The following is a 64898-nucleotide window of genomic DNA, read 5'->3' on the forward strand; positions in this document are numbered from 1 at the left end:
ATTATATGTCCCACATAAGATTGCCTTCTCTCACTTCCAATTTAGACAAAACATAGAAGACTTTTGCATTTGGTAGATAGTTGGAAATATCTTCCTTAAAGTCTTATTCCTTTGAGTCATCTCTCATTTGATCGTACTCTTTATTGATGTCATCTTCAAATTCCTTTGACCACATCGTCTGGTACGGCCATGTCCTTCTTTGGTCAATGTGTCTTGGATCATTCCTCTGTTTTCTACCTGATCTTGTTTGGTACATTGAATGTGTATCTGGATTTCATATTATTTTCCTGAGGTCTTTAGGAGATGTTGCCTATGTAATAGCCTTGAAACCCATATTTAGGGAATTCTCCTTAGGATAGGATTAGGATGCTTTGATTTAGCCTCCTTAGGAAGAGGTTACTACATACACAGTTGAGATACAGATTCATTAGGATGGTTTGTTTTATCCTTCTTTTAGAAAGAGGTTGTTGATCCTTAGTATGCTTAGTGACCCACTAGCCTTTGGTTTGGCCTTGTTTTGAGGGAATTCCTTGACTATGTGGCTAGAGAGGCCATATAAGAAACAAAAGTTATGTAGATTTTTTTATACTTGGGATTATTTTCTATAAACCTATCCATTCCTAAAGCATATAACCAAGGTGCCTAGAATCTTTTGGAAAATATAGTTGAATACATACTTAGGGGTTGCCTCAGGTTTATGAGTTGTTCCTTCTTATTAACCCTAGGGACCCAAGACTACATAGGTAACCATGAGTGACCAAGGAGCAAACTACAGTTGAGCTATCAAGATGACACTTGTAGCCAACCATCAAAGAACTTGGCAAGTGGGGACCAAGTGGTTAGGTTACTTAGTTGGCATGAAACATGGCTCAAGTTGGTGGGAAGTTTACATAGCAGAGCCGGTTAGCACTGACTTGATGTTGTGGGAAGTAGGCATAGCTAATCCAACATCTCGAACACCCTTTTCTCATAAGGCACAAACCCGATGTAGGATGGGTTGTGGTTGTTACTGTGGCTACTTAGAATGTTGCTTAAATTTGGTGTTGCCTCGATGTTGTCTAGAGTTGATGCAAGAGGTTTGAGAGATTTGTTACATAGAGCACATTATCATTTGTTATTACAGTGATGGTGTTGTAACGTGCTACAAGACCTCTTTTGGTGAATAAAAGATAATCGATGTGTTTGTCTAGTTGTATGCTCATTCCCTTATCTCCATATAGTTTTGTCCATGCTTACAGCAACCAGGTCAAGTAGATGCTCATTTTCCTATAGCCAAGCACCAATAGGACATTAGGCCATTTGAGAAGTTCAAAAGAGTAGCTTGGTAGTCAAATGAGACATGCATTGGGTCAATTCAACGAGTGCTAGTCAACCAAGAGGTGAGCCTGCTGTCAGTGTTTAGTGATCCCGGTGGGAACATTGTAAAATGAGTGGAGGAATTGAGTGGAATGAGATATAGTAGTCATCACTAGTCACAAGTGAGCACAATCACAAAGAGCATAAGATCATGTTGACGAGCAAGGATTTGCAACATCAAGCATGTGATCCATGTGCTAGGAGGAAAAGACCTATGCTTATGCTATAGTATATGTCTAAAACATGCTCAAATGTTAATAAAGATACACAGCTAGACAAAGAACACCTGCACACTGAGGCAAGAGGACATGACAAAACTAGGTTGATTTGAGACCAAAGATGAAATCAGTTTCTAGGGATGGATAACCAATGGCCAAGAACAAGAATAGTGGGCAACCCATAGTAGCAAAGAGAATAATGAGCTAGAAGGCATAGCCTCACTAGAAGAGAGGCATAGTCCAATAAATATTTTGAGACAAAGTGGTCCATCCTTATTTTTCCAACCAAGGCTAGTCAAGGAGCCTAAACCAAAACACACAGGCCGTTGATACATGGGAGATGCATTTTTTATGCCTTCGTTCTTGTGGATGACTCAAGCTATGACATTTCTGGCTTTTCAATGCAACAGTAGGACTTTGCAATAGCAAGGTTTGATGGTTGTGCTACACAGCTTTTTTTTGTATGCCAAAAATACCCCGTAGGGTTGAGGCACAATCCAATGTCAGAACTGTTGTTTTTTAGTCTATTCTAGCCCTATAAGAGAGTAGACACTGCCCAAATCGTGGGTAAGACCCTCTCATGGCAACTGTGGTTCATGTTCGTCAGCTTACTTCTTGTTCTCCCTTCATCGCTTATATTACACCAAGTTAGTGACGTTCATTTGTTGGGTTTTTTGGTCAAAAGAAAGCACTTACACTCATTCACCTTTAGGTGGTTTTATCTCTTTTTATCCATTAGCTTATATCTTTAATGTTTTATGTCCCATACACATGAGTATTGAGATAGTGTTATATCCCTTTTATGTCTTGAATACATGTAAAGATGATATATACACGTGCTCCTTCTTAATTTTCTTGATTGATTAAAACATTGGAATTAGTTTATGCAATGTAAGCGTAGATGCATTGACATATATGGATATGTATCGTTGAATTCTTTATTGGTTTCATGCAAAAGTAGCATTTGAAAAAGGTTCTTTGGGATTCGAAATTGTATAGCATTTATATTATGAGGTATGCATATGCATCATTGTATTTCATAATACTTGCATGCGAAAGTATGATTTTTATAGTATTAACAAAATTACCATTTCGATAGTATATGTAAATTGTTCTTTGCATTTGGAGATGTGCTATGAAGATAGTGGGAGAGAAGGAAGGAGTCTCACTTGCGGCTTTCTCACATACATAATGGGGGAATACACACAAAGGTGGAGGCTGAGAACAGTTTTCCTCTTCTTAGTTGTGAAAGCCAAAAGAACTCTAGTACAAAGAAATAGAAGATTGAGGCCTAAGGTGATATGCACCTTTGATGAGGACATCCAATGAGCACCCAAAAGAAGCCAATAATCAAGAATTGCAAGATTCACAGAGCAAGTAAAGAGCCACGCATTGAGCAAGGCCACCCAAGAGCATACAAATGACTAGCCGAAGTCTCAACATGCCTCCATTTGAGAGCATACAAGCAAATAGCCCTGAGTCTCAATGTGCCTCCAACCAAGAGTGGCACGTGAGACTAGAGGAATTATATACCAAGTTTAGATGGGAATATGATATCAAGAGATGCACCAAAATGTAGAAATCAAGATCCTAGAGTCATCATGTGCCTCCGATTGAGAGTGATGTGTTGAACTAGAGGTAGAAGATGGAGCCTAGGGTTCAGGAATGTACATAATTGATGAGTATAGGCACCCACAAACAAAGAACAAGTGGAGCCTAGATCCCCCCCAAAGTGGGGGCCAACAACCAATCAAGAATCAAGAGATGCAAGAAGCCTCAGCGGAGATAGTCATTGTTCTAAGATTCTTCTAGATGAGTGTTGGCTCTTTCCTACTGCTTTCGTAGGAAGAGCTGGGTATTCTATGTTGCAGGGTTCCGAGGCTTTTTGTCACCTACAGATATATTGGAATTGTCGTTGTGGTATATGTGTAGCTTAGGACCTCGAGTCGTGTTCCGGTGAGAGACGTAGGCTTAAGTGTGGTAAGTAAACAAAGTGTAAGCATGTGTAAAAGGCACGTAAACCATTGTTGTTGGGGTAATGAAGGCTTTCGCCTTCATTGGGGGTTGTAGGGTTTAGAAGGAGTTTAAGGGTTCAGAAGGAGGTTCCAGGGTTTAGAAAGAGTTCAAGGGTTCAGAAGGAGGATCCAGGGTTTAGAAAGAGTTCTGGGATAGAAAGAGTTCCAGGGTTTAGAAGGAGGTTCCAAGGTTTAGAAGGAGTCCAGGGTTAGAAGGAGGATACAAGGTTCAGAGTAGAATACATGGTGGAGAACTCATCTCCCTCGTAGATCATGGAGTTTAAGGGTTTAGGAAAGCCTAGGAGTGGGAGAGGAAGAAGGTGTAAGAGCATGAGTGAAGGAAGAGAAAGAGGAGGAAGGAGGAGGAGGGAAGAGGAGGAGGGAGAGGGAGGAGAGAGGAGGAGGAGGAGGAGGAGGAGGGAGGAGGAGGAGGAGGAGGAGGAGGGAGGAGGAGGAGAAGGAGGAGGGAGGAGGAGGGAGGAGGAGAGGGAGAGGGTGGGTTGCAGGGTTGGAGGAGAGGGGAGAAGGGTTGCAAGGTTAGGACATGCTTTTGGACGTGCAGTGCAAGGAAGCATGGACACTTGAGACAAATGCTTGGAATACCAATGTAGACTCAACACAATGCCCCAAGCTCGCCCCAAGAGTGTGGGCTTCATTCCATTATGGGGTATTTATACAAGTTGGAGAGCTTCTCTCTCTGCATGTAACACAAAGTCGTATCACAAAGTTGTAACACAAAGTTGTATCACAAAGTTGTAACACAAAGTTGTAACACCTTCTCTCTCTACATGTAGAAGTTGTAACACAAAGTTGTGTCACAAAGTCGTAACACATTCTCTCTCTTCATGTAGAAGTTGTAACACAAACTTGTAACACAAAGTTGTTACACAAAGTCGTAACATAAAGTTGTGTCTAGAAGTTGTAACACAAAGTTGTAACACAAAGTTGTATCACAAAGTTGTATCACCTTCTCTTTCTTCATAAGTTCATGTTGGCACAGAGTCAACATACTCCCGGATCCATTTTATTACCCGTCCTCGGGTTATGGCTTATTTTGATTTCAGAGTTGGGATGCCATGTGCGTAATTCAGTGGCTATTTAGCTTGTGGTATGCGAGTCGTTCCTGCTGTAATTCTTTTGCACCACACAATTTGGAGTCAATAGTCAAGAAACTTATCTCCTCTTAAGGAGAGGTAGATGACTATGAATGTCAGAGGGGATTTCGTTGCTGAGGTTGCAGACGCTGCCATCGAATCTTCTTGGGAAGAGGTTTGGCGGGGGTCTCGTTGTTGAGGCTGTCATTTCTTGCTATCTTGCATACATGTTGGATGCGATTGCACCCGTAGCATTGAGCTTGTAGATAATTAGTATGCAAGTTTGATATTTTTGCATATAGGAGACGGCTGTGATGTTTGGCGGGGGTCTCGTTGCGGAGGCTGCAAACTCTGTTGCCAATTCATCTTGAGTTTTGGCATAGCTTTGTGTACTGCGTGTGAATTCATTGCATGCTTTGAGAGTATGGAATGAAAGTGTGTGATACTATTTTTTTATGCAATCTATTATGTGCCTATGCAAAATCATGTGAGTGCAGGTGATGTGTCTAACTATATGCTTATTTGTGGGATTTGATAGGGTAACTAAGACTCAAACATCCCTAATGTGCAAAAAACGTGCGTATGCCGTGAGTGTGTGTGTAACAATCTAGTGCAAACTATATGTGCAAAAACGTGCATATGCGAGTGAGTGCTTGTGATACAATCTAATCCTAACTGAGGAAGACTTGGTTTCCCAAATCTTCGTTTTTGTCGGGGATGGCTCGCGTGTTGACGTAGTAGCGCTTCAGTCGGCTCCCGTTTATTGTTGTGTTGAATTGGACTCCATCTAGTGTTTCAAGTAGCACAGCTCCGATGGGATTCATCTTTCGTACTCGGTAGGGTCCTTGACCTAGATACTTCAGTTTTCCCTTGTGTACTTTGGCATTGTATAACAGGACTAAGTCGCCTTCCTTGATGTCTTTAGCTTTCAGATTCCTGTCAAACCATGCCTTTCTTCGACGTTTTTCTGTTGTCATGGCATGATAAGCGACTAGTCTTGTCTCTGTATGCTTTTCCAACTGACAGAGCCTTTCTTTCAAGGACTCATGATCACCCATGCGTTCCTGTATTGCGATGCGTAGACTTGGTATTACAAATTCGAGTGGGACCACGGCTTCAAGGCCGTACACCAATTGAAAAGGTGTGTTCCCTGTACTGACCTTGAATGTGGTTCTGTATGCCCATAAGGCTGCATTCAGTTTCTCTGCCCAATCAGAACGCTGTGGTTCTACTACCTTGGTGAGGATATTGCATATGATTTTGTTTGTGGATTCTGCTAGTCCATTCCCTTGGGGGTAGTAGGGTGTGCTTTTTCTATGAATGACCATGAAGCCAGACAAGAGTTCTTGGATTACCTCATTGACAAAATGTGTGCCTCTATCCGACACAATTTCAAGGGGGCATCCGAATCGGGTGATCACATGTTCGTACAAGAATCTTGCTGTGCTTTTGGCATCTTCCTTTCTGACTGCTTTAGCTTCAGCCCATTTTGTAAAGTAATAAGTGGCCACAATGATGTAGCGTGCCTGTGTTCCTTTTGCTGCTGGATGTATGGGACCTACATAATCAATCCCCCATTTTTCAAATGGCTGTTGTGCAACAACTGTTGTTAGGGGATTGAAGTCTTTGTGTTGTGGTTTAATAGTTCGTTGGCATACATCATAGCCTTTTACATATTCATAGGCATCTGCCCACAGTGTTGGCCACCAGTGGCCTGCGAGGAGAACTTTTCTTGCTGTGGCTTCCCCTTGGAAGTGTCCTCCTGCAATGCCTTCATGGACTTCACTCAGGATTGGCAGGATCTCATGAGGCATTACACATCTTCTTAATATCTGGTCCTTGCCCATCTTGTATAGTTGTCTTGCAATGAGTTGATATGGTGCAGCCTTTAGAATCAATTTTTTGGCATCTACTGCTTTCATGTCAGGGGGTGGTCTTCCTGCCATCAAGTACCCAATGATATCTCCACACCATTCTGGAACAGCATCTATTTGAAATAGTGTGGCATCTGGTAAGTCATCTTCTACTCCAGTGGCTTCTTCTCCTGTCTTGACTCGAGACATGTGATCGGCAATGTAGTGTTGGGCACCTTTGCGGACCACAATTTTGAAGTTGAATTCTTGCAGCAAGAGGAGCCATCTGGTTATTCTTCCTGTGGTACACGGACGGTTCACAAGATAAAGCAATGCTTGATGGTCGGTGTAGAAGACAAAATCATTTGCGAGTAGATAGTGCCGAAATTTCTTTACACTGTACACCATTGCTAGGGCTTCCCTTTCTGTGGTTGTATAGTTGATCTCTGCATCAGTGAGTTGTCGACTGGCGAAGTAGACGGGGTAGTCTTTCTTATGTTCACCAGGTTGACAAAGCACACTCCCAATTGCATACTTGGATCCATCAGTATGAACATGAAAATCAATATCCCAATTGGGAAATAGAAGGATGGGTGCTGTGATTAGGCGCCACTTTAAAAGCTCAAAGGCTTGGTCGCACTCTTCGGTCCATAAGAACTCCACTAATAATTTGTAAAGTGGTCTAGCTATCATAGCATACCGCAATATAAATCTTCTATAATAGCCGGCATGTCCCATAAAGACCTGTACACCTTTGGAATTTGTAGGAGGAGGCAATTCCATGATGATTTTGATTTTGTCCATGTCAGTTGCAATCCCATGTTGAGAGACGATGTGTCCCAAAACAACTCCGTGGGTGACCATGAACTGGCATTTTGTTGGATTTAGGGAGATGCCATACTCCCTGCATTTGATTAGTACTTCTTCCAGACATTTGAAGTGGTCCTGTTTGGTTGAATGGATGCACAAATCATCCAAGAACACCTGTAAAAACTTATTCAAAAATGACTTGAAAGCTGTGAACATGACTCGCTGGAATGTGGCTGGGGCATTACAAAGGCCGAATGGCATGACTCTATATGCAAAAATACCCCATTCTGTAGCAAATGCTGTTTTTGATTGGTCTTGAGGAGCAATTTGTACTTGGTTATAGCCACTGAAGCCATCCAAGAAGCTATATATTTCGGATCCTGCCACCTTTTCCAACACTGTTTCTGTTAAGGGTAGGGGGTAGTGATCCCTAATTGTGGCGGCATTCACATTTTTCAAGTTTACGCATATTCTGAGCTTCTTGTTTCCGGCATCTAGGAGTTTTTCCAGCTCGTCATAAACCATGGTGCCATATTTAGGATTTGTGCGATAAGGTCCACATACCTTAGGGCGAGCACCTTCCCTTATAGGGATCGTGTGAACTGCCACTTCTGGTGAAATTCCTTTCATCTCTTTGTATGACCATGCTAGGCAGTCACAGTATTCCATTAGGAGGTCTTTGAGTTTGCTTTCATCTTCTTGACGGAGCTGTTTCCCAATGAAAACCAACTTTTCTTCCTCCCCTTCAAGGGCGAGGTTTATTGTGCGTGTTTTTGCCGGTCCCTCATAGATTGGAGTTTCTCCAATGCTATCGGTTTCTTGAACTTCAGATTCTCTGATTGGTCTTGGCATTGCTATTGGTGCACTGCCACTTGTATAATTCTTAAAGTATTCCGGCACTTCTCGAAGATCGGCTTCTAATGGGGTTGAACTAGCCTGAGATGTGTCATGAGTACTGGGTGGCATAGTTGCATTTAGTAATTTGTTAGGCTCTTCTTTCCTTTCTTTTTCTGAAGTCTCTTGATCGAGCTTCATCCGCACATGTGGCTTATATTTCCGAAACTTCTTACGTTGGGAACTGTGGGGTAACTTTTCCACTGGTAAGGTGTTTCCAAGTAAGGGTTCATGTGCTGCACATACTCCTTCCAGTCCCTCAGGGGACCATTCAAGAGGTGGTGGTTTTGACTTTGAGGGGACTGCCTTTGCAAGGTACAATTCGACAATCCTTGTTTGGACTCGTTCGAATTCATTGAAGTGCTCGGCCTTGGCTTTTCTGCGATTTCCTCCTGCAGCTTTCTTGCGGGATCGTCTGCTGTTATGCAACTGTGGAGGTTCAACTTTTGGGAGCTCAACTGCCATTAGGGCATGCAGAATGGCTAGGTCATTATCAAAGATTTGATCTTCAATTGCAGCATTGGCAGCCTCTGTTTCAAGGTCCCAAGGAAAATCTGAGTCATTATTGGTATGGGTACCTCTTCAGGTTCATTATCCCATTCGAGGTCAGCCATAAAGAAAGGCATCTCTAGATCGATTGGTTCTTCATGCGTCGGTGGAGGATCGACCTGTAGTGCATTAACATCTATCTGTGAGAAGATGGGGTCTAATGAATGGCAGTTGTCGATGGTTGCCAATGTTTGTATCCAGTTATTGACATTGCTTTGTGAGTCACCTGCTATGGCATGTTGTTGCAAGGGATCTGATTTGCTCGAGATTGTCGTGGAAGATGTGTCATCCAATGCTCTAGGAACAATTGGTTTAATAACTCATGTCCCCACATTCACCCTGACTGCAGTGTCTCGATTCTGGATTGTCAATCTATCCGTTCCCGAGTCATGGAGGACTGATGCTTCCCGTAACCAAGGACGTCCCAGTAAGATTTGATAGGATTTTTTGGGGAGATCCAAGATTGTTAATTGAAGGGAAAAGCGGACTCCTGCGATCTTTGTGGACACGCCATTCACTATTCCCAAGGGTTTAGCCCGTGAATCATCGGCAAGGTGTATGTTGAAATTAGCCTTTTGCATTGGTGGGAGACCCCATTCTTCGTAAAGCTCCTTTGATAGGACATTGACACCTGCTCCACCATCCACTATGGCTTGGATTTCATTATATGCCTTGTGGATCAAAGGCACAGTGATGTTGCGTATGTCATCTTTCTCACCCATCCGCACAGGGATATCATCAATGTCGGTCATAGGTGGAGGGGGAGTTGCGAGTTCAATCCATCCTTTGAAACTATCCCAGAGATTGGGACAATTTCGTAAGAGGATTCCGATGGGAATGGACACAGGGCAACTCAGGATGCTAGAGAGTGCAGCTCCTTCAAGTTGACGTGGCGGTACATTCTGTTGTGGAGTTTGTTGTTGGAACAAGGGCTCGAGTACAGTATCAATACTTTGTGGGGCCAAGTCATGGAGTGGGTCTTGAGCTTGTTTCTGAGCCTCAAATTGAGCTTGTTCATTTTGGACCCATTGCTGAAGTGCCTGAAAACGAGCCTTCTCCACCTCTGCGTTCAGGAATGGAGCTTCTTTTATTCGAGGCTCGGGAGTTGATGTGGATGAACTCGGCTGCTCATTGCTTGGCGGAGGTGGAGGCACTTGTGCTTTCTTTCTCAGAAGTCGCTTCGGTTGGATTGGAATGATAGGGTCCTTCGTGGCCGCTTTCTGTTGGCGTGTAATTACATTGATAGGTTGTGACCTTAGACTTGCCAGACCTAGACTTTGATGGTCCACCCCAATGATGCTGATGGGGACGTCAGGCTTAACCTCTGTTTGTTCTGGGACCTTATTTTTCATGGGACAATCCATACAGGCATGTCCTATGCCACAATCTCTGCAGAGCGGTTGGAAAGTGGCTGGGCTATCACGATGAGGGTACTCTGCGATCCTATGATTTTCTCCACAACCGTAACACTTGATTGGTGCACGAAATGTGTTGGGTCGCACTTGATTTGCATAGACTGGTATTAGACCCTCTGCACCTTCTACATAGTACACTGGGTACTCTTCATACTCAAATAGTGAGTCTACTTCTTCGGCTTGTAATTGATGTATGGGAACTGCCTGCGGAGCTGGATTTGGTGCTCTTGGATACGGTCGTGGATTCGGATTCCTGAGTAGTTGTGGGACTTGTGTCCGAACGGGAACAGGATTTAGTCTCGGAGCTGGGGGCGCTTGTGCAAGTGCCGGTTGCCTGTATACTGGCATGGGTGCCGCTTGGTATTGTGGTGGTCGAGGCAGATTGTTGCGCATGTTGAAGATGCAACTGGTCTCATCATGGCCGCCGACGACACAGATATGGCACCACAACCATGGCGGTGGATTTGCTTGTGCATTGATTCTTGCTCTTAGGACTGGGCATTCATTTGCTGTATGATTTGCCAAGCAATGTGGGCACCAGACATTTTCTCGCCGTGGATATGTTTGAGTTGGCGGCTGAGACAAGTGAAGTTTTTGATCCATGGCCTGCATCATATCTTCTTTCAGCTTCAAGGTCATGGCCTCGAGGCGATCTTCATTGGATGTTTCGGCAGAGTCCTTTGATTTACCTTTTTTCGAGTGCTTATCTCGTGTATTTGATCTGGCATCATCACTGCTAGTGTCTGAATCTGTCATGCCATCTTCGATGTCAATGGCTGCCGCATGAGCAGCACTGAATGTTTCATAGCTACTTATCTTTTTCATATCCTTGCGGATTTTCTTTCGTAGACCTGCTATGAACCATGCCGTGAGGTACTTTGCATCTGGGCGTGGGTCACATTTGGCGATCAATCTCTTCATCTTTCCCAGGTATGTGCGTACATCTTCCCTCCGGCCTTGTTCGATCTTGCTGAGTTGGAGAGCGGGATCATCTTGTAGCCTCTCCGTTTGAAAGCGACGTTTGAATTCGGTTTGAAGTAGGTCCCATGTAGCACGTTCTTCCACAAGAAGGTCAAGGTACCATTCTGACGCCTCATCAGTTAAGGCCATTGGAAACCAAGCCACCTTAGTTTCATGGGATTGATCACCACCTGCTCGACATGCGGCATCAAAATGTTGGAGGAAGCGAGCAGGGTCTCCCCTACCATTATATTTGGGAAGTTCCAATTTTCCCAAGGGGCGTCGGCCGTGATTGTTGTGATTTCGTCGATTGAAGAAGTTGTCAGCCTCGGCATCGAGCTCGATGTCCCCATCATGCTCAGGACGACGTCCAGCCATGTTGGGGCGTGGAGGAGTTAAAGGAAGTTGTTGAATCTCAAGGGGGAATTCGGGGTAGAGGATTGGCGGGGGCGGTTGTTGCAGTGGAGTTAGTTGCGGATTGGGCGAGCATTGGAGTCGAAGTCGTTGGCCGGAACGTAACTGCATGCAGATGGTGCGTGATTTGCCAAGGGTATCGCTACCCCAAGGGCGGGTGTGGAGGTGGTGTCGTTAGGAGAGTTAGAGTGATGTTAGTTTGTGTAGGGACCGTCGTGTTAATAATGTGCCTAGGATTGTCCTATGTGTGTAGGGAAATGTGCCGGTGCAGACGGATCGTTAATCGGAGGTCGCGGCGTGAAAATACGAGTGAATTAATGCAAAATGAGGCCCACACAGGGGCGTGAATGAACGTGTGCTAGGGATGCCGAAATGGTGTGCAATGGGCTGGAAAAATACCCCGTAACGTGGTGTTTTTGTGTGTGAAATCTGGGTTCAAACAGGGTTCAATTTGGGTCCCAAACGGATGAGTTTCGAGGGGTTAAAGGAGGGGTAAATTTGGCGTTTTGGGGGGTCCTAATGGTGGTGTGAATGGACTTTAAGTCCAACCGAGGGGTTGAAACCAAGTGACTCTAGTTAGGGAAACTAACCTAGATCCTCCCAGTTACTGTAACTGGGAGGTTTAACTAACTGTAGTTAGATACTAACTGAAGAGTTAGTCTAGCCTAACTGAGGGTAACTAAACTAACCTAACCTCAGTTACGACTAACCAAACCTACGTAGCTAATCTAACTGAGGGCAACTTAACTAACCTAGTTGGCCTAACCTAACCTAACTGTGGATAAGACTAACTAGTCTAGGGTTAACCGACCTAACCTAACCTAACCTAGGTTAACCACTAACCTAACTGCAGTTAGCAACTAACCTGAGGTTAGTTTAGGGTAGGTTTTTTTTTTTTTTTTTCGGGGTGGGGGGCTTCCCGACGGCGGCGCCCGGGGGGGGGGGGGGGGGGGGTTTCGCAATGGGGGGGGGTGCGCAGGGGAGGAGGAAGGGGGGCGGCGCTGTGTGCGCCGCCGGGGTGCAGGGCCGGGGTGCAGGGCGGGGGTGGAGAGCGGGGGGTAAGGGGAGGGGGTTCGGGGCGGGTGGGCGAGCGGCGGGCGGGGCGGGGCGGGGCGGGGCGGGGGCGGGCGGGGCGGTGAGCGGGGGGCGGGGAGCGGGGAGCGGCGGCCGGGGAGCGGGGAGCGGCGGCCGGGGGCGGCGGGCGGGGAGCGACGAGCGGCGAGCGGGGGCGGGGAGCGACGAGCGGCGAGCGGGGGCGGGGAGCGGGGGAGCGGCGGGCGGGGCGGGGAGCGGGGGAGCGGCGGGCGGGGCGAGGCAGGGCGGGGTGCGGGTGGCGGCGGGCGGGGAGCGCGAGCGGCGAGCGGGGGCGGGAGCGGCGAGCGGCGAGCGGGGCGGGGAGCGGGGAGCGGCGGGCGGGGCAGGGCGGGGCGGGGTGCGGGTGGCGGGGGTTGCGGGGTCGCTGGGCGAGCGGCGCTGCGTGCGCCGCCGCGGGGGGGTGGGGGGTCGCAGGGGGGTTTACAGAGAGGGGAGAGGGGGGTAAGGGGGAGGGGGTAAGCAGGAGAGAGAGGAGAGGGGGGCGGGGTGAGAACAAGGGGGAGAGAGGAAGAGAGAGTGAGAGAGGGGGTGGGAGAGAGAAAGGGGAGAGAGGGAGAGAGGGAGTGAGAGAGGGGGCGGGGGAGAGAACGAGGGGGTGGAGAGGGAGCGAGGGGGAGAGAGGAGAGAGGGAGTGAGAGAGGGGGTGGGGGAGGGAATGAGGGGGAGAGAGGAGAGAGGGAGTGAGAGAGGGGGTGGGGGAGAGAACGAGGGGGTGGAGAGAGAGGGGGAGGGGGGAGGAGGTGGAGGGGGGAGGTGGAGGGGGAGGGGGAGAGGGGGAGGGGGGAGGTGGTAGTGGAGGGGGAGAGGGGAGGTGGTAGTGGAGGGGGAGGGGGAGAGGGGGAGGTGAGGGGGAGGTGGAGATGAAGTGGAGGGGGAGAGGGGAGGTGGTAGTGGAGGGGGAGGGGAGAGGGGGAGGTGAGGGGGAGGTGGTAGTGGAGGGGGAGGGGGAGAGGGGGAGGGGGAGGTGGTAGTGGAGGGGGAGAGGGGAGGTGGTAGTGGAGGGGAGGGGAGGGGGAGGTGAGGGGGAGGTGGAGATGAAGTGGAGGGGGAGAGGGGAGGTGGTAGTGGAGGGGGAGGGGAGAGGGGGAGGGGGGAGGTGGTAGTGGAGGGGGGAGGGGAGGTGGTAGTGGAGGGGGAGAGGGGGAGGTGAGGGGGAGGTGGAGATGAAGGGGGAGGGGGAAGAGGGGAGGTGGTAGTGGAGGGGGAGGGGAGAGGGGGAGGTGGAGATGAAGGGGGAGGGGGAGAGGGGGAGATGGTGGTGGAGGGGTGGGTAAAAGAGCAACAAAAAAAACTGAAAGACGGAAATTGAAAAGCAAGGTGAAGTGGTTACCTGACGCTCTCCAAGTCTTTCTCGATGTAACGGGATTGTCGCGGAACAATGGACGGTGGGTGGAAGGCTAGGTCATCGCTGCGAGAAGGGCTCGATGTCACTTACATGGCGAGGATAGGAGTAAGGGGGCGGTCGATGGAGAGGGAGGAGTGTCTTGCGTGGGGCTCGGAAGGAGGAAGAGAATGGAGGCAAAAAGTGAAAGATGAAGAATGAGGGGGGGTGGAGTAGGTTTTTATAGGTTTGGATTTTTAGGTTTAGGGTTTAGGTTTAGGGTTTAACCCTAAACTCTTCCCGAGCCATAACTCTTTATGGAGAGCTCAGTTTGCCTTTCTGTAAAAAGGTAAAATGATCGTAATTGAAAGCTCTACGCAACCGTGTCCACTACCTAGCCTAATTGTACATCATGTGGCTTTTACACCTACCTACGCATGTTTACTCGCTACTTGAGACGCTAGTCCCCCCGGCAGCGGCGCCAAATGTTGGCTCTTTCCTACTGCTTTCGTAGGAAGAGCTGGGTATTCTATGTTGTAGGGTTCCGAGGCTTTTTGTCACCTACAGATATATTGGAATTGTCGTTGTGGTATATGTGTAGCTTAGGACCTCGAGTCGTGTTCCGGTGAGAGACGTAGGCTTAAGTGTGGTAAGTAAACAAAGTGTAAGCATGTGTAAAAGGCACGTAAACCATTATTGTTGGGGTAATGAAGGCTTTCGCCTTCATTGGGGGTTGTAGGGTTTAGAAGGAGTTTAAGGGTTCAGAAGGAGGTTCCAGGGTTTAGAAAGAGTTCAAGGGTTCAGAAGGAGGATCCAGGGTTTAGAAAGAGTTCTGGGATAGAAAGAGTTCCAGGGTTTAGAAGGAGGTTCCAAGGTTTAGAAGGGGGACGAGCATTTTCTGAGCGAAATCTTCCGAGCGTCTGAGCGAAGGAAAAAAAAAGCTTCCAACTATGCATAAATATGGCAAAAATCGATCAGAAGAAAACATAGTTTCACTTAGAAATATGCAAAGTATTATAGCAATGCCTATTTTATACAAAAATCTTTAGGTGAATCTGTAGGAATGGTGAGAGCATAATGGGATGGCTTTTGAAGAAACCCACATGTAGAGTAGACTTCTCTATAAAAATTCCCTTATGATCCTTCTTACAACTTTTACTTAATAGGGGGTGACATTGAAAACCCTCTCTCAACCTATCTTCATGAAAGAGTTTCTTTAAAGAAAACTCATTGAAGCAAGCCATCCAGGTAGTTTCGCCAGCGAAACCCCTTTGAAGCAAGTCTCCCAAGGTAGTTTCGCTGGCGAAACTACCTTGGACAGCACTTTTAAAAGTGACATAACTTTCATATCCAATGTCCAAATATAGTCATTCAACCACTCAAATTGATCGAAACACCCCATTTGAGCACATCTATGAAGTTATATTTTGGAAAATCTTTCATATATAGTATTAAATATTACATGTATTTTATGAGAGTGATATATAAGCCCAAGTTAATACTTATTTATAGTAATTTAAACTTCTTTAGAAACATGTCCATAAATATGCTATAAAAACACTAAAAAGATATTGCCATATGATATAAATGTGTTAATAAGTAATTATATATGCATAGTATTATTACATTGAGAGTGATTATGAGGAATGTCTCTTAAAGGAATCAACACTTTTTTAAGGTAATAACAGGGGTACAAAGGGATGTCTCTAAATAAGAAAATTATGTTGTGTAAAAATGAATGAGTGACTAGTCTCTATATTTTTATGATAAAGGGATCTAGTTCTAGTGAAAATAAAAGTGTAAAAACCATGTTTCCTAAAGAAAAACATTTTTAAAAATCTCTTGAAAAACATGCTCAGATAAACCTGCTCACAGGTTTTTGCTCGTAAAATTGACGCATCCGTTTAGAAGGAGTCCAGGGTTAGAAGGAGGATACAAGGTTCAGAGTAGAATACATGGTGGAGAACTCGTCTCCCTCGTAGATCATGGAGTTTAAGGGTTTAGGAAAGCCTAGGAGTGGGAGAGGAAGAAGGTGTAAGAGCATGAGTGAAGGAAGAGAAAGAGGAGGAAGGAGGAGGAGGGAAGAGGAGGAGGGAGAGGGAGGAGAGAGGAGGAGGAGGAGGAGGAGGAGGGAGGAGGAGGAGGAGGAGGAGGAGGGAGGAGGAGGAGAAGGAGGAGGGAGAAAGAGGGAGGAGGAGAGGGAGAGGGTGGGTTGCAGGGTTGGAGGAGAGGGGAGAAGGGTTGCAAGGTTAGGACATGCTTTTGGACGTGCAGTGCAAGGAAGCATGGACACTTGAGACAAATGCTTGGAATACCAATGTAGACTCAACACAATGCCCCAAGAGTGTGGGCTTCATTCCATTATGGGGTATTTATACAAGTTGGAGAGCTTCTCTCTCTGCATGTAACACAAAGTCGTATCACAAAGTTGTAACACAAAGTTGTATCACAAAGTTGTAACACAAAGTTGTAACACCTTCTCTCTCTACATGTAGAAGTTGTAACACAAAGTTGTGTCACAAAGTCGTAACACATTCTCTCTCTTCATGTAGAAGTTGTAACACAAACTTGTAACACAAAGTTGTTACACAAAGTCGTAACATAAAGTTGTGTCTAGAAGTTGTAACACAAAGTTGTATCACAAAGTTGTATCACCTTCTCTTTCTTCATAAGTTCATGTTGGCACAGAGTCAACAATGAGAGGATGGAAACAAATAGGAGCTTGGACTAGGAAGAGAAGAAATGATTACCATAAGCCCCAAGGTGACCAAGCCACAATTGGAAGCTACCTAATTCATCAAGGTAAAATTTCAAGATTTCAAGGGGATAGAGGATGAACACCCCATAGTCATCTACAAAGATTTCTCTAAGTTTGCACCATCCATGTTATGGTAAAAATCTAACCATTTTGTTGACTATGATTTCTCAGTTGAGTAGTGTCTGGTACTTGGTGATCGGTGGGAAAATAGGGTGCCTAGTGTGGAAGTTGACCTCCTCTCTTGTACTTTTAGGTATGCTTGGAGTGTAGAGACTACTTGATGCAGAATGCAGGAGTTAGATGTTGTATATCACGGGGTTTGTGCTAGCATGGGAACAATTGTATGAGGGTGGGTGGGCATGCACAATGGAATATGACCAATGAAAGTAAATTAAGTTACAAGCTGAGATGTAAACTCAATACTAGTAGTTGAGAAATGCACATTGTCATTTATATTCTAGAGAAGAGTTATTCAACCTCCCGAAGCACCTGGGAGCAGTTCATTTTCATGAGCAGTGGTGGCAGAGACCCGTGGCAAGAGCTAGATTTTAGCAGGATACTTGGTAGCCTCCTCTTCTCTTTTGGATAGAGGATACATGATGGACTGCTTGAGAGGCTAAACTTTCTCTTCTACGTTGGGGACTGGGCACTACACAGAGGTGGCTCTATCGGGATTCTGGAAAGTACCACAATGTCAGACCACTCTCCAGTAGTACTTCACTTAGAGCAATTGGGAAGAGGTCTTCCCAAAAGGGGTTCCACATTCCATAGGACCTCTTGCAAGGACAAGCAGATTCAACAAGTCATTGGCAGCAGTTAGAGATGGCACCGTGCTATAGCTAGGCTTTGTGGGTGGCCGATGCGATCCACAGGAGTAGTGAGGAGTTGTAGGCTCATGCCCTTAGGCAGAGAAGCACTCTTCAGGAGCATGAGTGGGCACTAAGGAGAGACCTTGCCTCCATAGAGTGGCTCAGGGAGCAGGACCTAGGATCTCAGTGGCTTAGGGATAGGTTTGAGAGCACTCACCTTGAGCTTCAAGACATGGATATTTGGTAGGCTGAGTTCTCCTATTACTCTGCCCAAGCCTGGTGGGTACAGTAGGGGACAGGATGACGAAATAGTTTTGTCAGACCACTGGGCCATGATTGACAACCACGCAGCTGCAGTGGCTCCAAGATCTGCAAGGCATCATGCACACTGACCCGCAGGAGATTTTAGAACTAACCATAGGTTTTTACAACCAAATCTTTTAGACAGATAGGATGACTTCAGCTGGTTTTGTGGCTTGGGAGGTAATTTGGGATCCCGTTCCGATGGTAGTCTTGCAAGAGGTAGTTTGGGAGGTAGTTTGGGATCCCGTTCTGACGGTAGTCATGCAGGATTTGTGCAGTAGTCTGAAGGACCCTTTCACGGATGAGGACCATTGGGAAGCCCTCAAGGCTCTCCCAACTCAGAAGTGTTATGGTGAGGATGGCTTGACTCCGTCCTTCTTCTGGAACTTCTGGTAGATCATCTCCATCCCTTTCTGACTAGCTTGCCAGGAGATTTTTGACATGGGTTCCCTCCCTCAGTCCCTGAGCAGGGGGTGGATTCGTTTGATCCCAAAAGGGGGAGATAGGTCAGATATCCGGTAGTGGAGACCAATCACTTTGCTTGATATTGCATACAAGATCCTCGCCAAGGTCTTGAGTTTGCAGATACAACCCCATCTTACTGACATCATTCACGACACACACACCGGTTTTGTCCAAGAGCATAGCATCCTAGACAACATCTTCATGTTTTGGGAGGTAGTGGATTGGAAGGAGTCACCGCCATTGTCCATCCTCCTCTTGGATTTCAAGGAGGCCTACGATAGGGTGGAGTGGTCCTTCTTGGAGGGTACTAAGCGAAGATTGGGTTTCTCAAACAGATGGGTCAGAGGAGTTTCTACGCTTTATGTAGGGAGGTCTAGCCACAGATGCTTATCAGAGGACACACGGTCAAGGCCTTTCCTCTCTCTCGCTCGATCTACCAGGGTTGCCCCCATGACTCCCTTCCTCTTCTTATTTGTGGTGGAGGCTTTGGGCTACTACTTGAGATCATAGGTGGTAGGCCTCACAGGGTTGAGGCTCCCAATCAGGTAGGAGGAGGAGTTGCTAGACTCTGAGTTTGCAAATGACACAGCCTTGTATGTAGAGGGCACTGCAGCTAGAAGAGGGGATGCATGGGAAAAAACATGGAAAAGTTCGTCTTTGACCATGCAAATGGGATCCGATCGCCATGATATTTTGCACGGGCCTTAATCTAGGTGATTTTAAGTCTCTTGCAAAGTATCATGGCCATCGTATCCCATTTCATGACTAGAATACCACCGAAGCATTATTTTTAACCAGATAAGGGGATGCATGGGAAAAACATGGAGATGTAAATAATGCCTCGGTGGTATTCTAGTCATGCAAATGGGATACGATGGCCAAAATACTTTTCAAGGGACTTAAAATCTCCTACATTGAGGCTCGTGAAAAATGTCATAGCCATCAAATTTGTCACAACCATAAATGTAGGGATGCACATGTGTGTAGATGATGCATAAATTGAGGCAAATTGGCCCTCCAAATGGGGTGGAAGGAGTGCCCAGGTGAGTATTTTTGCTAGACTCTCCTACATGCTCATCTCAAGCCACAATCCATATGCATGCAAAATGCGCATACTCACACACCATGAATGACACGAGAGGGTGCAACCCTCATGCCTCTTGGGATCACATCCCTTGGGCATACTCCATTATTCTACCCTTAGCCTATGACTCCTTATGCCTACCATTGATTAATGCAATACCCATGCACAATACTACCCTTTCCTGACCATCCTAGGACCAAATGCATACGTGCATATTTATTATATTCAATTGGCCAATTTACAATGTTACAACCATAGGGTAATCACCAGATTTCCTAGAATTGTCCACTAGGATCTAATACAAATAATCATGTCATGACATGCCCTCTTGCTTAGAGAAGCAGATGTTGTCATCTGTGTGCCTTCAAATAATCTTCAACAAGTGCGAGGTAATCCTTCAAGTGATCTTCATCGAACCATTGACCATCTTCCATAGGATATCCTTTAAACTTTACCAAATATTGAGATCTCTATCTATTCCTAGTGGTCCTGACCTCATGGAATAATATTCATTTTGGAACATGTAATTCTACCCCGTCTTCAAGTTCTGGTTCTTCTTCTTCAATAGGCCTCACCGGTGGTTCACCTTTAAATGGCTTCAAGATGCTAACATGGAAACCATTCTTCATCCTCCAGCTAGTAGGCAATGTCAACCTGTATGATGTTGGAGTTCCTTCTGGATGTATAACCTCAGAAACCTGGAAAGGTCCATAGTATTTTACTACTAGCTTTACAAACTTGGTATTTCCTCATATTGTCTTTATACGCCTTTTGTCAATCTTTAAAAGAACCCAATATCCCTTCTCATAATGTACATCCTTTTGCTTCTTATTCGTAGCCTTCTTACAAGTACACTTCTTGAGCTCACTGAATATGTGATTTAACCTGCATCTTTAGCAAACTGATCAACTACCAAAATCCTATCTCCTAAATGTGCAATAGGTGTGGGAAGGACTTGGCCCTAGATGATCTCAAATGGGCCTTGCGGGTAGCAGAATGGGTAGAGCTATTATACGGTAAATATAATTCCCATAGGGTAGAATTGTCATGGACATAACTATGTAATAGTTGGATAATAGCTTGGTTAGCTATTTCACTTTGTCCATCAGTCGATGGGTGATATGTAGTGGAGAATTGCAATTTAGTTCCTAAGCTCTCAAAAAGAGCTTGCCAGAATTGGCTTTGGAACTTGGAATCATTATTTGATGTAATGGATTTAGGTAATCCATGTAATCTAAAGATTTCTTTAATAAATAACTTAGCGGTTTTTATGGCAGTGATATTCTTCTTAATGGAATGAAATGGGCCTGCTTACTAAGTCTATCTATAATGGTAAGGATTTGCTCATTTTGTGTCCTTGTCTTTGGAAATCCTGACACAAAGTCCATGGTAATATGCTCCCATCCAAGGATGTTTTTATCGAAGCTATGCTTACATATTTATATAAAATCTTGACGAAATTTTTCAAGATCATTTTTAAAGTTTCATAATATTAGTAGAATGTAGTACTTTTTTATATATATTCTTTGGAATTTTGAAGGAAAAAATGTAAATCTTGGCGAAACTTTGAATTTTTGTGCATAAAAGTTCCAAATTTTGGTGAATGTTTCATTTATTTTTATTAGGGCATACAAACTTTCAACGCTAATATAAAAGTTTAGCTTCTTAATGAAACTAACTTGAAAAAATCATCCATGTTCCCATCTCTCACTAGGTATGGGTAATAGCTGAAGTAATCATGGTGCCTTACCATAATCACTCTTAACTTTTTGACAAGTTAAGCACTATTGGACTAAAGTAGTTACGTCCTTTCTCAATCCTAACCAATAGAAATATCTTTCAATTCTATCAATGGTTCCTCTAATACCTCTATGTCTTGTTAGATATGCTCAATGCCCCACCCTCTTGGTAACCACCAGTGGTCCAAGGTGCTCAAGTTGTAAGGCCTCCATATGAGGAGAAGCCATGTGTGAGCCCGGGACACTGGATGTATCCTGACTTGCATGTCAGATGAGGTCTATCAATGAGGCCGTCCCTCGAGGCAACATTATAGGAAATATTCCTTGAATATTCAATGGATGACTAGTCGATTTCACCGACTAGGTTGACTAGTCAGCTCCATCGACTAGGTTGATTGGTCGGTTCCATCGACTACGTTGATCCGACTACCTCCCTCATAGCTATAAAGAGGCGACCTCCCCAGTCCATTGCATCAAATCAATTTAGATCAGATCAGATCTTCTAGCTAGTAGCTCTTCACCTAGTATCTGTCTAGATCGCCATCTAAGCACTGTGGGAGCACATGGGTGGATGGAGCCATCATCTGTACTACATCAGTATTGAAGGAAAATTTTGTTCCCCTCCAGTTTACTATGTACTCTCTATTCTTTGTTCAGTTTCTGTTCTGCTGCGCCGTGTAATTTAACATGTCTAGAATAGGGACTACTATGCATCCCTTCAAAAACTAGGGATCTAAAAGTCGAGGGTACACAAATCAAACGTCCTCTAAGAAGATACCCATCATGAATGGCATATCCCCTTAAAGAATCATCTTGTCCTTGAAGAAACGCATCATAGATAGTCCCAAATTCTTTATCACCTTTGTAGGCATCCTTCATCGCACTAAGAGATTCTTCCCTCACTACGAAGAGATAGTTTACACTCAGTCTATAACTTAGTGCATCTACAACTATGTTCTCCTTACCAGGTTGATATTCTAACTCAGGTTGTCCAAACCCTTGAAGATATTCTACCCACTTGATTTGCCGAGGTGAAACTATTGGTTGAGAAAACAAATGCTTAATACTCTCATGACCTGTCTTAACCTTGAAGTCAGATCCATAAAGATGATGTCTCCATAACTTCAAAGCATGAACTATGCCTAATAGTTCCTTCTCATACATGCTATACTTTAATTCAGCACTTTGAAGTTTTTGACTTTCAAAGGCTATGGGATGTCCCTTTTGCATTAGTACAACTCCAATGGATGTACCACTAGCATCTGTACATATGACAAAGAAAGGCTTATCAAAGTCCAGCAAAACTAACATAGGGCTAGTCATTAAAGCAACCTTCAAATTCTCAAAGGCACTCAAATGTCTATCACCCCAGTGATACATTGATTGCTTCTTAAGAGATCAGTAAGTGGTGATGCAATCTTAGAGAAATTCAAGATGAATCTCCTATAATAGCTAAATAAACCAAGGAAAGATCTTAGTTCATGTACATTCGTAGGTCCTTTATAACTTTCACCTTGGTTGGATCATCCTAAATTCCATGTTCATTGATGACATGGCCTAAATATTCTATTTCCTTCTTAAAGAACTCATTCTTTTTAATATTAGGAAGAGTTGTTCTCACGAAGCAATTCCATCACTTGTGCAAGATGTTGCTTGTGTTCTTCTTCATTTTGGCTATAAACTAAAATATCATCAAAGAACACAACTACAGACCTGCCTATGTATGGTCGAGGAACTCTTCTCATTAGCCTACAAAAGGTACGAGGTGCATTAGTCAACCCAAAGGACATAACTACAAATTCATAATGTCATGTTTGTGTTCTAAAGGTAGTCTTTTGCATGTCTGCTTCCCTCATCCTAACTTGATGATATCTCGACTTTAAATCCAATTTGTTAAATACCCTGGCACCTTTCAAGGAGTCTAACAAGTCATCAACTCTAGGTATAGGAAACCTATTCTTAATTGTCAACTTGTTAAGGGCTCTATAATCAATACACATCCTAAAGGTTCCATCCTTGTTTTTCACCAAAAGGACTGGAGCCCCAAAATGTGAACTATTTGGCCTAATTAGACCTTTCTCTAGTAAGCGCAACTCGCTTTTTTACCTCCTATAGCTCTACCTTATTCATTCGATAGGAAGCTCTACATGGAGGAGAGGACCCTGGAATCAGCTCAATAGTATGATCTTTAGGCCTAGACATAGGCAACTCATGCCGATCATCACTAGCAAATCGATCATCAAATTGCTTAAGGAACTCTAAATGTTGATGTTCCTAATTACTATGTTCAGGCTTCACTTCCCTAACATATATCACACTACAACTCACTCCCTTGTGTAACTCTCTTTTATCTCTAGTATGAGATATGAGCGGAATATGGGAAATATCTCACTCACCTTTTAAGGTGACCCTCGTACCTTGGTGCTCAAAGGTACAAGTATGTTTCCTTACATCCATAGATGGTTGGAAATCATACCTCCAAGACTTGCCTAGGATCATGTCGACTTCTCGCAAAGGAGCAACAAGAAAATCTCTATGATCTTCCTACTTTTGGATCTTGAAGAGCAAGTTCTTGACTTTAGAAGTACATTGCTCTTCATTCCCTCTAAACGCACCACTAATACTCATATCCCTCAAGGGCCATTTCTTAGCTTTGACTATATTAGCCAACCTATCTGAGATAATATCGTACTTACTACCATCATCTATGAGGACAATGATATGTTGACCCCCAACATACCCATGTAACTTAAATAAGTCGTGTCGACCAAAGGTGTAATGCAAACTAGCATTATTGCTCTTTTTATTATTTTCAATACTTTTACAAGAAGGTTCACCCTCTTGCTTAGGGTGAGAAGCCCTAGTTACATTGGTCTTACCCATCTTCTTCTTTAACTCTGGACAATCATAGAATCTATGATATGTCGCCTTTTTGCATCCAAAACATTTTATTTCCTTGAACAATCTATCCCTTTCTTGAGGAGACATGAATGGAGGTTTCACACGTCCACCTAGAGTAGGTTTCCCTATTGATTTGCTACTAATTGGTCATACTCTCGCTCACCTAGGAAAGAGTCATCCATTTCGTTTAGAATTAGTTGATCTAAAAAAGGGTCTACTTTGTGAAGTTGATGCCTTATGTGTTACTTCTCTCATTCTAGGATTAACTTTCCTTTCCGCTGCAACAGCCAATCTAATGGCGTCTTTTAATTTAGTCGGGTTTAGGAGTTCCAACTTATGTTGGATGTTTGGTCTCAGACTTGAGAGATACTTATATAATTTCTCCTCTTCTGTCTTCGTTTGTGAAATCTAGAGATAAAGCCAAAATTTTGTAGTGTATTTGCTCACTGTCTCCCTATCAAATTGCCATAGTTTCTCCCATTTAAACATTTTATCCTCCTTATACTTAAGCAGGGGAAATGTCGTCTTTAACTCTTCCAAGAATTGAGACCACTCCTTGATTAGACTACTTTCCGATTGGCGTATGGACCACCAAAGTAGCACATGCTTCTCTAAATGTAGAGTAGCTAGTGCTAACTTCCCATCTTCCATATGATCAAATTGTACAAAGTACAATTGGAAATGTCTGATTCAATTGAGGAGTTTCTCCGGGTGCCTAGCCCCGTCGTACTTCGGAAACTCAATCCGCTCCTTAGGATCAAACCTTCTTTTCTTAGTCTTTTCTAAAGGGTTTGCCTAATCCTCAAATAATTTCCTTTTTAAGGGCATTTCTCTTTGGATTGTGTCACTTATGACTGCCGACAATCCTTGAAGAAATTCTTGGATTGCGTTGTCCGGGTAGTGTGGTGGTGATGGTGTTTTTGATGGAGGTTCGGTAGGTGGTTGAGGGTTATCGAACGATGGATCAATTACATTTTGGTAGATAGGGGTGTAATGTGTTGTTCCCATGAGGTTTAATGTGAGTTGTGGAACATTTTTAGGTGTGAATTCTTGATTATCGTCCATGTTTTGGAAATGCAAATGGAACTAATCAAGTTTTCAATTTAAACTTGTGATGAGCTATGAGTCTGTGAAATAAATTTAAATGTGAGAAGAAAAACAAGGAGTTGAAGAATATTGGTACTTCCCCATGCCCGTTCGATGAAGCGCCCACTCCACGTTTCTTGTGCGATACAATGGTGCTTCTTCAACTCTTGCGATGTGTAATGGCCTCTCTTTTTTTTTTTTTTTTTAATTTGCTAGGTAAGGGAGGAAAAAGAGAAAAGGGGACTTAGAGGGAAATAAGGGGGGGGGGGGGTTCTTGAAATTTCAATATAGAGAGGGGGGGGGATTTTAAAGCGTAATGAAGGAGGGGAAGGGGGGAATGAATTTAGTGCTGACATAGTGGCAAGCGCAACAGTGTGGCAGAGGCAGCGGCAATGTCAGAGGCTGACAACGGCTAGCGACATTGTAGGCATGGTATAGGGGTGGTTGCAGAGGCGGCAGGGGTGCAAGGCCTGGCAGCAGTGGCTCAGAGGCTGATGTGGCTACAAGTGGCAGCATGTGGCGGGTCTATGGGCACCATCGATGGTGCCTACACATGGCAGCCTGCTACAGTATCGGCATGGATCGCGACACAGAGGGCTGTGTAGCGCCAGTAGGAGATGGCAGAGACACAGGGACTGTGTGACGGCGGGGGGGGGGGGTTAATTAGGCACTTGTGCAAAATATCATGGCCATCAGATCCCATTTTCATGGTCAAGGATGAACATTTCCATGATTTTGACCATGCATCCCCTCATCTGTTCAAAACAATGCCTCGGTGGTATTCTAGTCATGCAAATGGGACACGATGGCCATAATATTTTTCAAGGGACTTAAAGTCACCTAGATTAAGGCTCGTGCAAAATATCATGGTGATTGGATCCCATTTGCATGGTCCAAGACAAACATTTCAATGTTTTTGCCGTGCTTTATAAGTTTGTAGCACATTGCAAGACAAGCATTTAGGATGTGCCTTGCCAATTTCCCCTCGGACACAATTATCTCTGTGACTGCTTTTGCTAAAAATTACTCTTTTCAAGAACAAAATGAGATACAAAGTGCACATTGGTACAACAAGCAAATAAAAATTGTGGTGCATATCACCTATAGCCATCTATTAGGTTCTATGACTAGTACCAGTCTTCTAATAGACTCTATGGGGTTCAAGAAAGTGTAGCACACATACCATTTCTACATTTTGGATGACAGAGAAAATGACATTGTTTTTCTAGCATGCTTTTCTATTGCATCAAGATTGGTGTACCAAAGACGATCCCCAAGTAAAGGAAATCGTAAAACACCATTGGCTATGGTAAGATGGTGCATCCTCTCAATTTAAATTAGCTCGTGGATTCTATTTTGTTGCAAGGTTCACATCCCTCACTAGTCTAAACATGCTTTGGATTTTCTTTGGATCTAGCCATGGCAAGGGGGAACATGATGGGTGTGGCACTATTATTAAGTGAGCTCTTTATTGACATCAATAAATATGCCCTCAAGATAAGTTGCAGAATGCCCATGATGTAGCAACATGGCTTGCACATAACCCGTCCCACAAGATCACAATTGACATACAATAAATAGAGCTTCAACAACAACTTAGTGTGTAGTTTTTTTCAGAATGTGGATGAAGTAGACATCAGAAATAGATATGGTTGTAACACCATTAATGGGACACAAATTTTGCATAGCATAAGGGGCCTTTAGACAAACACCTTTGTCTCAAAACATGACATCTTTCCTACTTTTGTAGTGCATGCATCATGGGAGATTATGAGGAGTGTGAGGACATTGCCACTACAAAACAATGGAAACTATGCCAAACTTACCTCGCACATGATGACTGTGTCAAAGAGACAAACAACGGACTGCAATTTGGGGAGGAATTCAATGACCTCATTGATGCACTAGAAGAGAGGGATAACTTTGCAATTAAAGTTGCATCTGAGAAGAACAAAGAAGAAGACCCATAGTTTGTGTTGCAGGGTACCAAACCCAAACATAAGGGGATGGAAGCATTTACGGATCATTAGGGACCGACCTATGAAAAGTGGGTAGTGGCTAGAGGTCTTTGGTATGAGAAGACATCCAAGGATATAGACTCTTAGATAAGAAGCCAAAGACATTTGTCTACTCTCATCTAGTTAGAGCTATTAAGTTTCAACTGCAAGTTGTGTCCTCAAAAAGGAAGGGTCAAAGGCTCTTTAAAATCATAGACACTCATGAGCTAGATGCCACCCATCCTGATCATTTCTTGTTATTTAATAGCTAGCTAGCTCACTCATTAATAGTTTCAATATCAATAACCCATGATGTACCAAGGCCATAAGTTGTAACAAAATAGTCATGGAAGCTTTGCCTCATGCTCTTTTGTGAAAGTGACACCATAATGCAATGTCCCAAGCTATAAGGAAGAAGTCCATGTGGCTATCAACAAAGGCAAGACTCAAACTTGAAGGGTGGACTAGAATTTCATTTTGAAGGGTAATTTAGAAGGCATCCTTTGAGCTGAGATGTTTTCAATCATGAAGGGCAAGTCACATCTCAAAATTCAAATTCCAAGATCCAAATAACAAGAAGCCTGTAAGGCCATGCAAATGAGCATGAAATACCAAAGCAAAAAATATAATGATAATCAATCATCATATTGGTATCAATCATCATGGGTAAAACAAACCTCACTCCTACTACTTCTTTTTTCCCTTCTTATTGGATGAAGATTTAGTACTTGGTACCCCCTTATTTGCCTTCTTTTTTGATGGAGACCCACAACTTTATCTCCCAAAATTACCTCCTTTTTGGGTGGAGGTTCATAAGCAATGGATTGACCAGATAGATTCCACTCTCTCCTCCCTAATAGTTACATGAGGCACGCACAATTGATCTATCCATGTCCTATGCAATGATAGTTACACAATTTACATCTTGGTGTTGCTTTCACAAATACCAAAAAGAAATAATAATGCATAGGGTGCACACACTCGGGCCATCAAATGTGGCAATGATGAATGATGTGGATACTACATAACATGCACTTCTCACCCCTATCGCATCTATAGAGGATAACTTTTAGATTTTATGTATGCTACTATGAAGGATTACTGTCTACATCTCCTCATTCAACCTAAGGGTGTGGATATTTTCCTTTAGCAACCTTCTGACAATCAAGGTTTGATGCCATGGATATTAGCTCCCTCTCTGCATTCTCTGCCTCTATTAGAGTGTCCTTTAGCTATTGCTTTAGGCACTTGATGTGCTCCTTTGCTTATTTTCTTCTCTATCTCTTCTCCATATCCAACTTTTTTGCTTCATTTTCCTTTGATTTGGCTGGTTTGCAAGCATGCTTGCAATTACCCTATGTGTGCTACATCTACCTCGGATTGTGCCAATTGGGCCTTGGCTTTAGCATCCTCCCTGAGATGTCACTCATGTACCACATTAGAATGTTATTCATTGGCTCTCCTTTTACCTTTCTCACCTGCTCATCAACATTGTGCAAGTGAGTCAGAAGGACCATGCCTAGCAGATGCATTGCAATCTTGTTAGATTGAGGCGACATAAGAGACTTGTGCTCAAAATGATTCTTTAAGTTAGTTAATAGGTTTTTGGCAATCACCTTTAAATAGGAGACTTGAGCTCCACACAATTGCTCTACTACTTCCTAAACTTGCCAATACTTTGTGGCTCCTTGAGTATATGGAAAGAAATGCCTCGAGTACCAGTCTTATAAATATGAGAATTTTGGTTTTATGAATAGTGGTCTTATTTGAAAAATGTTGATGTTTATTTTAGGATTGTCCTTAATGTCTTTAGGATTGGCCTTAATTTAAGGCTTCAAAAAATGTTGCATGGATGGTTCAGTGGTTGCAGCCATCACGGCGGTAGCAGGCTTGACCATCGCGGTTGTTGATGTGAGCCACTGTGCCTATAGTATAATTTTAGCCTTCATGGTGGTTGCGTGCAACACCATGTGTTTCTGCATCACCAGGCAGCATGGTGGTTGCAGTAGGTCTTATCTTGTTAATATATATAAACTTGTTATGAATTTTGGTCTTGTGAATACTGATCTTATTTGGAAAAACCTGATATTGATATGGATACAATCTTGGTTAAGCTTTAGGACTTCCCTAAGGAGAAAGGTAATTGAAAAGGCCTTTATTTTTAAATAGAGAAAAGATGGAGTATCCCAAGCTAATGTCAAAGGGATAGCTTCAAATTTCCTGTAAAGGGGGACTTGGAAAAATTAGAGTATAGGTACGATAAGAGGAGAGCATGATCTCCTCTTTATCCCTACCCGTCTTTCCACCCCCTCCCCTCCTCATTTTTCTACTCATAATACATTTTTGAATTCTTTATCCTTCCCCTATCTTCCACACCGCCTTCTCCCTTATGGTGAGAATGGCACTAATGTCATTCTCCATAGCCTTGAAGAGAGAATGGCATTACTGCCATTGTCCCTCCCCTCCCCTCCTCATTTTTCCACCAATTAATATAATTGTAAATTCTGTATCCCTCCCCTTGCCCTTCCACCCCTCCCATTAATACATTTTCCCACTAATTAATACATTTTTTAATTCTTTTTAATTGGTGGAACCTAGTGTAGCCATGATCATGCTTGTGATCAGCTTGAAAATAGGCATAATTGTGTTACTATACGTTTTCATGGGAAATAAGCTCTATGGGGTAATGATGAATGGTAGTCTCCTTCCATCAATTGGCCCCTTTCGAAATGGACATGTCTTGCTCTCTAGAAATTGCATTCCTTGATCCTCTACTTGTAACATCCTTACATAAAAAAAGAATAAAGTGGGATCTTCTCCTTATCCATTGCTCATCCATTATGAGGCATGTGCTTGAGGGAAATAAAGAGCTTAGTTAGCATTAACATTTCAAAAAACCTCCTAGAATGTGAGACATGGAGGGTACCATGAGTCCCCTCAAGGGGTCTATGTGGTGCTTTCTCTAACATGCAAATCTTCATTGTTGGCATTCTTTCAATATATGTGACAACCATGGGAACTTGCGGCCATAAACATCAACATATGGAACTTGTGGATTCAACGGGGTTGTCAAGAGCTATTTTGTTGAGCACTAGTAGAGAGCTACACGTTGTGTGACACATGCAGAAGTTATTGCTCTAGTTGCAAAACAAGATTCAGGTGTTCCTAAAACCTCAACACAGGCAAAATTTCAAAAAATCGGGGGGCAATAGAGGATAAGTGATGGATAATCACTAGGTCTAATGCATATCTAAGGAAGCGATGAAGAGAGAGGGAAGGCATTCACCTAAGGCATCCTTAGGGCCAATAATGTGGGGTCTGCAAGGGACAATAGACCCGATGGCAAATCTAGTTCCTCTATCTCTTCGACCTTCTTTGTTGTGTTCCATGGGAGTAGAGGCTACCAAGCTAGGGGAGGCTATAAGAAGATGCAAGGTTGTGGTGCAGATGCTGATGAGAGAGCTATAGGTGGAGGGATTCCTAGCTACCAGCGGCGGAGGGATTCAGGGGAGGCTAAGAGAAGATGCAAGGTTGCACAATGCGGATGTCGGTGAGGATATTGGTTGCAATCCATATGGCCTCTCATTGTACGACATGTGGCATAGAGGTTACCCTCTTTTATCTATATATTGAGAAGTATCCATCATTGAGCATGTCAATAGTGGAGTCACCGATGGAGGGATTCCTAGCTCTCTAGAAGCTTCTCTTCAATGGTTCATTTTCAAAACCGAGCTTTGTGAAGGTGATACGCGTAGTGGGAGAACGTCGAGTTCTAGAGAGAGAACAATGTCAATTCTATATAGTATGGATGGGCATAGCTCTGATGTGATGTAAGAGTGAGGGTGGTTGTAACGACCTCTTCCACACCATAGAGGGCTTTCTGCTAATTGCCTCCTAGCCATGGTTTCCAATGATCCTCTCATCTCGTAAGTCTAGTTTCTTTTTTAATCACCATGGAAATCTCTCACTGGAAACCTCCCCCTAGCCCAATGCTTGCAAATTGGCCTCCTTCCTTGGTGCCATGTGTCCGACAAGGGACCTTACCTTTCTGGTCCTCTCATGGGATCCCCTTGCACCTCTTGATTAATGTCTAGGCCTAAGCGTGACCCTAGACCCAAACCCTCAAGGCCTCATAGTATGCAAGCACTGTCAAGCCCTTTGGTTTCCCGCCTAATCATAAGCACACCACACGGTTCTAGAATTATGGCTAATGTAACATTCCCTTCCCCTTAAAACAAAATTGGGAAAGCTCCTCTGGAGATCACTTACAATTTCCCATGTTGAACTCTCTTCAGGTCCATCTTTCCACTTAACCAGACGTTCTTCCATATTGTGTGTTGCGTTCTTTTTTCTTGTCTATCTAAAATTCTTTCTAGTTCATGTGGTAAAGATGCAGGCTCAATGAGTTTAACTAGGACTTCATTTCCAATGAGATTATCATCATCTCCTAATTTCTTTTTAGCCTACTAACATTAAAAATTGGATGTACTCTACATCCCTTAGGTAAGTCTAATTTGTAAGCAAGTTCTCCAATTCTCTTAAGTATTGTGAATGGTCCACAATACCTAGAAGACAACTTTGGACATTTACCTGTCTTTAGAGATTCTAAAGATTCAGCTACCTTGAGGTAGACTTTCTCATTTACTTCAAACTCCAACCTTCTACAGTGGGGGTTTGCATAACTTCGTGCTCTATCCTAAGCTCCTTTTATGCTATCTTTAGCTAACTTAAACGTTTGATTCATATCTTCAAGAAAGTCTTTTGCTGCTTGAATATTCTCTTTTTTGAGTCCCACTGCCATTGGGGCTCTTGGTTGAAATACATACATCGTCATGAATGGACTAAAATGTGTAGCTGAATGTTTGGCACTATTATATGCAAATTCTAATATGGGCAAATAATGTTTCCAATTAGTTTGCCATTTACTTACATATGCTCGAAGCATATCCTCAATGATCTAATTGACTCTTTTAGTTTAACCATCACTGTGTGGATGATCTGTGGTGCTCATAGTCAATGAAGTTTCTAACCTCATAAACATAGCCCTCTAAAAATGGATGTTAAATTTGCTATCTCAGTCACTAACAATACTAGATGCTGGTAGCCCATACAATCTGTAAATATGCTCCACAAATAGCCTAGCTAATTCTGGATTTTTAACATCTTCATTGATAGGAATAAAATGAGCCATCTTGGTCAACCGATCAACAATTACCCACACAGAGTTGTGCCCCCTTTGTGTCCTAGGTAATCCCACAATAAAATCCATGGAGATGCTTTCCCATTTGCCAGATGGAATCTCCAATGAGTGTAGGAGACCTCCTACCTTAAGGTGTTTAGCCTTATTGATTTGGCATTATTGGCATGTCAATACATAATCTTGGACGTCCTTACCTATTCCAGGCCAAAAGAATTGTCTTTTCAGAAGCGCATATGTCTTTTGAATTCCAGCACTCAGACTATCATGACATTCAAAAAGAATTTGGTGCCTAGTGTCATTATTATCTGAGACACATACTCTACCCTTGTAGAGCACCTAGCCATCTTTGATAGTATTATTTTCCCACTTGAGTCCTTTATCAACCAACTTGTGGTGTGTCACCATTTCCATGCGACTCCTTAGTGAAAGCTGCTCAATTAGTTGGATCCCTACTTCTAATTGCTTTCCATATTTTAGAGAAGTGAGGATCAAACTCACATTTCCCTTTTCAAGACTCTAGGAAATCATTCTGAAATTGAGAAAAACTCAATTCATTAACAATTGGCATTCGGCTAAGAGAGTCTGCTACCACATTGAACTTCCCCTTCCGATATGTTAATTGTATATCAAACTCTTGCATTAATTCCGCCCATCTAGCTTTTCTACCTTTAAGCTCTGGCTAATTGCAAATCCACTTAATGCTCTCTTGATCAAAGATGATCTCAAATTTTGCACCATATAAATAGTGTCTCCACTTCTTTAAACCATAGACTATACCATGTTGTTCCTTCTCATATGCCGAGTAATTTTGTTGTGCACGATCCAACTTTTTACTTTCAAAAGCCACTGGTCGACCTTTTTGTAAAAGTATCACCCCAACAGCAAAATCACTGGCATCTGTCTCAACCACAAATGGTTCATTGGGATCCACTACCTTTAAGATAGGGGATGTTGCTATAGCTACTTTTAATTTTTCAAACTTCTCTTTTGAGTTTCATCCCATATGAAGGTGCTTCCCTTCCCCTTAAGCTGGTCCGTCATCGGAACAACAATCTTAGCATAATCCTGGATGAATCTCCTATAGAATCAGGACAAACGTAAGAATATCTATAATTCTTCCAGGTTTGTAGGATGTGGCCATTCCAATATAGCCCTTACTTTTTCAGGGTCCATATGAACCCCTTCTTGGGATATTATATGTCCCAAGTATTTCACTTATTTTGCTAAGAATTCACATTTGGATTCTTCAACAAAGAGTGAATTATCTCAAAGCAGCTGGAACACTTTTCGCAAATGTTCCAAATGTTTTTTTCTGGTTTTACTATAAATAAGGATATCATCTAAAAATACTACAGCAAATTTCCCTAAATATGGCCTTAAGCCACTATTCATAAGTGTCATGAAAGTTGCTGGAGCATTTGTTAATTCAAATGGCATTACTTTAAATGGATAATGCCCATACCTAGTATGAAATTATGTCTTAGGGACATCCTCTTCCCTAATTCATACTTGGTGATATCCTGACCTTAAGTCAATTTTAGTAAAATATTTTGCCCCTTGCAATTGATCAAATAGCTCATCAATACGAGGCATAGGATACTTATTTTTTATGGTGATTTTATTTAGTGCTCGGTAATCTATGCATAAACACATAGTACCATCCTTTTTCTTGACCAATAAAACTGGTGCAGACCAAGGTGAGCTACTTGGTTGAATTTGGTCCTTCTTAAGATATCCCGTAAATTGTCTTTCAACTTCACATTCCTCCGTTTGACTAAGCCTATATGGGGGTTTACAAATAGGAGTAGATCCAAGAATCAAATCTATTTTAGGATCTACTTATCTCTCAAGGGATAAACCATCAGGCAAATGAGACGAAAAAACATTTTTAAATTCAAATATTAAATAATTGAAAGAAGATTTTTTCTTTTTAGCATTATAAAAAATAATATTACTTCTTTCTGATGCAGAAGACATAAAATCACCAATAAAAGTAAGTTCAAAGAGATATACCTCGCATTCTTCTTGGTGTAGCAGTCGTTCCAATTCCATCGAACAAATAAGAGGAGAGTTGGGCACATCATGTTCCTTGAATCTAGAAGACTCTACCCTCTTTTTCAAACATAATGGAGTTATTAAGATAACTCCACTACTGTAAGCTATGCCCAAGACTATATAACCACTCTCGACCAAGCACTACATCTGTTCGATCGAGATTCATGATTTGGAAATCCAAGGCATCTTGATAACATTGAGTATCCATCTCTACACCATGTATCATGGTGTCCCAAAAATTCTTATCACTGCCCTGTGCCAAAGTGACCACATATTTATGGGCACTTGGACTCTTAGGCAATTTTGATTTCTTGACTAACGAGTAGTCCAAGAAATTCTGTTGCACTATCATTGACCATCACTCTTACCCTTTGCCCCTTTATTGTTCCATGCATCCTCATTAAATCATGAGGACCAAAGGTGGGCTGCCACATTGCAGATGATAGACAGCACATATGGGTGCTATCCTCATGATAGACCTCTACATCAGTGTACTTTTCAATAGCATTTAGCGGCAACACTTGCACCACATCTACTTGTTTTTTGTGGTCTATTTGGGGCTTTAGCTCCCGCTTGTTTACTTTTAGGGTAGTTCCAAGTGGCATGGTCTTTGCCCAAACATTTGAAGCAAAAATTTTCCTGTCTGGCTCTTTCATAATCCTCTTTCTTCAAGAGAGGATAATTTTGTGTTTGAGGTTTCTTCGGTGGTGCTTGAGGAACGTCCTTCTTAAAGTGTCCCTTCCTTTTCAAATTGGGAAATTTGTTGAACTTAGGAACAAAACCTATTTGCTCTGAAGTTCCAACTTTGGATTTCCCCGTCGTAACATCATATACTTGGGCATACTTAATTGCTTCCTCAAAGGTTTTGGGAGAATTTCTTTTCACATCAACCTTATAAGTGTCTTTGAGACCTCTCAAGAAACCGCTTATCTTTTGAATTTCATCAATCCCCACCACCCGCAAGATGACAACAAGAAGGAATTGCCCGCCCACGCACTTGTAATGGGTAAGGTGTCTAGCTTGCCCATACTTGTCCAGGCGACGTGATTGGCAGGGTCAATTATGCCTTGGGATGTGGTATCCCGCTATGACGGGTGGGGAAGGCTCTTGTCTATAAGGGTGGGGTTAGACCACCCGCTTGCCCACAAAGGAGGAAATAAAATTAGAGGATGGACGTTGGGTGTGATGGTTCATGCCAGCTGTCACTGTCATTAGCGTGCTAATTTATGTCACTAACATGTGATTGGCATAGCAATTGGAGGAGATGGAATGGGCCAATCATATAGCGATAGGAGGAGTTGGCCATGGAGTGGGCAACCTCCATGGGCTAGACACAAATCTTTTGTATCAGTGTTTGGGCTTGTCCCTCCTATTGGGCCAAGTAGGACAACACCCTTCATACGTCTTTTTGGAGGATGGTTGGTGTGATGCCAAAAATTGATATTTTTTATTTGGCATTGGTATTGTTTTTCTCTATGTTTGATAAGAGTTTGAGTATCGAGTGATAGCCTAGCGGCTCTCACTTATTTCTATTTTCTAAGATATTGTATGGGATTGAGAGGATGAGTGGAATGGATCATTGTGTTATACCATGTGTATGAATGATAAATACCTTGGTATGGGGTGAGAGTTATTTGTGTATGGGATATTATGGGGTTTTTAGAAAATAGGAAGAGTGAGTCATATAAAGAGGTGGGCTCATGTCCATGTGTTCCAATAATATAAGAGAGGCCACATGCCAGGCATGTGGAAGGCATGTGGAGGAGTGTGGAGTCAAGAGGAATCCTTCTAGAATTCCTATGTGGAATAAGGAGGATGTGGACATATGGAAAAGAGAGGGTCCCTATGGGCTCCATGTGGGGAGACTCTTGACTTTCTCAATATTTTAAGAGTCTTGAGCATCTTTTGATGGGACACATGGCAAGAGTAGACAAAAAGGACATGGATGGTGACATATGGGCGTATGTGATTGATGGGGAAAGGAATCTACAGGCAGCAATTGTAAATGGATGAAGGAGGGTGACAAAATCTCTATAAAAGGAGCCCTCCTCTCCCTTGTTCATCATCTCTTCCACCATTAGGCCTCATGTTGCTATAGCTCTAGTCTCCTCAAGCCTCTTCCATGAACCTTCTCTCCCTCTTCTAGATATTCTCTTATGTAGACTCTTGAGTCCATCTCTCTCTAGTTCATTCTCTCTCTATGAGTTTCATTCTCTCTCTATGAGTAGTCTTGGAGCTTCCGCTCCCTCTTGTACATATGAAACCTCTTCTTCTCCCTTGTGTTGTAGTATTTTGAGTTGCATTAGAGTGGAGTCTCACTCTATTGACAATGAATATCACTTCGTATTCCCTCTCTTGAGTCTCTCTTCCCGTTTCTTTCTTTCAAAGCCTTAAAAGTTATTTCTATTCGGCCTCTCATTGCACACACATGGTCCATCCATTTGCCGAGCCACTGAGGGAGTTACGTACCCTCTTTTAGGCAAAATCTATGAGTGGTGGATCATTGATGAAGGTGGAGTCTTGAGGGAGCATCCTGCTTAGGCAAAGCTAGCATGGGTGGAGGGCAGTTTTTATGACAATTTGACCCCCTATTAGTGTTTTGCTCATAACTTTCCGTTCAATAGTCCGATTTTGATGAAACTTACATCAGCGTGAAGCTCTCTTCAAGGCGCATGTCTCTATGTCATTAGACTTTAAATCAGATACTACATAAAAAAGTTATGAGTCTTTGTGTCTGATAGTCTGTTTTCATGACAATTTTTACCCCCATCTAGTAAACTGCCTATAACTTTTTGGCTGCTTCTTTGTTTCTTACGAAACATATATCAGCGCGAACCTCTCTTAAAGCGCATGTCTCTGTGTTATTAGACCTTGAATCAGATATTACAGCAAAAAGTTATGAGTCTCTGTGTCTGACAATCTGTTTTCATGATAATTTTTACCCCCATCTAGTAAATCGCCCATAACTTTCTGGTCGCTTCTTTGTTTCTTACGAAACTTATATCAGTGCGAAGCCCATCTCAATGTGCATCTCTATATGTGTTTGAATCTTTGATATCATGTCTCTACTGAAAGTTATAGGCCTCTATGTCTAATGACAGCTTGCAGAGTATGTTGAGCTAATTGTAAAGGTATCTATGAAGGAGGTGTAATGTTTCCTCGGAACCTACCCATCCAACCCAATCAGCCCCTTCAAACTCCTCGATATATATCAGTTCATGTCATGTTGAGCCGCAAGATCTTCTTTCAACAACGTATCACTCTTCTCTTTGGCACAGACCGGCTTGCTGAGATTATGGCCTCTACTGATCCTTTCCTTCTCCCTATGCTTGAATACAACATCACTTGGGATGTTACCATCTTCATTCTCATCTAAGGGAGGAAAGTGTGGTGTGGTATCTTGGCATAAAAGCTTCTTTTTATGATAAATATCTTTGTCACTCAGTTCAAAAGCAGTAGGAAGTGAAGAGGTGCGTGAAGTTTATTACCCCCAACTTCATGTCACAGTTGGCGGGTAGTATGAAGCCATCCTAAGGGCGGTTACACACCACCCAAGCGAGGGCCTAGCTACACACTGAACGGACAAGGTAAGAACAAAGAGTTCTGCATTTATTGCAACAAGGTGCATTTGTCTACATGGTTTAGGCAACAAGGTGAAAATTTCACTAAGAGTGCCAAAGGAGATGTGACAACCTCACCCTTAGATTATGACAACCCTTAAACCCCCTCTTAGATTATCCTTCTAAGTTCTATCGTAACATTCATTTAGGCCCTTGCACAATTTCCATACTAAGGGCGTTTACACACTATGGCTCCCGCCCATGCATGTATTGAATCTCTACCGTAGGTGGGCTGTGGGCGAGCAATCTTGTCCATGACCCTTGGGCATGCCCATGGGTCATGGACGTGTGTAAACACGCTAAGAGAACGTGAAACAAGTGCTATGCCTTTGGCATGCCAAAAAGGGCTTGGAATTGCATGGCGCGGGTTTGATTCTCGACATCTGAAAGTTGGGCAAGCCTGGAGCGGGGGATAGTGACTATCAACGACGATGATGACTATTCTCCACGATGATGGGCGGCGATCATATTGTGCGAGCCAAAAGTGTGGCGCCATGTGGATGCCAAGATCGATGGGTGCCAAGGTGGTATCCATGTGGCAAGAGCTCCAAGTGGGCAAAGGACTCGAGTCTCGAACTATAAGTGGCGGGAAAATGATGCACAAATTCGACACTATAAATAGAGTAGAGTTCCTCTTCAATTGTGTGTTTGTGTTTGCAAGCAAATTCTCCATCGCCATGCCTCGCAGGAAGCTCCAACAGGACGACCAATCCAGCATTGACGACACCCAGCCTAGTCTCTACCACGTCCTTGGCGTCGAACCTTCTGCTTCCCACGACCACATCCGAAAGGCTTACCACAAACTTGCCCTTCGCCTTCACCCTGACAAGAATCCCGGAGATCAGGTTTCATGCTTCGTTTTAGCCTTCCTGCTCACTCTTTGCTCCCGCGTCTCTTTCTTTTTTGCTTCCCTCACCCCAAGAGCATATACCCTGCGCAGAGCGCGAAGGAAAAGTTTCAGTCACTGCAGAATGTGATTGCAATTCTGGGAGATCCGGCCAAGAGAAAGGTCTATGATGAGACCGGGTCCATTGAAGATGCTGTACGCCGCATTGACCTTTTTACTTGTTCTTGAAGCATATACATGCAATCTAGATTTAGATTTTTGAAGAGCTCACATGGTGTGGAACTCCTGTTTTTCATTCTAGTTTGTTATATGTAAGTGATATTTTTCATGATCGCTGATCGTGCAGGAACTCTCGACTGAGACCGTGCAGAATTTGTATACATATTTCCGGTCTTTCTATAAGAAGGTGAGAAGCAGTCTTGTTTAATCCTATTACTAGAGTCAAGCCTTCGTGAAAATTGCAAACTTATAGCCAGGATTGATGAAAGAGGCCTCATTATCCTTATTAATGACCATCTTCAAACATGCCATGTCAGTGGGTCCTTTGACTTTCCATGTTTTCAAAGTTTGTTCAACCTGGTGTAGTTGTGAGACCATGGTCCCATTGCAGCCTGCACCTACATGGATGGCTCTTATGTTTAGAATCATATGTAAATTGCCATGTGCTCAAGGTGAATTTCTGGAGTCCTTATTGCAAGAAGCGTACTTTGTGTATGCTTTTTTTTGTAAAGAAAGAACAAGAATGATAAAAAGAAGCCTCGCCTGTATTTTGGACTTATGAGAGTTACATTGCTATCTTGATCAATTCGCTTGATGGGCTGAAGCAAGGCTTGCACCGTTAGTTGAACAAAATTTAATGTAAAAGTTCATCCATTACGAATACGCTTGCTATGATTTCAAGAACCCCTTTGAAAATGGCTTGGACAAACTTGTTAATCCCAACTCAAGCAATGTTGTAGTTTGTGATGCAGTTTTTTGCAAATGCTAGGCTATCCATTTCTATCAAACTGATTTAAATTGTGGAGACTTGGAGACTCGTAGTATAAATTTTTGGAGATTGCTGACTTATGTGTACAGATAGCGATGAAGTAAGTCAAGAGGGGAGTGAATTTGACAACTCAGGCGACAGTTTCCCTTTATTGCATCTATTGCAAGGAAAGCGCACATTGAGCGCTGTCAAGCACAAGCACAAGTGAACACATATAATATGCAGTGCTAGCGCACACCAAAAACAACATCAATGCTGGCAGCCACATGAATATTTGGAATCGCAAAACATGTGCAAAGTAGCAGTCAAATTGTTCTGCTATCATTGATTGTTTGTTCGCCTCTTGATCATCTGGTTATTTTTGATCTTTTGAGCTTGTCTCTGAGCAGAGCTTTTATACATCTCTACCATAGCCATTGACACGTGGTAAAATGTACATGTGGCATCTTGTGAGGTGGCATAGTACATGTGGCAGCATGAGGATACGTGGCCAGTCCATCAGGGTACATGGCACCATTTGTCATCATGGACCTGTTGAAGGTCAGCATATCCTGATGTGCCATGGTTAGGTTAGGTCATGAGTGAGGGTCTTATTGTGGGTGCGCCCCCCCACCCTCCAGGGTGAGGTTAGCATAGTGCCTAAACAGAGCCATATCTGGCCTGTATCCACCTGGGAGCACCTCGCAACAGTGTGCCATCATAGGAAGTTGCCCACATAGCTCCGTTTTGGCCTGCTTGCTGCCACATAACAGCCCATGTGAAGGCGCCCTGAGCTGGCGTGTGGGGGGCCTGTGTGGCCACCCATTGGTGCTGCAGTCCCACCTCCTGAGCGAAGGTCGGCCACCTTGGCTTTTGTTGGCCTGGTTGGGGCAGGGGTCAGCCCCTACATGGCTGTCTAGCAGCCCTTTTATAGGGCAGGAGGGGAACGGCACCCCTTGGAGCATCTCAGTCGGCCCTAAAGGCAGGGGTTCAGTCCCTTTATAGGGCTGTATGCTAGCCCCCATGTGCAGTAGGTGGTCGGCTGTATGCAGGAGGGTGGGTCGGCCCATCTAGGCCTGCTGGTCGGCCTGATAGACCCCCTGATTGGGGGGGTGGTGCGTATTTATAGGCCCCCCTCCCTCACTTGTTGTTCATCTCAGTGTGGAGCATCGCTTGCATATTTCAGTGGAGGTGTTCCCTAGCAGTTCAAGGGGTTTTGCCTGAGATCCCTTGCAGTCTCGTCTCTCTCTCCTTTCAGTTCAGTTTTGTGTGGCGTGGTTTGGTCTCCTCTTTTCTGTTGAGTTACACTGCTCTTCTTGCAGGACCCAGTCTCCATGAACCCCTCCACCATCCAAGGGAAACCACCACCTTCTGGTTGGGAAGAAATAGTCCCTTCTATGTGGGGACTTTCCATCCCCTGCATCCCCTTTTGGGAAGATCTTACCCTACTTTTAAGGGAGATTTGGCCTACCCATGGGCCTATAAAAAGAGGAGCTCCCCTGTTGTTTGGAGGGATTCCTGGAGCCTATGCTTGTTCCTTCTTCCTTCCCCATGGAGCTTCCTTTTACCCTTTTTCTCTTCAGCAAAGTGCAACCTCATCTACCCCACTCTCCTCCTCTTGAGTCTCAAGTAGTGAAAGCGCCAACTACAGTCAGCTACAAGCAGCTTGTCCTTGGTCTGCCCTACAGCCTGTAAAAGCTTACTGCAGTCAGCCATTTCAAGCCCCTTTTGCTTAGCCCTGCAGTCAGCTAACTCCACTCTGCAATAACCATGAATTTGGCAGCTCAGAAACTTTGCTGTATGCCTGCAAACAGTCTTTGGCAGCTTCTGCCCCTTTTTTGTACAGATAAATAGTTTGCGAAACAGTCCTTACAGGCAGCAACCTTTTGCCCCTCGCTTTCTCAGTTATATTTGCAATAATCAAGTTGAGTGAGTACTCCAAGCATTGGCATTTCTGTACAGCCAGCTACAGCCATAAGGATCAGCCTCTTCTATTCAGCTCCATACAGCCTTCTGTTCTTAAGCAGTAGATCAGTGAAATAGTAGTAAAAGGTTGCAGACTCATGGAATGGAAATTCTGTTTGTTTGAAGCATCAAATAATGAAGCGAAGAGTACTGGTTAATTGTTAGTGATGTCTGGAAACAGTGATAATGTGCAGGTATCTTTCCTCGGGATCATAATTCCCTTGGAGTCTCAGCAATCAAAGAATAATCTTCTTTTGGCTATACATGTACCTAGACCAGTTACCCACATATACATGTACATTGTTTTGTCTTGAAATCAGTTAGAGTCTGCCATGGTTTGGTCTCGCGTGTAGAAGGTATTGAGAAGAGTTCCCTCAATACTTTGGTCTTGTATCTCCTTTTTGAATAGACGTTGCTTCGATAAGGGAGGTGGCTGTCTTGGCCCCTTAAGCTTGAGTTCATTACCCAAGCAATATTGTACATCTGAGTTTGTGTTTCTTGTAAATCTCCAATTTCAGCAAGCAATATTTTCACTTTTTATAATTGTATTTTGACTCCTTTTAAGAGTCTTTCGAGGCCTGGACGATATTGAGCGATATGTATGAGCTTGACAATGAGGCGAGAATCTTGGACCTCGAGACAAAGCTGTACGGCATGAAATGGATGAAGGGGAATTGGCACAGGAACACATTACAAGATTAAGGTGGTGAGGGATAAGCTGGCGGTAGTTGGTCGAAGGATAAGCTCGACCAGGATGGCAAGGCTATTGCTGGGAATGCTCCCTCGCAGCTATAGTAATTTTGTGACTACGATGACTGCAGGGTAGAGAGTAGTGCCGATGACTTTCGAGGAGCTGGTTCCATTGTTGCTGTAGCAAGAAGCTTGGTAGGGATAAGGATGACAAGGTCTTGATAGCTTAGGACAGGAGCAAAGACAATGGCAAGGGTAAGCCTGGCAAAGGCAAGCCCAAATTTGGACAAAGACATCAAGAAAAAGAGAGAGAAAAGAAGTGCTTCTACTACGATGAGCTAGGACATTTTGTGAAGGATTGCAAAAAGGAGAAGGTTGATCAGAAGAAGGGAGCCAGCTCAACGTCAGAGGAATCACTCAGTTGGTGGTGACAGAGGAAGTTTTCTTGGTGGCAACTTTGTTGCTGAATTAGATAGATGGACGCCGCTGTCACTATTAAAATGTCAGACATTGAGGATTGGTTAGGAGAGGAGTTTGAGATCTTTGTGAAGGTGATGGACAGTGACGAGTGCCTAGAGTCATCTGGGTGCTTGGCTGGAGTTGTTGGAGCAGAGGACTCAGGGTTTGAAGACACCTAATGATTGGAAAGAGCCAGTTCCCTCAGTTGGTATAACCATTGAGGTGGACTTAGAGGACTCAGGGTTTGAAGACACCTAATGATTGGAAAGAGCCAATTCCCTATTCTTCGGCAGGACTCAGAGGACTCAGGGTTTGAAGACACCTAATGATTGGAAAGAGCCAGTTCCCTCAGTTGGTATAACCATTGAGGTGGACGATATAGTTGATCCATTTAGAGTATATGTTAGGCATGGTGTGATGATCTTTGTTGCAGGGACACATGCCAGTTGCTGCAGGTGTGGATAATTGGTTGACACGAACTTTGGGTGGATGTTTTGTTCAAAAAGTTCATTATGCAGCCCAGGTATTTTTTGAAGTGATCATGACGGATGATCAGCATAAGCATAATACGCAGTCCAATTATCGTGCTCTCTTAGATAGGCATACAAAAACATGGTCATAGATGCAATTGCTTCTCTTTGGACACAATGTCACATTGATGCTCATTATGCTTGGACAGATTTTGCGACATGTTATTTGGGACTATGGAAACAATTATATGCATAATCTCCGGGAGGAGGTTGCCAAAGCTAAAACCACTTGTCAAGAATCGACAGAAATAAGTCATTTTTGAGGTTTATCTTAAGCTGAGGTTGCTTGCCTATGTCAGGCTACTCATGTTATTCGATGCAATGATCGCAGAAAATAAGAAAGATGGGAAACTAGGGCCAGGTTGAGAGCTTTTCACTGACAAAGGCTGCTCTTCCAGAGAGTGTTTTGAGAGCTTACATTATAAGAGGAAAACTGCTAATATTTGTTGGGTCAAAAATTTGGATGGAACTTGGACTAATTTCAGAGCCCAACTTGCGAAGGCATGTGTCACTCATTTTGCTACACATTTTGGGCAGGCTGATTTCCATCACATGCTATCATTTAAGCCCATCGTGAGCTTCTTCAACATGTCACTCCTATTCTCTCTCCACACCATGCATGTAGCTAGAGGTTCCTTTCAAGGAGAGAGAATTGAAAGATGCCATTAGAGATTGCTTTATATGGTTAACCATGCATGGGAAACCAAACAAATGCCAGCAAGTTGGAAAGAAGCGTTGGTTAAGATTTCCCCCAAAAAACATCTATGTGAGTAATTTGCTGATTGGCGACCCATTACTCTTATGCCTGTCATTTATAAGTTGGTTGCTAAGATGATAGAGGACCGTATCAAATGCTTTTTGCATGATGGGTGCGCCCTACTCAGTATGGTTTTATTCCCCATAGACATATTACAGAAAATATTGCTAATGCGTATGTGGGGATTGAATATGCAAAATACACAGAGCAGGATGTTCTCTTAGTACATGTGGATATTGCTAAGCCTTTGATACTACACAATGGGATTTCATCTCATAGGCCATGAAGTCTCTGGGATTTGGGGGAAAAATGCAGTATGTTATTTATTAGTTGGGTATATTGGTGGGATATACTATTGACCAATGCAGTCAATTTTGTTCGGTACAGCAGGGCTGTCCACTCAGTGATCTGTTTTATGCCATAGCTACTCATCTTATGCTTAATTACATGTATCACCTATTAGCTACTGGTGCTTTGCATGGTTTGTGATTTCACTAAAAAAAAGTGTGTGTGTGTGTGTATAATATGCTTTTGGTTCTTTTTTTAAAGCACATGAGTACTAGTTGTCTCACTTTGAGACAGTGAATTTCTTTTAATGAAAGGTTCTTTTTACCAAAAAATAATAATTTGTGTGTGTGTGTGTTTTCTCTCTCTCTCTCTCTCTATCTATATATATATATAAAATGTGCAGCTGGGTTTATGGCTTTGCCAAGCTTGAACTTTCATCCGGTTGGTCCTTATGGTCTGAAGTGATGGTCATAGAAATGAGACTTTCAAAAGAGTCACCTTGTGACCAGGTTTTTTCTTAGAAGGAAGTCCATTGGCTACAAATGTATGTTCAGCCTGAAGTACTAGCTTGATGGGTACATCAATTGCTATAAGGCATGGTTTAAAAAAAGGTACCTCAAGGCTCATAGATTGATCATGCAAACACAGCTGTGCTTGTGGTCAAGCTTGACTCCCTTCATGCCTTTCTTGTGATGTGCTCATTTGCAAGAATGGTGGTTTTCTTAAAGGTCATGCCATTTCATCCACAATGTCTTTCAAGTTTCAATGCCGATAGCACACATCATGCTAATGTAAATACCACTGAGATTCTCTTTTACATGCTATCTAAATCCATTTCCCAAGATGACTTTGCATTTCGGCACAAATCTATGGTTGTTTTTTCATTCATGATTTTTCAAGGGATGGATTAGAGGGGGAATGCCAGATTTCTATCCATCTCTGGTATCTTAAGAGTGCAAACGTAAGCACTACAGGTCTTTGAGGATTGGGTTTGTGTCTGTATATCTTTAGTGACTTGTTGATGTAAGTATTTGAGAAAGCCTCCTTTCTGTTTTAGATGGTTGTTTGGTACAACAGCTTGCTGGCCTAGGCCCATCTAGGTATGACTTTAATTCACTGCTTATCATAACTCCATGGAGGCCTTCCAGAACCTAGCTATACTAGCTCACAGCAAATCCCTGTAACATCAATCATTTACAGGGCAGCCCTTAGTTGAGGATGCTATTCTAGTGTCAGATTTGCTTTCTTACAAATAATATATTAAGCCAGCCCCTTTGTAGAATCTGCCGTTTGTTAGCTTACATGAGGCTGATATGACTTTCTTCAGACCATTGTATTGAAATCTTTTTTAAGTAGGAAGAACAATCAAATACACAATTTTTAGAGTGTTTTAATATGAATAATTTTAATGTGTATTGAAGGTTACTGAGAAAGACATAGAGGAATTTGCTGCTTCCTATCGAGGATCAGACAATGAAAAGCATGATTTGAAGGAGATTTACATTAAATGGGAGGGGAACATGGATAGGTATTTTCAAATCCATGGAGGCAATCATTTATTTTGATCTTTGGTGCCTTTTTTGGGGGAGGGCCCCCCAGAAATTTTTGTTTTGCTGACATGTTGTGCTTTTTGCAGAGTCTTTGATTACTTGATGTGCTCTATTCCTCAGCAGGATTCCCATCGATTTAAGGACATTATCAATGATGGTATCCTCATCGGTATGGTTTCATGAATGGGTTGAAAGGATTTAAGTGCAATTGATCACGCCTATGAGTCCCGTGGACCTCAGGCTTTTTATTTTAAGTGTGGCTTTCTAACAACACAGTCCAATATCTGGATATTGTATGCAAATGCAAGTGCAACTAAAATTCATGTTGAATGATATGCTTCTGGTTGCCCATTTATGGTATAAATAACATGAAATGGGATCACATTCGTTGCAAATTTCTGCTGCAAACCTGGTGCTACTGTGCATCCAGTGGAGGGTTAAGCAGGCTTATATATGCAGGTGTCCTGATGTATTGAGTGCCTGCCACCTGAAACCATCATTCATATATATATATATATATATAGAGAGAGAGAGAGAGAGAGAGAGAGAGAGAGAGAGAGAGAGAGAGAGAGAATTGGCCTAAGAGACAAAAAAAGTAACCATTGCAAGAGCTCCAAGTGCAAAGTCGCCCAAGTACAAGCCTAAGGGAGTGCACGAGGCAGCTCGTGTGGAGTTCGTAAAGTAGCTCCTACATTATTAGAAGCCTATCATAGGATGACCGTCATCACATCAGTTTAAGGTTGGAGTCTTTATGCTTAGATTTGATTTCACTAATTAGCGCCTTGCTCTCCCGGTAAACTGCCCATATGCCTTTTTTTGCTGGCTTCCTTGCTGTGGTAAGTTCAATGGCCCTTTGTTTTAGCCAGGTCAGAGTGAGCCCCTTAGATATCCAGATCTTTATGCATTTAAACTTATAGGTCTGTCTAAGAATCTTTACTTGTAAGTACACTGTGTATGTCTTCTTGATTTCACTGAACATGGGGTATTTTCTCCTTGAAGTGATCGACTTCATCTTTTGTATACCCCTCCTCTTCAACTCAAGCCATTTGGCAGTTCCCCTATGCATAAAATCAACTTAGTCATTTGGCAGTTCCCCTATACGTAACATCAAGGTATTATTTGCCCTAGTTTCCTGCACTCTCATCTTCTCGTAAAGGTCCACTTTGTTAACTTTGTTGTGTCGTGTCTTATTTCATTGACCTCACCTGAGTGGGGAAACAAGATATGGTTTAGGTGGGGATGTGTAATACCTCTTAGACAACTTCTTGCTTGCAATTTCTTTCCATGGCTGCAAGTCGAAGTGTGAGCTATCTAAATTCTTGTGCTGGAAATAAATCTGCTCGTGCAGACTTGAGGTAAACATCGGCATCTCAAATTGTTTGCGCTTATCCAAATGGATGTCGTTCCTTTTTGTCTGCCTGGGTACCTATTCAAGCAAATATGGCCTCGTTTAGCAAAGAAACTACCCTTATATGATGTATTTATGGGCTTTGTGTAATATATGCATTCTTCTTGTGGCTGTTTCTTGCCTAAAGCTCCATGAACTTAGTCTGCACACAGAGAAAGAAAGGAATTAACGTCTGTGGGAGGCCTCAAGGGCCTATGGGACAAAATGCAAAATGTTAAAAGGACTTACAACATCTGGCTAAACCAGAGTTGAGGAGTGCACATGGCATCTCAGCTCGAGGTTATTATAGAACACATCTAAATTCTAGTTCTATAAAAAAAAAGGCCTTCATTACATCAGTTTAACACCGAGGGTCTTTGGGTTTAGATGTGAAATCTCTATCGGTAGACTGCCCATTTTTGCATCTTTCACTTTGGTAAGTTCGAAATTCCTCTGGAGCTGAGTCGGAGTAAGCTCCTCAGATATCCATACCTGTATACCCTTCAGCTTGTTTGTCTGGCTGAGAATCTTTACTCTTCTTGCCCTCTCATTGAAATAAACCTAATATCATTTGCATCCCATTCAACTTGTGCTATCTCCTTCTTGAGGCATGTGGTTTTCTCTTCTTATTGTATCCTTCCTCATCTTCAAAGCAGCCAAGGAGATCTTCAGATAACCCCGCAATGCGTAGTATCTTCTTATTATACACTCTGGCTTCCTGTTCTTTAACTTCTACATAAATATCTACTTTATTGATTTTGTTGTTGACCATAGTGTCATTCTCTTGTTTGGCTGAACTTGAGTGGTAATCATCTCTTTGAGACCGTGGAGTGCTGGTGGAGATGTACTGCACATTTGTACGACTTCTGCAATGATTTCTTGTTTACCATGTCCTGCCATCTCCTTCACTTGCCTATCAAGAGCTACAATGGTAAGTCTGAGCTCTGTCACTTGTTATAGAAAGTATATTTGCTCGTGTGGATGAGGGAGAGAGAGAGAGAGAGAGAGAGAGAGAGAGAGAGAGAGCATGCATAATATATAGCTATTTCTTCATAAACTTCTGGCTGATAGGTGAACTGAAGGAATACAAAGTGTATAAGAAGTGGGCTGCTAAAGTGGCTAAGACTTGTCCACCCTCAAATCCTTTGCAACTTCCCACAAAGTAAGTGATGGTGATCAACTTTTGGATAAAGCCGTAAGGTTGGCAAGCTCTGTAAGTGACTAACCTTGTACTCCTTGATATTATGCTAGGAGGACGAAAAGCTCCGAGGGGCCTTCCCCAGACCTTATGGCTATCATTTCAGAATGTGGAAAACAGAGGATTAATACCTTGGCTGATGTTTTGGAGGCGAAATATGCTGGCAAGGGCAAGTCAAAGAAGGCAAAAAGCCAATTTCAAGAGCCCTCGGAGGAGGAGTTTGAGGCTGCTCGGCAACGCTTGATGCAAAATGTGAAGAGAAAGTAGACAATATATAATGCTGATTTGGCACCCCAAGATTGAGACATTCATGGGCCATGACAATAACATTATGGTCTGGCAATTATTGTGTGGACAAGATGGAGCACATTGGCTGTCTAGTGCTGAGCGAGTATTTGATTTGGCTGTGTTCTGAATTCCATTCAGCTTCCTTTGTATATAACACTGCTTTTAATATGATCAGAAAGAGATTAATGTCTCCCATTGTAATATTATTCTCTTTTGACAATGAATGTGTTTGTAGGTCAGTGCTATGCAAAAGTTTGTATTTTTTGTACTGAAATATCAAATTTAATGACACGTTCATAATTTATGAACAAGAGCATTCCTGCAAAGTCACGAATCAAATTATTGTGTATTCCTCGAAGGGCTTATGCTGTGCTGTGTGTGCAACACAATGTCTTTACTGCACTGCTGCAAATCGGTGGTTGAGTCTTGACACTTGAGTAAGGGAGGATTGATGCTTTCAATGAAGCTCTTTACTGGCATGTGAGTTGATGAAAGTGTCTATTCTGAAAGCTGTTCTTGTGATCTTTGCGAACAAAGAAGTTTCACCTCAACTCTGAATGCTTCATCATAGCAGACCAGAATCTAGAAGACCTGGGCCAGGCTTCATGGAGTTGAACATAGCGGATTTATTTGGAATATGGTTTGACCTAATGTCTCTTAACAAAAGCTATTCCTGTATGTATTGCTACTGAACTTCCCTTGTAAGTTTCGATTTTCACCATATGGCCATAGAAAACAGATTCTAGAAGACATGGGTAGGGCTTCTACAGTTGATTATGTAGATTCCTAAGAGTAGAGTAGTTCTCAAATGTCAGCTGCAGATTTTTTAGTGTGTTGGCTACGCGTAGACACATTTAACTCTCTCTCTCTCTCTCTCTCTCTCTCTCTCTCTCTCTCTCTCCTCTTCCACCCTCCCTTCTTTGCTGTCATTGTTCTTTCTTTTCTTGACTTCTCAACCCCTAGATAGGAATTATTCTGGGATTGCAAATGTATTCGGTTAAAACATGCAGGGGACTTTTTCAGCGATGTATCCGAGGAAGCAAATGCAAGGATCTTGTCTAGGATTTAATACCCTTGTTGAGGGATGCAGCCGACCATTTATGTTGTGTGCTTGAAGGGCCTAGGCTTATCAGTATGGATAGCAGATGATGTTCATGCATGGAAACAAAGTTTTCAAGTTGCACCCTCGTGAGAATATAGATATAGGGCCTTGTTTTGGGTAGCCTTTACATTTTCCGTTAGTGTCCAAAGAATCTCCTCTTTTTGGTATTTTGCTTTTCTTATAACCCTTCTTAGGTTGTTATGGCCAGATAAGGTTAGTTTTGAACTTTAGGGCTGCCTCAATTGACGTTGAGAGTGCTGCAATGATAGTAGAAGTACTTGATGTGCCTGCTTTAGTTCATCATTTTCGATTGCATTTTTTTACCTTGATAAAGCGGGTCTACCTTTTCTCAAAAATTTTATTTAAGTAAATGAGTTTGGGTGACAATTTTGAAAGGCAGGTGTGAATTTTGACTTAAAGTGGGGGAAGCTCATTGACTTTTCGAAATGTATAGTTGACAGTGGTATTGTCCCTATACTTTAATGGATCTAAAAGGTACTACAAGTGAAGATGAAGTGATGGCCTAGGAAGGAACTAAGGTGGACCCACATCATATTTGTTCCTTGAGGATAGTGTGCTTTGACTGCCACAGTTATGGCTAGGTTTCACAATGCATTGATGACTTGTTTCTTACAGCACTTTCATGACTAATCTTTCATGTGGTGTTTTGGTAGATTATACCATATACTCTATAGGTTTGATGACTTTGTGTATGGGGCTGTATGGCTTTGATCCTCTCCGTTCTCATGCGAAGATGGTGCTGTTTGGAATCCTTATTATTCATTACTTTCTGGATCTGGTATGTCATCTACAAGGTCTAGAATCAAGAGTTGAAACATTGACATGGGATGTTCCTGCGTGTGAATGGCTCACCTTATTGATAAGGTGCTAGGACATTGATGGACAACTCTATTCAAGACCGATATGGTAGCCAAGACATTGTTAGGCAAGTTTTATTAAGACATTGATATTGAATATTTATGTAATCATGCTCTTTATGACAAGTTTTATTAAGACATTGATATTGAATATTTATGTAATCATGCTCTTTATGTATAACCAAAAGTGTCAAAATTGCTCACAGCTAATAAGGTTGCTTAAGCCTTTTCATCCTATTGCTTGTCAATTTTTATAGACCATTTTGAGCCATTTCATTTTGACTATGAAATGTAAACGTCGTTGCTGATGGTGCTAGGATATTCAAATATTTCAAGCAATGCATTCCTTGAATTCTAGCTTAGCCTTATTTTATAAAATTTTGAACTCTAGTGAAAGTGATCTTTTTTTTGGGGTGATATAAGGTATTAATTTTCAAAAGATGTACAACTGGTTTTGCCAGCTTGAGAACAAAATAAGCTTCCCGTGAGCACTCAGCTGTCATTACAACGTGATGATTATGTCTTACAACAGTACTTGCTATAGCAAGAGAGAGAACTACATAAACCACAGTTGAAAAAAGAACTCCTTCCAAAACAAAGAATATTTGCTGGTGAGCTTGTTGGTGCTCTTGGATGTCCTGCATGAGCGTAGCCAGTTGACAGTAAAAATATGGATTTGTTGCTGCACCAGCTTGGATTTCCCCTGTTCATTGAATGCAAAAATACTTCACCGTCTTAACAATTATTGAATTAAATTGAAATATGTTCTTGTATATCCAAATGAACCACAATGAGAGTTCCCTAAAAGAATGGCGGTCAAGTTGGTGGGTTCCTCTTTGGCCATTTGAACTGCTTTCCACACTTTTCTTGCATGTGGCCATGTAAGAATGACACGAAAGATGTCCTTGTGCCCATGGCATTTCTTGCGTCTCCCATCCCCTTTGCCTATATCCCCGCCCCTTCTTTCCCTCTCTTTGTATTTGACCACAATGCCTAGTGGTGGATGAGGATCGTTAGCATGTTTCCATCATCTTGACAAAGATTTGGGAGTTAGGATAGGAAGTAAATGAGGGCTATCAATCCAACTGAATTCTTTTTCATAGAACATAAAGTTTCCTCTTTTCTACTAAGCGTTGAACTCCATCTTGGTCATAACTAGATCCTTATCATCCTCTCCTAATTCCAAGCCACGTTGCCCTTTCTTTGAAAGTCTGATGACCTCGTTGGGATCAGCCTTAGCTAGATAAGCACTCCCAAAAATTGTAGAGAACCAAATGGAGTCTATGCTCATTCATAAAGGTAGGCTCCCTTTGACGAAGAAACAACTTGAGACTCAATGCCTCAAAAGCCATCCATAGTGTCGACCAGAGATCACTTCGTTTGGTTTTGCAAGGCTCATGATTTTAGATTGCAACCAATAAAGGATAGTTCTTCCACCCTAGGGGCATGGATAGGCCTGATTGTGGAGATATTCTTGAGCAAAAGTTGGGCCTAAGAAGAGTACGATTTAATGATTGCTCTCATGATCCAAGAAGCTTATGGTTTGCTGTATGTCCACAAACCTGGGCCCTCCATCCTCATTTGCTTTGGTGGAAAATGGTCCGTGTCCACCCCATACGAAAGCAGACAAAGGAGAGGACCCTCGGCCACTTTACATTTGCCAAGGACTTGAGCAAAAGGGACGAGTATAAGTTGATGGCTCTCCTCAAAGAGTTCATGGATTGCTTAAGTTGGAACTACCTCGACATGAAGGCAATGCTGCCAAAACTGATGAAGCACACCATTTGCTTCATCGAGAATGTACGGTCGGCAGAGCAACATCCTTACACCATGAACCCACAATTAGTAGCCATTGTCAAGGAAGAGCTTCAAAAGCTCATTCAAGCACATGGATTGGATAGCCCAAGTAGGGTTCATTTATGCAATCAAGCACATGGATTGGATAGCCCAAATTGTGATTCTCGAGAGGTAAATTCAGTTTGCTCAAGTCATCAAAAGATATGCGACTAGCTTTTGCAAGGATCTACCATCAAGAAAACGGGTAATTGTAATGGGCGTCCAGTTCATGAAAAAGACTTCTATTAAGTATGAAAAATACCCACGTGAGCAAGCTCAAAGCGGAAAAACATCATGCTGTGCATGAGGAAACACCCTTAAAATAGGAAAAACTCAAAATGAGCCGGAAAGAGATCAAGGTTGAGGCTGAAAGTGCCACCTCAACCTTGCTGTAGTCTTTAAGAGAAAGGGGGAAGCCCTCCATTCCCTAAGAAATATAACCCTCCTGGCTGAGGCTGACCGGGAAGAACCCTGCATGCTCGCCCAATTGGCCATCAGTGTGTGAATGGTGTCAGCCCAATGGCCAGGGTGTGTAAGGGATGGACGTGAGATCTGTCTGAGGTCTTTATGCATCTGGCCCTCCAAATTTGCCAAGCAGTGATGCTAGGCAGTATCTCCCAAGTGGTATCCCCATCAACATGTACTGGTCTATAGCGAGAGAGAGGCACATCCTCCAGAGAGCAAGTCTCGACTAGGTGACGTCGAATCGATATGGCCCAAGAAGCATCCAACCACTCGTAGATGATCTGAGGCCCTGATAGGGAGAGCCAAGCCGCTGATCCTCATGTCATGAAGAAACGAGAAGGAGCAAAAGGACCGAGGACCTTGGCAATTCCCATTCAAATGGCTCTTGCATGTTTGCGGTCCCATAGACAATGATGAATCGACTCACATCTAGGACAAGTGGAGTCTGCTAGACCTCCACCTATTCACTACAATCCCTCCATGAAAAGAAAGGCCAAAAAATAGAGTGACCTTTCTATTTCTTTGGGATCTCCAAAGCGTTCACCAGAAGACCCTCTGCAAATCAGCGAAAATCGGGTTCTGGAAGGTCTCTAACCTCTATAGCTGATTTGGAACTTCTTGGCATTACTGGCTGTGTAACCAAACAAAGGAAGGCTCTTCTCTTGGTTCCCTGCAACAACAATCCATTCCCACTCTCTGGGGTTCCATTGAAGAAACTTTATGGGGACTCCAAAGAGCCACAACCTCCATGAACCTGAGAGAGAAAGAGGAGGGCTCGGATCAATATGCCATGCAGAGTCCTTGCCCTGATCCAAAAAGCCTATGATCCCAATAGGCTGAAAAGGCATGATAACCTTTGAAGAAATAACTAGCCTGCCACCAACCTGTACATAAAAAACCAAGGCATCCTCGTGTGCTCCTAAAAAAGCTATAACCTGGAGAGGGATGCCTATACTTGAGAAAACTCCCATCCACGCAGAGCAAACAACAAGCTTGTCATCTATATCCACCCAATCAAGGGGAAGGGCTGCATCAATTTGAAGTATCCTCCCTGCACATCCTCTGAGGTGACTAACCGTTTGTTGTTGCTGAATTTTTGGAAGCCTCTTGAAGGCTTTCCAAGAATCTACAGAGGTGGCAAGGCCTCTCTCCCACCTAGACCATTGCATGTAGTGAGACATACCAAGCTGCCTACCATGCTCATCAAGTATAGTGTCATTCTGCATAATTGACTACCTGTCAATCTCTTCGATAGAGGAGGGGGGAACTCTTTGAAGGGTACTTCTGAAGCCTCTCATATCTAGACTCACCAACCCGCCAAATGATCTGTTTGGCATCATTTGCATCCACACTAGCAGGATCTACTACTGCTGCAAGAAGGGAGGCATAAAAATTTGTAGCTATGCACACGACAGCATCTGGATCTAACTGCAAAACTGAGAGACACTCTCTCTACTAAGTTTGGGGCCATGAATAGAGAAGAACTGCTTATTGACTCTACCTCCCATTTGTACCCAAAAAGGACTCTCGTGCATGAAAAGAAAACTCTGCTCTCTGATCCAACAAAATCTGCTGATGAGCCCTATTTAGGAGTCCAACCTGGTAACCCCCAATCAAAAGAAGAACCCTTTGGGCTCTAGAGGGTAAGATTACACCATGTCCAACAACCAAGGGGAGAAAAGAAGCCGAAACTGAAATCCAAGTACCTCCCCTAGTACCAAAGGCAAGTGACCAAAAGGTGTGACCTGAAAGTAGCTTGCTTGACTTTGTACAATCACTGGCATCCAGTTTGTGCACCTGCAATAGTAACACATCAATAGAACTACCCATAACACTTGGATGAAATTGATTCCAAACCAGCTCTTTGCAGTAGCAATGAGGATGCTATCAAGGCCTTGTATGTTTCACCTAAGAATCCTCATCAGTGAGAGGATGTAGAATGGAACATCATACCTAACCTAGTAGCGGAAACAAACCCCTCAACATGGGAAGACCTCTTGCTCAAAGAGCGAGGGATGGAACCAAGTGGTGGAAAATGCATAGGAGAAAACACCCTGCCACCTAAAGAAGAAAGCACCCAATCAACAACAGGAATCCCAATCACTGCCTCACCCAAAGAAGAGGGCACAAAGTACCCCTCGGGGAAATCTTCCAGGGAAGAAAAGGAGTTCCCATGAATCAGACCCGAGATAGGGGTGCGAAGGATCCCTTCAAAGGGAAGTGGATCAATGCGTACCCAACCCCCTTTCCTCTACCCAAGAGGGGAGATGAAGAGTGCTCCTGAGAACCCTATGTTTGAAAAGCTACGGAGGCCCCTCCAACCAGAGAATGTGCAAGGTCAGGGAGAGGAGCTACCGTTGGGACAGGGAGACGAGTAGCCACTACGTCAGGGGGAGAAGCTGTAATTGGGGCTCCAAGCGTCCTAGAATGCATGAGGTGCAACATTGGGAACAACCAAAACTGGAGACTCCAAAGCTCCTAAGGAGGTGGAGTCGAGGAGTGGCCTCTTGACTTGATGGGGGTGGTGTCTATGTACAACCGAGACCCAACGAAGTGTTGTGGGTGCCACTAGGCAGGAGACATTAAAGGTAGGAGGTGACAATACCGAAGGGATAATCTATCGAATAGGAGCACTCTGTTGTGGAGGACCAATACCACCACCCTACCAAGGTCGGGGAGCAGGTGCAGGAGATGTCCCAACCCTTGTTGAGGTTGAAGGGGAGCTACTATACTAGAAGGCTTTTTAGGCCTTTTATTATTCTTGGGGCAATCCTTGGAAAAATGCCCAAGGGTCTTGTAGATCCTGCACTCGGTCTGCCTGCAACCTCCACTCTATGCCAAAAGAAAGATCCATTTAGACACTGAAGCAAGATATGATCATCCAAAATGCTAGGGTCCTCTGTAAGGATCCTAAATCTAGGGACCCTATCAGACTTGGTTGCCTTTGTAGCTATTAAGGGCAACCCATGGAGAAGGGGGGATCTCAATGATCATACCGAAGTGCTCCCCAATCACATGAAGAAGGTGATGGTAGACCTGGGGGAGCTCGAGAAACTTGATGAAGAGTTAAAACGCCTCCTTAGCCTCCTCCACAGGGCCAAAGCTTAGAGAAAAGGCACCATAGAAAATCTTCCTGTGTCAAAAAATGAGGTCGTGATTCAATCATACCCAATTTTGGTAATGACTTTGAAGAATGTGCCTAATCCAACACTCAAAGGGGTCATCTCTTCACTTCTTGATGAAGAGAAGAAAAGAAAAACCATTAGGATATTGACATCATGTGCAACCACCTCTAATGAAGCATTTTATACTAAATCAACTTCACCCGTTCCATCTTTTTGGAGAGTGTTTTGAGCTAAGTGTAAAGGTGTCTATGAAGGAGGTGCAATGTTTCCTCGGAACCTACCCATCTGACCCAATCAGCCCCTTCAAACTCCTCGATATATATCAGTTCATGTCATGTTGAGCCACAAGATCTTCTTTCAACAATGTATCGCTCTTCTCTTTGGCGCAAACTGGCTTGCTGAGATTATGGCCTCCGCTGATCCTTTCCTTCTCCCTATGCTTGAGTACAACATCACTTGGGATGTTACCATCTTCATTCTCATATAAGGGAGGATAGTATGGTGTGGTCTCTTGGTATAAAATCTTCTTTTTAATGTCCCTTTCCCAGTGATGAATATCTCTATCACTCAGTTCGAAAGCAGCAGGAAGTGAAGAGGTGCATGAAGTTTATTACCCCTAACTTCATGTCACATCTTTTTGGTGGAGACACCGGGTACATTTGGTATTGGATTCATCCCACCTTACTAAATAGTCTTGGGTGTACTTGATTGCATGTTATGCCTTGTATAGGCATGTGTTTGTTGATGTGATAAAGAAGATGCCTGGAAGAACTCCGTTAGAAGAGATTGCAGCCCATTTAAGAGAACTAGAAGATTGTGAAGGTGATGATCAAGCTATTCACATGGTCATCATGATCATATCCTTTATGTTTGCACTCTTGAATATGTTGGTGAATTGACAACGCCATCAGTAGGCACAATGATAGATTGGGGATTGTTTCATGCACTGGCAGCTTGGTGTGAAGAAGAGTTGAGTCTTTGGGTAGTTTTTGACTATAACAGTGGAGTGGTGATTCTCAATGCTTTCAACTTCTTTTGCTATGCAAATGATGAAGAGTACAATACCTTGAAGCTGTTATGTGCACTTCCAATTGTGACAAGGGTGATTCTTGAGTGTATGTATACACAATGTTTTCATGGTGCTGGTTGGCCACTTAATTTTGAAGATTTTGTTGAGGATCACATTGTGGAGGGTTTTCAACAAGTGGTTATGCATAATAAGTTGGTCTTGGTATACTAAGGCTCTGTGGGATCTTGTTTGGGATATTATTTGGATCTTGGTGTTTCCTTTTTGTGTTTCATCATGGTGAAGATTCCATTGTTTCTAGGGACTAAAGGGGAAGACTTGGAGTCTTATCTTTGGGATTTTGTTCGAGGATGCCAGCTTTTTGGATGGTCCATGAAGGATCGGGCAGAGATTTTGCCCAATTTTCTTGAAGGTGTAGCCTTGAGTTGGCATGAGGCCCTCTCAAAATCTATCAAGGAGGACTGGGACCAAGTGGTGGCTGCAATGAAGCAGAGATTTGGGGTAGTGGAGTCACCAAATGCTTTGATGTTGTAGCTGGACCGGTTCTATCAAGGAGAGGGTGAGATGGTCTCTGCATTGGCAATTTGATATGAAACTTTATGGACAAAGTGTGGAAGGGTAGCTTTGCGAGCTGTGGCATCTGCATCATCGGCCCCTCAAAGTCTCGTAGGGATGGAGCACTTAAAGATGAGCAAATTTGTTATGGCTTTAGAGCCTCGTCTTCGCTCAAAAGTAATGAGTAAAGATCCAACAACATATGTGGAGGCACTTCACATTACGACCAAGAAAGAAGCTTCTCTAAAGATCAAATCCTCTTTTGTGTCTTCAACAGCTTCAACTTCTACGGTGGAGGTAATGGGTACTGCTCAGGTACCAAAGTCCTTTGAGTTAGATCATAATATGTCCCAATTGATGGTAGAGTTTGCTGAAATTGCATTTGGTTAATGCACGACAATCTAGAGCACCAAAGAGTGAAGATAGGCCTTGAGATAAGAGTGGGGTCACTTGCTATGAATGTAATGAAAAAGGTCACTATCACCCCAAGTGTCCTAGATTGAGAAAGAAGGAGAAAAAAAAGTATCCTTGTTAGAAGCTTCTTCAGGGGATGAGGAAAGAGAGGTAATGATGGCTAAATGGGGGTGTGGTAAAACAAAAGAAGAAGAAGAAAGCAAGGAAGAAGTAGGTGAGGAACATCAGGAAGAGGAACACCGTAGTAAGAAAAAGAAGGCATCTAGAAGGAGAATTAGCCAGTTAGACTTTCCTCTAGGACAAGGCATTGGAAGCTATGACTTGTTGTTCGACCTTAAAGAAAAGGAAGCTCATATCACCTTTGGTCAATTACTTGCTTTGTTTCCAAAGCTATGGAAGGAATGGGGAAAGCTAGCGAGCACAAGAGTGTCAAAGAAGAAAAGTGCCATTCTTGTTGTTCAAAAGGTAGATATAGATGTTGGTAATGATGTACCTGTGGTTGATGTGATCATTAATGGTCAAGTGATTTCTAATGTGTCTGTGCCGACTACTTTTCAGGTGATCCCTACCAAGCCAGATGTACATGCCTATCCATTGATTTTGGGAAGGCCTTGGCTATGCAAGGTGAAGGCTATTCAAAAGTGGGATACTAGAGAATTGATTTTGAAGGGAAATGATAAGAAGGTGCGCTACAACATCAGAAGCCACAAAAAGGAAGTTGTTAATGAGGAGTCTTCAACATCAGAGAGTTCGAGCTTTGACTTAACTGATGAAGAAGAAGAGACAGGGCATAGCTCCGAAGAGTCCAGCTTAGAGGGTGAGGTGGAAGGAGTGGCCTTTAGTCTTTGTCTTCATGCTGATCGGTACGAGTTAGGAAAGAACAAGGTGGTGGTGCAAGAAGATCCTATAGAGACACTTCATGTGGAGGATGTGGAGCACACTAAACGACGCCAATGCAATGAAGAGCTTCTTGGTGATTCTCTATCAAGTAGTGAGAAGCTCTAGTACTTGGATATGTTAGATGATATTCCATGTCTCTTTGCAACAAGCTATTCACAGGTCGACCAGTCTCTCTTGTTGAGCACAAGATTGAATTGAAGCCAGGAAGCAAGCCAGTTGTGCAACACTTAAGGCGATTGGGGGTGATCCAAGCTGAGGCACTCAAGAAAGAGGTAACACAACTACTTGAGGCGGGATTCATCTTTCTAGTTGATGATTTAGAATGGATATCTCCTGTAGTTGTCACACCAAAGAAAGGAAATAAGTGGCGGGTTTGTGTGGACTTTCATCCTTTGAATGCATGCACTAAGAGGGATCATTTTCCTTTGCCATTCCCAGATGAAATACTAGACCAAATAGTAGGGCATGAGATATATTCTGTATGTGATGGGTATTCTAGGTACTTTCAAATTTGTATTCAGGAGGAAGATCAAAAGAAGAAATCATTTGTCACACCTTGGGGAGTTTTAGCTTATAGAGTGATGCCTTTTGGGTTGACTAATGCACTAGCTACATTTCAAAGGTTCATGAGTCAGGTGCTCGAGCCTTACTTGGGAAAGTTCATAAGGGTGTTTTTGGATGACTTTTGCATTTATTCTTGGCACATAGATCACATGGAGAAGTTAAAGATGGCCTTAGCTAGGATTGATGAAGCAAAAGGGTGTCTTAATCCTAGCAAGTGTCATTTGGCTCAAACAAAAGTAGTCTTATTGGGGCATATTATGTTTGAAGAAGGCTTGCAAATGGATCTTGACAATGTTCATCAAGCAATCATGGCATTGCCAAGTCCTAAGAGTGTCACTAGTGTTCATAGAATTCTAGGAAAGAGCAAATATTATCAACGCTTTTGTGATGATTTCATAGTGATAGTGCATCCCATGAACTTGTTGACAAGAAAAGGAGTTTCTTTCCAATAGGGTGTGGAGCAACAAGAGTCTTTTCAACAACTTAAGGAGGCCATGAGTAAGGACCCAATATTGAAGCCCCCTGATTGGTCTCAAGACTTTTATGTAAATCCAAGTGTATCTTTGCATTCAGTTGGTGCCGTATTGCTACAAAAAGAGGAGGCAGGTAGAATGCAGCCCATCTATTTTGCCAGCTAACAGCATACAGAGGTGGAAACAAGGCATGAAGAAATGGAGTAGCAAGCCCTCTCTTTGGTGTTTTCAGTCAGAAAGTCTCACTCCTATTTATTACCTTGGCCATTTTTCTTCCTTACCTCTTAGTTTGTATTAGCATATCGAGTTCACAAGCCTAATCCTGGGGGGAGATTTGCAAAATGGTTGTCAGAGCTTCGAGAGTTCTCTTTCTCTTTTGTCACTGGAAATACAACTACATCCACTATGGTAGATTTGCTCATAGGATAACAAGATCTAAGAGAAGAAAAGAAATATAAGGAGAACATTAATGATGAAAGGGAGACACCACCAACAGCTTTTGTCTTGTATTTTGATGGGGCTTTTAGTCCTTCACGCCAACAAGGAGCCGCGGGGATAGTCTTGGTGAATTTTGAAGGTCAAGAGGTTTGGGCAAGAGGACAAGAGCTTCCAGGTATCACAACTGACTATGCAGCTGAGTATAATGCTTTGATTCTTGGGTTGTCTTTAAGATCAAGTTAAAGAATTGGAAGTAAGAGGAGATTCTCAGCTTATTATAAAACAAATGCAAGGGCAGGAAGTCCTCATTTGAAGGAGCTTAATCAAAAGGATATGGCACTATGTAGTCAATTTGATTTTTGCAATTTTGTTCATATAAACAGAAAAGAAAATCAAAGGGTAGATGAGTTGGCTACTCAAGCCATTGTAGTACAAGACCGGGGGGTGCTTTCTTTGGTAGACATTAGATGGCCAGAATTGCAAGATGTTCAACAATATGTGAAAAAAGGCATGTTTCCTCAAGGGTCAACTCCACAATAGATGCAGATATTGGTAAGGAAGGCTTGTCCCTATACTATTGTTGATGACATTCTTTATAGTTTGGGAAAAGATAAGGTGCTCTGTTGGGTGGTCCATCCCATGGAGACTAGGAGAATCCTAGAAATGTGTCATGAATGCTCTAATCATTTTGCTTCAGTAAGCACAACTAGGAGAATTCTTAATGTAGGTTACTTTAGGCCACGCCTCCATAAGGATGTATATGAATGGTGTCGAAGTTGTAAAGTATGCCTAAAGTTTGGAAGGCGACAGTTGATTCCTGGGCCCTTAAAAGCCTATTCTAGCATATGGACCATTTGAGAGGTGGGGGTTGGTGACTTTGTGGGACCACTCCCTCCCTCATCTTAGGGGAAGCATTATTTATTGGTGGCCATGACACCTATCACCTTGAGGATGTTGATGGCATGGTGCTACCCGGATGCACCAATGAGTATCACCTTAAATTCTTCTATTCTCGACCACCTTGAGAGCCAATAGACCCTCTCTCTCACTAGAGAGGATCTGCTGGGGGGGGAAGATGTGATGCCAAAAATTGATACTTTTTATTTGGCATTGGTATTGTTTTCTTCTATGTTTGATAAGAGTTTGAGTATTACGTGATAGCCTAGCGGCTCTCACTTATTTCTATTTTCTAAGATATTGTATGGGATTGATAGAATGAGTGGAATGGATCATTGTAAATACCATAGGTATGAATTATAAATACCTTGGTATGGGATGAGAGTTATTTGTGTATGGGATATTATGGGGTTTTTAGAAAATAGGAAGAGTGAGTCATATAAAGAGGTGGGCTCATGTCCATGTGTTCCAATAATATAAGAGAGGCCACATGCCAAGTGTGTGGAAGGCATGTGGAGGAGTGTGGAGTCAAGAAGTATCCTTCTAGAGTTCCCATGTGGAATAAGAAGGATGTGGACATATGGAAAAGAGAGGGTCCCTATGGGCTCCATGTGGGGAGACTCTTGACTTTCTCAATATTTTAAGAGTCTTGAGCATCTTTTGATGGGACACATGGCAAGAGTAGCCAAAAAGGACATGGATGGTGACATACGGGCTTATGTGATTGATGGGGAAAAGAATCTACATGCAACAATTGTAAATGGGTGAAGGAGGGTGACAAAATCTTTATAAAAGTAGCCCTCCTCTCCCTTGTTCATCTCCTCTTCCACAATTAGGCCTCATGTTGCTATAGCTCTAGTTTTCTCAAGCCTCTTCCATGAGCCTTCTCTCCCTCTTGTAGATATTCTCTTATGTAGACTCTTGAGTCCATCTCTCTCTAGTTCATTCTCTCTCTATGAGTAGTATTGGAGCTTCCGCTCCCTTTTTTTAGAGAGTGTTTTGAGCTAGGTGTAAAGGTGTCTATGAAGAAGGTGCAATGTTTCCTCAGAACTCACCCATCTGTCCCAACTAGCCCCTTCAAACTCCTTGATATATATTAGTTCATGTCATGTTGAGCCGTAAGATCTTCTTTAAACAATGTATCGCTCTTCTCTTTGGCGGAGATTGGCTTGCTGAGATTATGGCCTCCGCTGATCCTTTCCTTCTCCCTATGCTTGAGTACAACATCACTTGGGATGTTACCATCTTCATTCTCATATAAGGGAGGATAATATGGTGTGTTATCTTGGTATAAAATCTTCTTTTTGATGTCCCTTTCCTAGTGATGAATATCTCTATTACTCAGCTCAAAAGCAACGGGAAGTGAAGAGGTGCATGAAGTTTATTACCCCCAACTTCATGTCATAGTGTCAATCTACATCAACTTGATTGGTTGGTCTAGATCATGGATAGGATTTGGATTTGTTGATAAAGGCCTAGGAGCCTATAAGATAGGTGGTGCCCTTGTGGACCTAGTGTGGATCACAAGGGGCCATGTATGTGAGGTTGATAGTTGATGTGGACAGTTTGTGCTTGGCTCTTATATTGTGGTTCTCCATTTGATTTCTATATTTATCGCACGTGTGCTCCTTTAGCCCCCTCTCTTGCCTCATCCTCTCTCTTTCTACACAAACTACTAGTCACCTCTTCCAAGAGGAAATACCACTTGACAAGTATTACATTTTTCTATTTGAATAAGTGGTTGATAATGGCTTCTTAGATATTGGGAAGACACATTATGGAGTTCAAGAACTTATAATGTGTTTGCCAGCACATTTAGCCAATCTATCACCAAGCCAAATTTACCCCAACCGCTCAGTAAATGACAACCACATCACAAAGTCAAACATAATCCAAGGATACGTAATCAAATTGGTCCCAAAGGAGTTGTTAACCGTATGCCAGCAAGGCCAAAAGGATAGTCCGTAGCAATGACGAAGATGATGTGATCACCTTGTAATACCTTGAGCTTGAAAGATGATGTCATGAATATAAAAGGGTGAGTTTAATGAGACCCTTATCCCCTGTGTCATCAATTTCTCTATTGTGTAGTGAACCAAATTGTTAACCTCATTTCTTGAGACTCGGGAAGCATCTTTCTGAGCTACTTTTTGCATACATATTGGCTGTCATTCTAATTTTTTCCTTTGAGCAATCGAAAGATAAGAGTTTATTGGCTTGCACAACATAATCATAACTCTTTCTTTCTTGACTTACTGTCAATGGAAAAAGAAATAGCATCTATTGAGAAATTCAATGGTGAAGGTTTTCACTCTTGGCAAGTGCAAGTCAAGTACTTGCTTATGTTTAAGGGTTTATCGCATTATGTAAATGGGAAACCAAAGATGATGTCAAGGAGGATGAGCAAGCTCAAGCAATCCTTATGCTCACAATTGACAAAGGGCTTGTTCACCATATAGATGAGCTTAAAACTACCAAATTAAAATGGGATGAGATGGAAAAATGCTCTGGCTCCAAGGGAAAGAATCCAAAAATCACTTTGAAAATTGAATTCTTTAGCCTTGAGTTTACTCAAAGTGATCTTGGTACCTTCATTTCATGCATATCATTGAAGGTTCTAATGGCACAATTGGCCTCAATGAAAGCGACTATTGATGAAGAGGATGCGATTGCGGTGCTCCTTAAGGCTGTGATTCAACCATACCCCATTTTGGTGATCACTTTAAAGAATGCGCTTAATCCAACTCTCAAAGGGGTCATCTCTTCACTTCTTGATGAAGAGAAGCAAAGCAAACCCATTGGGATATCAACATCATGTGCAACCAACTCTAATGAAGCATTGTATACTAACTCAACTTCACTTAAATGCTCTTACTATACAAAGAAATGCCACATTGAAGCTAAATGCTTCAAGAAGAACCCCATGTGGAAAAATGTGAAAAATGTGGTGAGCTAGGCCACTTTAGTAGAGAATGTTGAACTCTAGAGGAAGAAGGTAATTTTACCTCGTCTTCCTTGCCTAATAATATTCTCTAGATTAATTGTACTTATCACCATCTTTGTAATAATCCAAATCCTTATAGTAAATCATGTTACTAAAATAAAGGCTTTTCACATATTTATCACCTGATGTTAGTGCAATACTCTACCTTCGTCTTGAGGTGGAATGTTGAAATTAATATATCAAGGAGTCTAGAGGGGTGTCAATCTACATCAACTTGATTGGTTGGTTTAGATCATGGATAGGATTTGGATTGGTTGATAAAGGCCTAGGAGCCTACTATATG

The 64898-nt window shown here is 42.8% G+C and overlaps 1 protein-coding gene across 2 annotated transcripts; it reads left to right on the forward strand.

Annotated features, from left to right (window-relative positions):
- The first annotated feature begins 38651 nt into the window (after positions 1–38651).
- LOC147897593 (Chaperone DnaJ-domain superfamily protein) lies at positions 38652–49105 on the forward strand. 2 transcript variants are annotated; one of them, XM_087380615.1, is made up of 7 exons: positions 38652–38856; positions 38952–39053; positions 39205–39264; positions 45936–46042; positions 46151–46233; positions 48523–48613; positions 48703–49105. In XM_087380615.1, the coding sequence occupies exons 1-7, from the start codon at positions 38689–38691 to the stop codon at positions 48914–48916; spliced, it is 825 nt and encodes a 274-aa protein (XP_087236741.1). In that variant the 5' UTR covers positions 38652–38688; the 3' UTR covers positions 48917–49105. The 2 variants fall into 2 exon arrangements, with proteins under 2 accessions (XP_087236741.1, XP_087236742.1); XM_087380616.1 differs by having other exon boundaries at positions 46151–46221.
- The last annotated feature ends 15793 nt before the right edge of the window (positions 49106–64898 follow it).

Source organism: Dipteris shenzhenensis, chromosome 10, assembly GCF_047967505.1.
Source record: "Dipteris shenzhenensis isolate YYH24624 ecotype China chromosome 10, Dip_SZ_1.0, whole genome shotgun sequence".
Classification (NCBI taxonomy): Eukaryota; Viridiplantae; Streptophyta; class Polypodiopsida; order Gleicheniales; family Dipteridaceae; genus Dipteris; species Dipteris shenzhenensis.

Coding starts and splice junctions, on each gene's coding strand:
- LOC147897593 (XM_087380615.1), top strand. CDS start 38,689: ATGCCTCGCAGGAAGCTCCAACAGGACGACCAATCCAGCATTGACGAC. Junction 38,857..38,951: donor ACAAGAATCCCGGAGATCAG/GTTTCATGCTTC, acceptor TACCCTGCGCAG/AGCGCGAAGGAAAAGTTTCA. Junction 39,054..39,204: donor CCGGGTCCATTGAAGATGCT/GTACGCCGCATT, acceptor CTGATCGTGCAG/GAACTCTCGACTGAGACCGT.